General features: G+C 38.1%; 11 protein-coding genes, 1 non-coding gene and 1 pseudogene across 21 annotated transcripts in view; 7 read left to right on the top strand and 6 right to left on the bottom strand.

The window, feature by feature from the left end:
* The window catches only part of LOC119982426 (CMP-sialic acid transporter 1-like), a 3883-nt gene extending 2080 nt beyond the window's left edge, over positions 1-1803 (bottom strand). For 2 of the 4 annotated variants that reach the window (XM_038825791.1, XM_038825793.1), the window contains exons 1-4: positions 1561-1803; positions 1096-1179; positions 702-916; positions 420-498 (exon numbers count right to left, since the gene is read on the bottom strand). In XM_038825791.1, the coding sequence (XP_038681719.1) occupies positions 420-498; positions 702-916; positions 1096-1179; positions 1561-1611 (429 nt within the window). In that variant the 5' untranslated portion in view covers positions 1612-1803. The remainder of the gene's footprint in view (positions 1-419; positions 499-701; positions 917-1095; positions 1180-1560) is intronic. The other 2 variants (XR_005464396.1, XM_038825790.1) reach the window with 2 other exon arrangements.
* A 380-nt stretch (positions 1804-2183) lies between these two features.
* Positions 2184-5036, bottom strand: LOC119982297 (pentatricopeptide repeat-containing protein At5g66520-like). Its single transcript, XM_038825598.1, has one exon. It carries the CDS (start codon positions 4877-4879, stop codon positions 3356-3358), a length of 1524 nt encoding a protein of 507 aa, XP_038681526.1. The 5' UTR covers positions 4880-5036; the 3' UTR covers positions 2184-3355.
* Positions 4884-4954, bottom strand: TRNAG-CCC. The gene has a single exon. It is a non-coding gene; the product is annotated as a tRNA-Gly (tRNA).
* Positions 5037-5092: 56 nt separating the features above from the next.
* LOC119982113 lies at positions 5093-6794 on the top strand (annotated as a pseudogene).
* A 255-nt stretch (positions 6795-7049) lies between these two features.
* On the top strand, positions 7050-11645 carry LOC119982112 (heavy metal-associated isoprenylated plant protein 36-like). Its single transcript, XM_038825318.1, has 4 exons — positions 7050-7689; positions 8288-10382; positions 10474-10549; positions 10638-11645. Exons 2-4 carry the CDS (start codon positions 10329-10331, stop codon positions 11369-11371), a joined length of 864 nt encoding a protein of 287 aa, XP_038681246.1. The 5' UTR covers positions 7050-7689; positions 8288-10328; the 3' UTR covers positions 11372-11645.
* Positions 11646-21725: 10080 nt separating this feature from the next.
* On the bottom strand, positions 21726-23734 carry LOC119983074 (xyloglucan 6-xylosyltransferase 2). The gene is made up of 2 exons (XM_038826731.1): positions 23593-23734; positions 21726-23305 (listed from the first exon to the last, which is right to left on the bottom strand). Exons 1-2 carry the CDS (start codon positions 23593-23595, stop codon positions 21929-21931), a joined length of 1380 nt encoding a protein of 459 aa, XP_038682659.1. The 5' UTR covers positions 23596-23734; the 3' UTR covers positions 21726-21928.
* A 75-nt stretch (positions 23735-23809) lies between these two features.
* Positions 23810-26471, bottom strand: LOC119983075 (alkylated DNA repair protein alkB homolog 8). The gene is made up of 4 exons (XM_038826732.1): positions 26202-26471; positions 26011-26042; positions 24991-25197; positions 23810-24253 (listed from the first exon to the last, which is right to left on the bottom strand). Exons 1-4 carry the CDS (start codon positions 26437-26439, stop codon positions 23939-23941), a joined length of 792 nt encoding a protein of 263 aa, XP_038682660.1. The 5' UTR covers positions 26440-26471; the 3' UTR covers positions 23810-23938.
* Positions 26472-27027: 556 nt separating this feature from the next.
* On the top strand, positions 27028-28223 carry LOC119982945 (stress-related protein-like). Its single transcript, XM_038826555.1, has 3 exons — positions 27028-27115; positions 27227-27451; positions 27528-28223. The coding sequence occupies exons 1-3, from the start codon at positions 27080-27082 to the stop codon at positions 27975-27977; spliced, it is 711 nt and encodes a 236-aa protein (XP_038682483.1). The 5' UTR covers positions 27028-27079; the 3' UTR covers positions 27978-28223.
* A 3188-nt stretch (positions 28224-31411) lies between these two features.
* On the top strand, positions 31412-42641 carry LOC119982466. Of its 2 annotated transcripts, none has more exons than XM_038825852.1 (27): positions 31412-31763; positions 31900-32113; positions 32222-32358; positions 34108-34224; positions 34336-34482; positions 34743-35422; positions 35630-35751; positions 35846-35937; positions 36107-36329; positions 36427-36487; positions 36849-36997; positions 37084-37154; positions 37236-37409; positions 37531-37602; positions 39015-39116; positions 39211-39300; positions 39637-39712; positions 39805-39901; positions 40006-40075; positions 40194-40373; positions 40465-40587; positions 40673-40756; positions 40938-41122; positions 41234-41372; positions 41456-41515; positions 41824-41928; positions 42111-42641. In XM_038825852.1, exons 1-27 carry the CDS (start codon positions 31674-31676, stop codon positions 42222-42224), a joined length of 3774 nt encoding a protein of 1257 aa, XP_038681780.1. In that variant the 5' UTR covers positions 31412-31673; the 3' UTR covers positions 42225-42641. The 2 variants fall into 2 exon arrangements, with proteins under 2 accessions (XP_038681780.1, XP_038681781.1); XM_038825853.1 differs by having other exon boundaries at positions 31413-31763; positions 36110-36329.
* A 699-nt stretch (positions 42642-43340) lies between these two features.
* Positions 43341-46901, top strand: LOC119982104 (thiamine pyrophosphokinase 1-like). 2 transcript variants are annotated; one of them, XM_038825305.1, is made up of 6 exons: positions 43341-43649; positions 43781-43877; positions 45372-45444; positions 45555-45656; positions 45925-46174; positions 46502-46901. In XM_038825305.1, the coding sequence occupies exons 1-6, from the start codon at positions 43517-43519 to the stop codon at positions 46618-46620; spliced, it is 774 nt and encodes a 257-aa protein (XP_038681233.1). In that variant the 5' UTR covers positions 43341-43516; the 3' UTR covers positions 46621-46901. The 2 variants fall into 2 exon arrangements, with proteins under 2 accessions (XP_038681233.1, XP_038681234.1); XM_038825306.1 differs by having other exon boundaries at positions 43510-43649; positions 43776-43877.
* Positions 46902-48364: 1463 nt separating this feature from the next.
* On the top strand, positions 48365-56192 carry LOC119981655 (DNA mismatch repair protein PMS1). Of its 2 annotated transcripts, XM_038824735.1 has the most exons (11): positions 48365-48874; positions 49308-49631; positions 50562-51770; positions 51956-52227; positions 52310-52436; positions 52982-53050; positions 53199-53272; positions 54160-54225; positions 55172-55275; positions 55397-55578; positions 55712-56192. In XM_038824735.1, exons 1-11 carry the CDS (start codon positions 48641-48643, stop codon positions 55835-55837), a joined length of 2787 nt encoding a protein of 928 aa, XP_038680663.1. In that variant the 5' UTR covers positions 48365-48640; the 3' UTR covers positions 55838-56192. The 2 variants fall into 2 exon arrangements, 1 of the variants encoding a protein (XP_038680663.1); XR_005464218.1 differs by lacking the exons at positions 55172-55275; positions 55397-55578; positions 55712-56192 and adding an exon at positions 53905-53992 and having other exon boundaries at positions 54160-54226.
* Positions 56193-56653: 461 nt separating this feature from the next.
* Positions 56654-59422, top strand: LOC119982464 (sm-like protein LSM4). The gene is made up of 8 exons (XM_038825850.1): positions 56654-56812; positions 57008-57053; positions 57236-57277; positions 57419-57517; positions 57635-57712; positions 58204-58240; positions 58601-58765; positions 59088-59422. Exons 2-8 carry the CDS (start codon positions 57051-57053, stop codon positions 59108-59110), a joined length of 447 nt encoding a protein of 148 aa, XP_038681778.1. The 5' UTR covers positions 56654-56812; positions 57008-57050; the 3' UTR covers positions 59111-59422.
* A 135-nt stretch (positions 59423-59557) lies between these two features.
* LOC119982462 (WD repeat-containing protein GTS1-like) lies at positions 59558-64804 on the bottom strand. 4 transcript variants are annotated; one of them, XM_038825846.1, is made up of 11 exons: positions 64660-64785; positions 64215-64326; positions 63937-64096; positions 63573-63830; positions 63278-63485; positions 63035-63142; positions 62858-62932; positions 62114-62224; positions 61430-61521; positions 60864-60948; positions 59558-60076 (listed from the first exon to the last, which is right to left on the bottom strand). In XM_038825846.1, exons 4-11 carry the CDS (start codon positions 63710-63712, stop codon positions 59717-59719), a joined length of 1179 nt encoding a protein of 392 aa, XP_038681774.1. In that variant the 5' UTR covers positions 63713-63830; positions 63937-64096; positions 64215-64326; positions 64660-64785; the 3' UTR covers positions 59558-59716. The 4 variants fall into 4 exon arrangements, with proteins under 4 accessions (XP_038681774.1, XP_038681775.1, XP_038681772.1 ...); XM_038825847.1 differs by lacking the exon at positions 64215-64326 and having other exon boundaries at positions 64660-64788; XM_038825844.1 differs by lacking the exons at positions 63937-64096; positions 64215-64326 and having other exon boundaries at positions 64660-64804.
* Between the last annotated feature and the right edge of the window lie 275 nt (positions 64805-65079).

Below are 65079 nucleotides of genomic sequence, written 5' to 3'. Positions count from 1 at the left end.
TACATTTTACAATTGAAAGCAAAAAACCCTACCATTTTTCCCTTTTGTTTTGTCAATACCTCATTTTTCCTTTTAAGCTAGAACAAGGGGGAGAGAGGGAGAGGAGGGGGAGGGCATATGGTTTGACTTTGGGGGGGGGGGGGGATGAAAGATGAAAATACTGCTACTGTGATCAAGGCTATAAGTCAACACAAACACCTTCTTAAAATGACTTATTCAATACTCCATAACTTACCCTGATTTAAGTATTATACCAAGTTAGAATCAAAATTGGTTCTTAAAAAACATTAAGTCCCAAAAATCAAAATATAAATTAAATGTGGAATATGTAACTAGAATACTTGAAGAAAAATGAAAATTGGATGAGAATGCTACATGAAAAGCAGCTTTAAAAACAGAGAATAGTTTCTAATTATCACCTGGCTTGTGGTTGTTCCAACAGCTAACAAAACAATTGCCATCCACTGTAAATTAGACAGTTTCCTCTTCAGGAAAACCCTAAAAAGTGAAAAGACAAAAAAAAATGGATAACATCTACCACAAATAAATTGAAGTCTGAAGATGATCTTTTATTGCAAATTTCACATATGATAAACTATTGTACATACTGAGAGATCAAAATATTTTATCATGGCAAACAGTACAAAAAAAGCCAAATAGGCAATCCATGTTATTTAATTTAATAAGGGCGAAGTACGAACCTGAATAAAATGCCCGTGGTTACAATCTTCAGATTACCCATTATTTGGTATGTTGATGGATCCACGTAAGTCAAAGTAGCAAACTGAACATTGTTATGGATCAGATATATAATCGAAGGGATAGGATATAGCCGCACACTCTTCCAATCTGTAGTCATCCTTGTAGAAGATGATACTTTGCACTCTCTCCAAAGAAGTAAACCAGAGACCAATAGCTGCAGGTTACACAAACAGCACACAAGAAATTTCAATAGTCAGAACAAAAAGGCACAAAAAGTTCCAACAGAATCATCAGCCAGTTCTTTGTTCAAGTAGAAATGGTTCAAGCAGGACAAAGGACTTTTCATAAAGCTGATATACAATCAAATTAAACAAAAAATAGAAGCAAAGGTACCTTGAAAGCTTCAGCAAGAAATGGAACAGTTGCATAGTCATACAAGTACCGTCCATTACTTTGAGATAGGGTCGTCAAAATCCCCTGTTATGAAATCAAGAGAACAGGCAGAAGAGGACAGATCAAAAGCTTTTCATAACAACAATTACAGAAATCAACAATGCCAAAAGAAAACCAACACCAAATACCTCTTCTTCTAATTAGCTCGAATATACTACACATAGAGGAGTAACAACCAAATCGAATCGTCCAAATCAAGGCGTAATTGATCATATACATCTCACGTGTATTGCTTGACATCATATACTTAGGGCAATTATGAATTATCACAGCTCGAAACTTAACAACAGCACCGAGTACACATCAATATTAAGCAATGGAGAAGTATTATGACGATAGCGCGAGAGAGATCTGTGGTGCAGATCCAAGCTTCAGAGATAGGGTTTCAGAGATGAACTTACTGACCTGTGAGCTCGTCAGAACAGTGAGTAGAGCGGCGACGAAGTACCACTGCATCGTGTTCTACTTCTTCTACCTTAGTACCTGACTTCCTTGCATTTCATTCTTCACTCACTGTGTGTGCAGCTTTTCATGCTTTGCTTGCTGAGAATTTCGGAAGGAACAAATACATACAATCGAACTTCCGCGGAGATCTCAATGGACACGGGCACACGGCCAGCCGGCAAGCCCAACACGGCCCGTTTGTCAAAAGAGGAATACTTTCAGTTTGTGGCAAAATTACCATTTTGTCCGCATAATAATATTGGCGGTAGGTTAAGGTTGGTTTTTTTATCATGAAAACAACCAATTAGTCGATCGATTATCGACGATCATTCAATTCTTTATAATTTTTGTTGAAGATAATTGATCAATTGATTGATTTGACAGTCAATTTGATTTCTATAACTTTTTTAACACTCCTACCATATATTATGGAGTGATCTTTGTAATTCCCAAAAGATTTTGCTTTTATATAACACATTGATAGAAATAACACCAACACATTGGACTACGATATCATGAAGGGATTCGAGGGCTCTACAGTTCCGCTAAATTTCAAGCGGAATTGTAGAGCCCTCGAATATTGGCATACTGTAATATCTATTCTAAGTAAGAAAATAGAGCTCCCACACTATACTTCAGCTGAACAACTTCGTACTCTTTTTTTTTCTTCCTTATGGAGTTACATAACACAATATGAGTGGCCTTTTCCTAATCACATAATTTCCTAGGCAAGGAATCTCTCAATCTATAACACTTTTCTCTGAAATTTCTCCCAGTACATTGGATCCATGGCACTTAAGCTTGTTTGATGGCAACAACTTAACTGAAGATGGGCGCAAGTAAATCAAACGAACCTCTTGAGAGTGACAATGATTCACCAGCACTTGGTCTTGCTCACTTTGCAGCGTGCAACTGTCCATTATTATCTTAGTCATTCTCTCATTAGTACAACCAACCATTCACAGGCCGCCGGCTGGGTATGTCAGGGATCTGGCATTCAATTTTTGACACTCAAACCGACTGAAGCACAAGGAGCCACCAGAAGCAACCAGCAGCCTTGTCAGTGTTCTGTTCTCTTGGCACAAAGCTAACATTTTCCAGAAGAGGGTCTCTGAATCTGATACCCTCACGGCCTCAACTTTCAATGTGGTGTTGACAAAAAATTCATAAAATCCTGATCTTGGTAGAATCTTTGTGCAGAATGCAGATACCTCCATGAGAAATTCAAATACTTGTGACCCCTTTATTTTCAGCATTTTTACCGCATTCTGACAATAACGTGGTGGTTCTTGAGCCAAAAACTCTTGAGAAAGACAAGTAACCAACATCCTCCTGACCACTTGGCGTTGCCTGTTCCTTTGTGTTGAATCACCAATGAACTTCCACTCTCGGATCCTCCAGCTCGCTGATATAGATGCTGCCACCAACTCTGCCTAGTGTCTTAAGTCAGCAGTCTTTCCCCATTGTCTGATGTAGCAACCATGTCACCAGTATCATCCATACACGGTTTATAATTCATTGGGTAATCAGCACCATCTCCTAGCAATAACTGAAAATCGATTAATAGCTCATCAACCACAGGGCCCCAGAGAGTAGGATCCTCAACTAACCCCCGGGGCGGACCCCAACCGAAAGGCGCTAGATGGACTAACGGCAAGCAAGATAAAGAAAGCGGCTGGCCCCATGTGTAAAGCCTTGATTTGTATAATCACAAGGTCATTGTAAGAAAACCTATGTACATCAAATTCAATCTGATTTAAACAGCTAACAATTCAATATCATGCGACTGTACTTGAAGTTCTACAGAACTACAACCCTTGTCCTTGACAAGTCCCCTCTCTTTCATCAATTCCCTCACATTTGTAACATCATCCCATCTTCCCATCTCTGCATACAAATTAGAGAGCAAAACATAATAAGCACCATTCTGAGGTTCCAACTGCACAAGATTTTTAGCTGCAATCTCACCCAATTCCAGATTCCCGTGATGTCTGCAACCGGCCAGCAATGAGCCCCACATAGATTTTGTAGGCTCAAAGGGCATTTCTCTAATATAGTAGAAAGCATCGCTAAGACAACCAGCGCGTGACAACAGGTCAATCATACATGCATAATGCTTGACATTAGGTAAAAGTCCATACTTCCCTTCAAACAATGAAAGCAATATCTGTCGACCTTTATCAATCAACCCTGAGTGACTACAAGCATTAAGCACCGCAACCAAAGTCACATCGTCAACCTTGAACCCTTCTTGCACCATTCTATTAAACCACCAAACTGCAGTCTCTCCACTTTTAGTAAGACCTAGCACCTTAACCAGTGCATTCCAGGTAAAAGTATTCTTCTCCGTCATGCTTCGGAAAACATTCAAGCTCTCTTCAACTCTTCCACATTTCCCATACATATCAATCAAAGAAGTTCCCAAAATCACATCCAACTCCCACCCCTTACTCCTTACATAATCATGTATCCAGACCCCCATATCAATGGCCCCAATATTCCCACATGCAGCTAATGCGTTAACCATTGTTACATGATTAGGCTCTATTCCTGCATATTTCATCTGCTCAAATGCAATCAAAGCATCACCATATTTCCTAGAACGTCCAAAGCCCATAATCAAAACGGTCCACGACACAACATCCCTCAGGGGCATTTCGTCAAACACTTGCTGACACAGTCGCATACGGCCACATGACGCGTAAACATTCAACAACGCGTTCTGGACATAAATATCATTCAAATGACCGAATTTCACGACATGGGTATGCACACATTGGCCTTGTTTGAATTCCTTGAAGTCAGACAACGACTTGAGAAGGAAAGGGAAGGTGTACTTATTGGGGAAGACGGAGTTCCTATGCATAAGGACGTATATGTAGTTGGGAACATAAGGGGTTTGGGCATGAGAAAAGGCTCTGATGAGGGTGTTGTAAATGAAGACATGGAGTTTAGGGAGTTGGGTGAAGAGGAAGAGAGCAGAGTGCAATTGGTCCAGAGAATGAGAATGGCATGCAGTAATGAAATGGTGGGCAACGTTGGAGTTTGAGTGGAGGTTTTGGAGAATCAGCTGGGCTTGAATTTGGTGGATGTGCGTTTGTGAAGTGCACTTGTTCGAGAAATGGATGATTTGGTTGGCAATGCTACTAAGCTCTGCATGAGTTCTCATTGGGAGATCAAGCCAGTTTAATTTTGCATTCGAAACTGGCAAAACCCAGCGCAAAAATAAGAAATATTGCATTCGGAAATGGCAAAACGCAGCGTAAAAATAAACGAACATTTTCTGCGCATCCGGGGAATCGAACCCCGGTCAGTACCGTGGGAGGGTACTATGATACCACTACACTAGATGCGCTCGCTGGCGACTGGTTGACAATAGGTAAAATTTGTATGATGATTTAGTACAATGCATGGTTAGTCTTCGAAGTTGAAAGCAGCGAAAGTGCGAAGCCACACTGAGACAGAGACGCAGTAGTTTGGGGGGGGGTGGGGGGGGGGGGGGGGGAGAAAATGAGAATTGTAGGGCTAACAGGAGGAATCTCGTCGGGGAAGAGTACGGTATCCAATATCTTCAAGGCGCATGGCGTCCCCGTTGTCGATGCTGATGGCATTGCTCGTGTATGGCTTCTTCTTACTTTTGCTGACATATACTGCACATTGTTATGTAATCACTGCTGCTGTTGTTGAAGTTTTCGATCAGAAACGTTAAACGTCAATTTCGGGGTTTGATTGTGATCAGATGGTTTTAAGTTAATTGAAATTCGATATGACCGAAAATTGGCTTAAATCAGATTATAGCTTCAGTCATCATGAGCGATAGAAGTATAACAAAAAATTATAGAAGTCATTATTTTTCTTATATTATTTTAGCAATTTTACACGATATTCAATCATAATTTGTGGCATTTTCCTGTTAGTGCTCCAAACTGGTGTTGAACATTTGGTATCCTTTGCATCTTTGATTAATTGGTACGTATGCCTTCAAGCCATAGAGGCCATTGGAGGACAATGCAGTTCCTGGGGCAGAAGGCACTTTGGAAGAGTAATGAAAAAATTTCCGATTTAGCTTTTTTGGGTTAGTGGAATAATAGGGTTTTTTTTTTGTTTTCTGTTTCTCCTCTCCTTCGTTATTTGTAATCTCTGATCAAGTTTGAAGGGTTGCTTGCTGATGGAATTTCCGTTCATTAATTATCTCAAGTTTTCTCACCCATTGCATCTGCTTTATTCATGTTGATGAGCTTCTTCTTTTTTGTGAGAGTTGGTGTGGATGAGATTAGGCGCGGCCATATGGGTCCGTATCTCTTTGCTTGTAATTCTCAAAAAATCTTCGAGAAAGAGTTGGCAATTGTATACCTTTATGATAGTGATGCTAATGCATCTTCATTATGGCCATACTTTTATGTTGCTTAGCAATTGTGCTGTAATTTATTTGCAATATATTCTGCCCTTTGCAGGATGTGCTGAAGAAAGGCACTGGTGGATGGAAAAAGGTTGTTGAAGCTTTTGGGGAGGACATTTTACTGCCTAATGGAGAAGTAGATAGGCCAAAACTGGGCCAAATAGTGTTCTATGATCCAGAATCGCCAGCTTCTCAATAGGTATAGCATAATCCTGATGGTTTACCATTTACCAATGACAATTATTCAGTTCTAAAATCTGTTTTTTTTAATCATATTTCAGGCTTTTGGCTCCTTATATATCTGCAGGTATCTATTGGGAGATCCTGAAATTGTGCATGAAGGGGTGTAAGGTAATCATTATTGATATTCCTCTGTTGTTTAAGGCCAAGATGGATAAGTGGACAAATCCCATTATTGTTGTATGGGTTAACCCTGAAACGCAGCTCTGTCGGCTCATGAGAAGAGATGGGACGAATGAGGAGGATGCTAGAAATAGGATAAATGCTCAAATGGAACTGGACTAAAAAGGTCTAAGGCTGACATTGTGATAGATAATACTGGCTCACTTGAGGACTTGACTGAGCAATTTCAAAAGGCATTATATCAGGTTACGAGGCCCCTGACATGTAACAAGTTCCTGCTTTCCAGACAAGGAGCCTTTTCGGCCTTTGTTTCTATCATTGTAATTGTATTTGGTGGCAGCATAATTTATAATTGGTTATATCTATGGTGACCATTATAAACTTTGATGCTTATGACTGTCAAGAGTATTTAATCTAGACCAATTTGTGATGATTACGTGTGTATTTTTACTTTTTCTTTTGAGTTGGTTGATGGTCAACAACGATTATTATTTTCCTAGCCATATTTACAAAGAATGACTTTTGAATTTTAAGCAGAAACTTGCTAAGAATTTCTGTGAAGTTCCTTGATTATGTTCTACAATTGGGTTGTGTGTGTGTGTGTGTGTGGGTGTGGCATTATGAAGCAGGGATGCCTTTACGCTGTGTAAGTTAGTAAAAGTTTGTTTGGAAGATAGAGGGATACTTGATTGGAGCGTAATTACATAGATCATGCACTAGGAAATTTTCCAAATGGAAATCTGTTCGAGCGTGAAAGTACCGGTTGTGAAGCAAAAGCTTTGAAACAGAAGTTTTATTGCCAATGCCAGGAAATTAACTGTGGTTTTGGTAATTTGGTTAACTTTTAAGTCTTGAGTATTGCAGTGCTCCCTTGTCTCATCAGAGGCGGGATGCATTTGACAGATTGTTGAGGGCGTCTTTGGCACATTCTGGAATTGGTCGCGCGAAAAGCTCATCAATGAAGAAATTTGTTCATACTAAACATTACTTTTATGACACATTCTCTGATTTATCTTTCTTGTTCTTTTTCAGTTAAGTAGCCTCTTTTAATCCATTAGGTACTTGAAGTATGATGTTACATAAGTTATTCTTGACTTGTTATTTCTTTTTGTGCTGGTGATCATCAGAGACAATCATGCACTGCTAACCCTCATTAATTTGAAATGTTTGTCCATAGTCTTGACTTTTCAGTTTTCAGCCTCAGTTGCTGGCAGCTGCTTCCATTGGTCAAAGCAAAGATGAACTTCAGCATCAACATTGTTATTAGTACTCACACCAATCAATATAGATTGGATTTACTTGGATCAAGCCAAGTCCACTTCAACTAGGTACTGTACCACATTAGGTTTGTTCTACCCATCAGATTCTATTGGTTTTTTATTAGATTTGGATGAGGCACTGGTATTTTTGAATGTTATCAAATATATTTTCCATTTTGGATTTCTTATTGAGAAAATAAAGCAAGAACTGTTGTGAGTGCCAAGTGTAGTCACAAGCCACTATATCCTAAAAGCCCCAATAAACAATTGGCTTATATAAAGATGGAGATAAGTGATAACGGCTTTATATACTCGTTTGTTGTTTTAAAAACATTTTTGGAAGTGGTGTACTACTGATTATAGATCTTCTTCATTCTTGAAACAACTGGAAAATTATAAAGTTGCACAATTGATTAGTGATACAGATTGTTTGTCATCATCCTTCGGAATACATCATGCTTTTTGCTTAAGGTTTTTTTCTGTAGAGCATAGCCAGTTAGCCAATAGATGATGTTTCCTTTTTCAAGGAACTTTTCTCCTTAATTAAAGTCGGAAAGTATCAGTACCTGCATGTTGATAATTTATATTTTTGCTCGTTACATCATCGTTCTCTGAGCTTTTCATGTTGATAAACTGTTATATCTTTTTACCATTGATTTATGACCAGATGTTTTTGTAGCTAAGGAGACAGGAATATGAAGCTCACTCATCTGAAGTCATAATATCGAGGTTTGTCTTAGTCTCGTAGACCATAGTCATCATACCTTGCATTCTGTAGCATAGCATAAATCTCCTTCATAAGATGGCCAACTTTATATGGTAGGATAACGTCGAGTTTTTTATCGGATGCTAGCTCAGTGGCATATTGTTACAAATGAACCTTTGATTTCTCAGTTGTTCCAGCAGTGAGTCAATAAACAGTATAAATTGTTGTAGTCACAGAGTTTGTAGAACTGCCAAAATTTTGTCTGCAATGCAGACCTTTTGCTTTCTCCTAGTTGATTTAAATTAATGATTTTGTTATCAGGATGGACAGCCAACTTGATGATTGGTTGGCTTTAATAGCATCAGGTATTATTGATGTAGTTGTTAAACTACTAACGTAGATTTTAACTAGGATTGAATGAAACCAGAAACCCTAACCCCCAAATCAGCCCCAATTCAAGAAACCCTATGGCTAAAATTCCCAATTCCTACGTCTGAAATTGGAACAGATTCTTGAACTTCTGAATTGAAAATAAACACCTTGAATCTCTTGGGTAGGGTCTGATAAACTCACATTCCCCTCCCAACCTCTCACCGAGTGTGTATCACTCTCTCACTAAACTTCTAAGGAATCTCTCATATTGTATATTTGCATAAAAGTCTCTTCTTTTATTTCTGAGGCATATCGTGTATTTATGCTGGCATGAATATAGAAGATTTTATATGTTTATGACAAATGGGTTACATATGAGATTGCAAAAAGATTTACCTGTACCCATTAATCATTCTGAAGGAATAGACGCAACAAATCCTTAAATTGAAAACCCTATCATATAATGAATTTCAGTCGACTGCTTATTTCTGATTTCTCAAATGCACAGGAAGAAGTTACTTGGTTCAAAAAGATTATACTAGAATTCGAACAGCGGTAGTTCCATGAACAATTTTTTTTTATTACCCTCAGTGTCTAGATGTAAATAATGGGGACTTGATTAGTTCATGGGATAGATTTTAGAATCTTCTTGGCTGCAGACAGTATTGTGTAACTTAAAAATAACTTGGTGCGGTTGGAACCAAATGAGAAACCAATTATCTTAGAAAAAGCATGTGTACTAGAAAGTGAACAAAAGTCTTTGAAAAAATGTCGTCATCTAAGGACAGACTGCTTGTAGTGAAAGTTGATGCTGAAATAGACAATTCTCAAACAACTTCCTCCCTAAGGTTGAAAACTTTAATTGGCTACCCACTTTGGAGGTTATGGCAGAACAGCAGAGTGAAGTGAAATTGCCATGGTCTGCTGTGACTTATGACTCTGGGCCTCTGGCGTACGTGTGATAACATGGTGCAGAATTTCTATTAGTGGACTTGTTAGTCCCCAACCCTCATGATTGGGTTTTGACTTGAAATTGTAGGTTGTACATAAGCATGTAACTTTCTGGCACTTATTTCAGTTCTGTAATTTTTTTCATCCGTAGATTCCAAAACCATATGATTGCCGGGTAGTAATATTTATATTTCCTCTTTAGAATTTGATTATTATGGTTGTGATTCTGACTCTTATCTCAAAGCCCTATTAATTAAGTTAAACATCTAATAACCATGAGGGAACTATACCAGCGAAGACCCCACAGGTGCAGTTGACGACCTCTCACCATCTTCACCTGCTCAAATCCAACCCCTTCCCCAGCAAAGCTTGCCTAATATTATATTTGTTCAGTTTTATTACGTTATTTTGCTGATGTGTCTTGACTCATGATAGCTGTACTTGAAGAGGAAGGAGGTGACGTGGCACCCATATCAATTGCTTTCTTTGTAGCTTTTTCCTCCACTTCTATTTTCTAGTTCCTGTTAATTTAATTTCACTCCATTTTTCCTTCATAAACCTTTTACCTTTGCCACACCCTCTGAACTCCCATTTCTTCATTTGACATAACACCTCTCTCTCCCTCTCCCTCCCTCTCCCTCTCTCCCTCCCTCTCTCTCTCTCTCTCTCTCTCTCCCTCATGGCATCAGAATCAGCAGAAGACGATCCAGGGCACGGGGAACTGAAATACCAGGTAAATGTTCACATCCTAAAGAGATACTTTGTTTCCTCATAGGCTTGTTTTTGCATATCCAACTAACTTGATCATCTCTACTACTTGACAGACATGGGTCTTGAAAGTTTCAATACACTGTGAAGGGTGCAAGAAGAAAGTCAAGAAAGTTCTTCAAGGCATAGATGGTATATACTCTAGTTTTCTCTCTATGACGTCTAAATTAAATTGTTCAATTCTCAAATTATAGTTTGATCAGTTCTCTTCATTTTCCAGGTGTTTATACGACGGTGATAGACTCCCAGCAACACAAGGTTACAGTTACTGGCAACGTTGACGCAGAGACGCTAATCAAGAAGTTGTTGAAGTCAAAAAAGCATGCTGAGCTTTGGCCGGAGTCGAAGTCTGAAGAGAAGAAATCTGGAAAATCCAAGAATAAGAATGAGAAGAATAACAATGGGAATCAAAAGGACCCAAAAGATGTCCAAGAAAAAGGTGATGTTGATGTGGTAAAGCCAGAAAATGCTGCGAAAAAAGACATGGATCAACCGCCACAGGAGCCAGACAAAGAATTTGATGATAAGGAGAAAGCGGGTGGAGGAAGTACTGGTGGTGGAGGTAAAAAGAAGAAAAAGAAAGGGAAAAAGGGCAATTCAAATAACGACGGTGGTGGTGGTGGTGGCAACCCTGGCGATGCTCCTCATCCTACTCCTACTCCTGCAGGTAATGGATCTTCTGTGCCGACTCTAGACCCGGCTCCACCAAAGCCTTCAACGAATCATGGCCCTCCACCTCAGCACGTATACCCGTATCCACCTGTATACTATGCACCTGAACCGTACGAAGTACTAAGTTATAGTAATGTATATCCTAGCAGTAGCGCATCCTACTATGCCCCTCCCATGCATGCTTATTCAAACTCTTACCGTCCGAGCCAGAGGTATCTTCCACCGTCTGATCCAATCCATGATTTCAGTGATGAGGATGCTAGGGGATGCTTCATCATGTGACAACTTTGTGCGCGTATATGCATGAAAATTTTGTGTTATATTATTATGGTGGAATGTAATAAAGATGGAATGTAAAGGGCGTTTCTTCTTTATTTAGCTTAATTTACCAGTTTGTGCTTGCTTTTGGGGGTGATAGGCTACTAATGTTGGGCAATTCATAGGTCATTAAATCTGCCCTTTTGAGTAGCTTATGTGTAAAGAAGACTTTGTTTGTCTGTCTCCTCAAATTATATCATGTAAAGTAAGTTCTGAGCAATAACAGCATAAATTTTCATGGAGGATTGTGTTTTTTCTTTGGGAAATTAAATTAGTTCAATGATTAAAGTTACTTTGTAGCACCCGGCCCACAAGCTTTTATAGTGTCAAATTTGACGGTATTAGACGAGCTATCGAGTTGCAATGGGATTAGATTTCTTGTCCCTCATTGCCAAGAGGAAGATGTAAAATACTGTCAAACTTTCAAACTAATAATAAATATTTTTCATGGGTTCAAACTAGTTGAAGCTGGTGCTAGGCTTACGAAGACAGAGTCATGCGGCTCAGTATGGACTGATTATTCAAAATGAACAAAGTATCACTAGCGCATAGAGACGGATTGTTGCATATTTCTTTTAGAAAGCAATTACTTTAATTGATTCAAACAGCTTTCTCTTTCAATGAGAGATCTTGAAGCACCCACTTTGGATAGAAAGCTAGTATGTGTGGAGTGTGGTGGCTGTAAGTTGTTTTTGAATGCTTTGGGACCAACAAGCAGTCCTTTTCTAATAGTACTCAATATGATTGTTGAATTTCTGGTTTTCAAGGAGTGTTGTTGTGACACCAAAGATGATGATAGATTTGAATCAATACTTCGGATTTCTTGGATTTTTTTTTCTTTTTTAAGTAAATTACAAATCTCTAATCTTAATTTCCATCCATTAGCCTTTTTGATTGATTAATTAACTTTATTTTGATTGACTGCTGCCAAAAACTTTATTCAACTTTTTCTTTTACCCTACTTTTGTCTCTGCTAGCAAATCCCCATAAATGGTAGTGCCTTCAAAGCCTAATTAATAAACAGACAAAAAAATGATTATGATAATTAGCATTAATTAACCTTATGTTTGGCAGACTGGGTGCTATCATATAGCTTCGTATCGGCTAAGTTCACGAGTTGGAGATAAACATACTCGAATCGCTGAATCTGCCATAGGATAAACAGATAAACAACCACCTCCCAGGCTCCCAACTAATTTTATTAATTAATTTGGTTATGTTATGGTGGGTGTCTTAAAACGTGTTCAAGTACGAGAAAGATTTCCTGAGATATTTTGATGTGAAAGTAAGATGAATGGGGACGAAAAAAAAAGTATGAATGGGGACGATATATGTTGGAGTGTTCGTGATAAATAAAAAAGGAGATTGAAAGGAGAATCTCAAGTCCAAAAGTGAATTGTGTCTGATCATATAATTGAGTTTGTGACCTACCAACCAAAAATCTTTAGGTTATAGCTAGGAGACATCTATATATTCGGCATGTTTGTAAGTTTGGCGATGTTTCTAGTGTTGTCCTAGCAGGTTAGCATTTGATATCCCACATCACTTGGATAATCTTATCCAAGTGATTGTGGGTTTATAAGAAACCAAGTCCCTACCATTCAATGAGCTCTTTTTTTGGACCTAAGTATCATTAAGTGAGATGACCTATGAAGAATAAAGTCGTGTGGACATGATATATGTATGGGAATCGGTAAACTCAAAACGGACAATATCGTCGATGTGAATATGGCTGAGATTTTAAACATGGTATGAGATTTTCAACATGGTATTGGAACATCTATTTGTCCACTTGTTTGATGTAAGTAGGGATGGGATCTACCAATCAATTTGTTGGGTATAGGCCTTTTCCTGGGCCTAAGTGCCATTAAGTGACGAATATAGTATCGAATCCACTTGTTAGGTATACTTGATGTAAGTAGGGTTGAGATTTTCAACATGGTATCGAAGTATCTACTTGTCCACTCATGAGACCTTTTCCTGGACCTAAGTACTATTAAGTGAGATGGCTTGAGAGGTATTTTTCTGAGCTTAAGATGAGATGGGCTAGGTGCGGAAGTTAAGATTGTTGGATAGATATTTTATATCGCTTGGATAACTAAAGTGATGTGGGTTTATAAAAAAACCTAAGTTCCTACCACTCAACGTACGCTGAACTACGAACTAGCTGCTCACTTAATCTTTCATATATAACAGTAAGTGAGCTTGTCCTACGGCGGTGGTGACCACCGCAAGTGGTTGCCCAGTCCCTCTAGGCTCTAGTCTCTACACGACAAATCCGATAACGGATCTCGACCGGGGAGCACATAATTTGATCCGGCCCAGGAACCTAACTGGGTTGGGTTTTAACGATGGGCTCATTTTCCTTGGGTTTCTGAGAGGCCAACTTTAGTGATATGATGGACTTCTATTTTCAGCCCATCATCCTCTTGGACTGTAATCCCTTGTTCTGACCCAATCTATTACCTTCAGGCCTATAATTTAGGCCCAGGCCCAGAATGGGAGAGCGTGATGTGGTGATTTCATGATTTATAACCATTAGACAATGCAAGGGACGTTTCTTTAGAATCCATAAAATGGATTGAACACCTTTTCTTTTCTTTTTTTATAATAATATTTCAGACTCAGCATGTGGAGGCAGGTGTTGGTATGGCTGTCCATAAAAATTGTGTCAAACAGAACCGTTCGTCAAATCAATCGTTTGGTCAGTTATTGTCAAATGTATATTAGAGAGGACCGATCAAAAAATCGACCAAACCGTCAATAACCGATAGAATGGTCGGTTAAATTTATGTCAAAAAATCGATCAAAACCAACCCTGGACAGGTGTTGGTCTAGTGGTAACAATCACACATTAAGCATGGATTTTTCATTAGTTGGCATGCGTAGTATGTGAGCTAGCTAGTACGCAGGCTCGATGATGAGTTTACCCAATACCTAACACAAAAATAATGAACACGAATCCCACCGTGCACCAACAAAAAAAGTGCGGGGGATTTGTGGGTAAGTGAACTCGAAATGGATTTAAAGTAATAGAATCTTGGTTTAAACATAAGAAACAAGATATGACGGTTCCTCAAGTCCTGATATTCCGATCATCAACCATGAACACGTTTCAGTGTTTGGAATCTGAGAAAAGTGAATTCCAATCTGATTGACACCTTCTTTTTGGTTCGAATTCGATACGAGAATTGTGTTCCAAATTCCTAGCATTTGTTATAGAATATTATTTTCTTCGAATGCTACTTGTTTCACAAAGAAGCATCTTCTTAGTCCACTGGAAATTTCACACTAAACATTCTTTCAAGTCCCAAAAGTTGGACTTTGGTGCATGAAATTACCTTGAAATTTATGCTGCTATAATTGTTTGAAAAAAAGAAAGAAAAACAAAGACTAGAAAAGAAGTCATGCATACATGGATATAATATTTTTGTAATCACGCGTTGAGTTTTAACGTAACTTATATTGTCGTCATGTGGGAAATTTATATGCGTGCGGGTTTGATTAGAATCATATCAAATGTTCAAATGACAAATTCGTATGATATCGTTCTCGGTTAAAAAAACAAAAATGCATATCTATATATATATATATATCTATATATATCTATATATATATATAAGTTGAGGATAATATAACAATATATATTCTCCAATTGATAGCCTATTAGAATATAAATATATCAACTTTCACTCCCATTTTAAAAGCAGAGAGAAATATCATGGAAATCATCAAACAACCAATCAATTATTTATCTGATCTGTAACCCACTTTCACAAGCAATCCATCGCAATCAAGGGACCCCATTAATATAACCCCTAAGACCTAACAATTTTCTCCATAAATACTCTCACAAACCCCCCTCTGTTGTTCTACTAAGATTTTCAAGTGCTGGGCTAGCAGTCTCTACTTATTTCTGATCACCAATCTTACATATATACATATATACACACACATATATATAGGTGAGGCATGAAGACTCAGACCCACTTCAAGGATGGCTCAGTTGCTCATGATCATTCAAAGAGAACAATCAGAGAGAAGCTGAAGGATGCTTATGAGGCTGCTGTGGCCTCCAACGGCCCTGTTCAAGCTGGACGTAGAAAGACTCGTCGTGAAGAAGACCCAATTAGGATTATGATGTTCTTGAGCTCATGGAGCCACACTTGAACTTACACAAATTCTTTCTTAAATTAATTAGTGTTTGAGCAGATGGGTCTGGTGAGAAACATGAATTCATTCATCAATTAATATGAATTTGTGTCGCCATAGATCTGAAAATATGGTTGAGAAAAAGCTTCAAACGTGTAGAAAGAGTCCAGACAAAATTCAATGTTGATGTGATGAGTTTGATGACCGAAAAAAATATATATATATATTTTTGTCTTTTGTTTATGCCATGTTTGTGGTTATCGTTATAGTCTCTTTATTATTTATTATTTTAATTTTAATTTCTAGTGAAAATGACTGTAAAGAGACATCAAGATCAAATTCAATAGGGAAATTGAAAAGAATGCACTTTAAGACAAAACCCATCAACAATAGCCCATTGAGAAATGAAGCTACAACACATGAGGCTTTGGAATCATTGAGCAGAGCCGCAGAGAAGCGGTTCTTACAAAACAACTTGACAACGTGGTAGGTTCAGGGTGGAGGGAGGGGCTGCCCTAGGCTGAAGCCCCAAGTTTTGAGAAAAAAAAATACACTACTATATATATACAGAATTTGAGAGAGATGTCGGTGTTGCTTATGTGTTCATCCGAGGTTGTGTCGAAGACTAAGTTGGTTTCATGGGCTTATGATTGTCTCTTCTTTTGGACTTTAGTTCTTTTATTTATTTGGGTCTGTCTCTTCTTTTTTATTTGCGTCTGTCATAATACTTGGTCTTGTTCTTTCAAGTTTGGCCCATCTAATATTTGTAATGTTTCAAATTCTTGTATTGTTTCTGTCTACATCATGAGAGCGTTGGTTCTCATTCTTGGTTCCTGATATATTGACTCAATGTGAATTGTATTCGGTATAAGATACATGAAATGAAATACATGTTTAAACTTCAAACTCTCTCTTCTTCTTTATTCTGAATATCATTGACATCTCATAAATGGTTTTATTTATTATTAACTTCTCGTAATTGGTCTTTAGCTAGTTTTCATCAATTTTAATATGTATTTATGTCAATATTTTAGATTAGAACAAACATCAAGATGAATGTTAATCCATAATATCATTTCTATTATTGTAAAATAAGACTAAAATTTTTCGGGGGCGCTGCCCTTGAACCCCCGCCAAATTTCCCAAACAAATCAAAATGCAATAGCCCACTCCACTATCATTTCCTGGCTCCACCCCTAGGTAGGTTTCATGCTCTAGGTCACAGAAGAGTTTGGAGGAAGGGATGAGGCGGTTGGTTGTGGAGTTCGTTATCGCACTTGTTGTGGGTTGGGAGCGAGTATATGATATTATGATGAACCTCCCATAGTTTATATGCAACTATTTGTGCCTCTGATGCGAATTCGACTTGATATCGAGGAAGTGACGGGCGTTTGGTTGTGGAGTTCACTATCACACTTGCTAAGGACTGAAAGCGAGTAGATGATATTATGATGAACCTCCCGCACTTTATAAGTAAACTATTCGTGATTCTGATGGAGATGCTACTTGATATCGAGGAGTGTTTAGATAAGTTGGAAATTTCCTTGCGTCACAAAGCTATTTTTTCAGTGGCTTTTGAGCAATTAAAAACATATCTCGCTGCTCTATTCTTTTGGATAATCAACTTTATTTGCTACTTGGTAAATGAGTCACTACCCCAAACCCGCTCCATTGACATGGAGCGGATGTCACGCTAATCCTCTTCTTCTTGGTCTCATATATCATTTTCATCACCGATTGTTTCCAGTTTTGGATATTCTCTGATATTGGATATCGAGGATGATCCTTTGTAGCACACGACGGAGGAGATTACAGGTATGGATGTCGGTGAGAGCAGCACCTACACTACAGCATTGGAGTGTATAGATAGCTTATTGATTTCTACTATTTTCCCGATTGCTCTCGAGCATATACGAACATATTTGGCTTGATCCTTGATCCTTGTGGTATTTTGGCTTAAAATGTTGAACTTGTGGTATATCTCCATAGTTCATTGATTTTCATGGTAATTTGCTTGTTTGTCGACAGGCACGTGCTGCTTCAGCAAGTCTCACATTCATTGAGAAATGCAGTGCATCGATCTTCAGACAATACTATCGTGAGCAAGATGAGATAGTTAACAAATTGCTTGTGCTTTCAGAGGTAATTTATGGATCTCTTTGTAATAGTTGCGATAGGACACAAATATGTTCACTTAATATGGTGTTTTTTTTTTGTTGTGAACAAAAATTTGCAGGATGATAGAAAAATGTTGAGTGAGCCAGCATGCAAAGGCTTTACAGATTGTGTATTATTTCTTCGTCCGCAATGTATATGAGGTTTGTGAATTGCTACTATTGCCTTATTTTCCCTCATAAATCCTATAACAAGGCACATGCTTCTTGCATGATCAATTAAATGCAATCTTAAGACGTTGCGTATATATTATGATGAGATTATGGTTTCCTATAACAGAGGAAAAAAGTAACTGCATTGTTCTTACTAACTGTTTGATGAATCAATCAATCATCAATTTTTATATATAAATCGGAGGCTTAAGAATGTTTCCCCATGAATTGTGGAGAAAAGCAAAGAAAGAGGTAAAAGATTTCCCCTTAATTATGGGAAAATCAATACTATTTCAATGATAATCAATTAAATGTGCATAAATACTATTATGAACAAAAAAAAAAGTGATAAAAAGAGGTAAAATAATGAAAAGTAACGGTTAAGCACCAATTAAATGTGCGTAAATACTATTAGGAACAACAAAAAGTGATAAAAAATGATAAAATAATGAAAAATAACGGCTAAGCAATTGAACAATCATAATCATATAATTAAGATAAGTGTATTACAAAATACTGAAGTGATTTAGAAGCTGTCACATCTGCTTCTGTATGCAAGGTTGTCAAAATCGGGATCTTACATAAGATCGGTGGAAGGCATGTAAAATCAAAAGATTTTATAAAATTTAAAACATAAATGTAAAATAATATAATTACTTATTTCTAAATAAATAATTAACAATATGATATAATATACTATAGGTTATAGGTAATAAAAATTTCAAAAATGTGATTATTATTTATTTATAGACATGTTAATATTTCACAAAATTGTAATTTTTTAAGACCTCCAGAGAACTATGAAAAGCAAGCACAATAATTGTGCAAGATTATGTCATGTTAATATATTAGAACCAATTTTTCAACAAAAACTAGGATTAGAAACATAAGCACATTATTAGTAGACCACAACCCATAAGCACATGACTCCATAAGTCTATTAAGGTTAAGATCGGTAAAATCAGTAAGATCATAAAATCGGTAAGATCGTAAGATAAGATCGATAGATCTTATCAATTTTGGGATTTTACATCGATTCGAATCATTTTGGTTACCTAAGATCGTACGATCTTACGATCAAAATCAGGACTCAAACTCTTTCCACATGTAAAATTGAAGTTGTGTTAAGAAACGCTTTCAATTATCACGTCTTTTCCGCCTCATGTGATCAACCATATGTTACAATTCAATAATATCATGTTATATATAGCAGTGTTATTATCTTGCTACTGAATGTACTCGCATTATAATTAAAATCTTTGTGAAGTGTATTGCACTTCAAATTTGGTCACTTTTAAAAACCTTTTAGTTTTACCTTTTAATCGCGTGAATAAATGGGGACACATATTTTCGCTTTGTTAACGCTACTGAGTACTCAGGTTTAGAATGTGATTCATGATTTGTCCATTTACTACTATGCATAGAATATTGTCCATACACATGTTCTTGGTGACCTTTGCCACTTTGAAGAAAAAAAACAGCGGAAACAAAAATTGCTAAAATCTTAGCATATTTTTTTTTTATGCATCAAATTTCTCACTCCCCCTTAGAAAATTATTTCTTAGCATATTAAGAAAAATGTATTGTAGTTATTTGTTTATATCACAATTATCTCAATTTTTTATAATTCAAGCTCTGTTGTTCATCATAGTAACAAAGTATGAAAAAATTGTCAAAAATCTTTATTTTTCATACTAATTATGTGCCGCGGGTATTCAACTAGTTTTAAATAAAAAATATTGTCTTTATGAAGTTGCCTTTGTCAGTGAAGTAGTTGCAAATATTGGAACCAAGTGTACTCTCATCTTATTTCATAACCTTTGTATTCCATAGGAATGAAGGAAATCTTTGCTAGATCAAATAAAATCCAGAGACTTTCAACCTCTTTGTGGTTACTTGATATTATTCATGAAATTATTTTTAATACCTCTCTTACTGACAGGGCTAGGAAATGTCATTGCAAACATGAAATTATTTTTAATACCTCTCTTACTGACAGGGCTGGGAAATGTCTTTGCAAACTGCTTTTTAGTCAAGTTTGTTTTTTTTTTTTTTGGAAAAGTGATAAATAGTTACGTGGAATTCTCATTTGTAACTTGTGAACAAGTGATCATATTTTCGTATAGAAATCTGCCTACTAAACTTGAGAAAAAGATTGAACCTGAATAAACATTGCGATTGAAATTGAAAATGTATTCTGTGTCCATTTTCATAGTAACATTGTTTTGATTCGTGAGAAGTCGCTGGGCGGTTCAGCATGCACTTTTGGTTGAATTGGTTCTTGATTTGGCAGAATGATGTCCATGCCTATCCATCCATTCTTCTTCTATGTGATGTAGTTGTTGATTCTGCTCTATTTGATTAGTTATTGAATGCATAGAATTAATATCTATTTGATTAGTTAGGACAGCCTCCAACATAGAAAAGCTCACCCACACTAAACAAAGACAAGAGGGAGGTAGCTGCGCACACACCCAACACAAGGAGGATAGAGGAAGGCAACAGACCACAGATCAGAAAAAAGGGAAACACAACTCAGCACAAGCCGAAACGACAGATGACACACTCATACAGAAGAAAGAGGCAGCTGTCAGCAAAAGAAAGGAAGAGAAACCACCACAGAGAAGGCCACGAAAGAAGAGAGCCACTAAACCGCAAAGAAGAAAGGGAAAGGGACCAACACAAAAGAGAGACACGAAAGAAGGGAGAGAGCCACAAAGACAAAGAAAAGAGACCAGAAATCGCAGAGGCACTCACATACACAAGGAAGCCTGAAAGACAGAAGGGGGAGTTTACACATTCAGAGAAGGGGGACAGAGAGGGAAATATCAAATAAGGGGCAGACTGCAGGGGAAATAGAGGACACGCAGCAGAAACAAGGAGAACACAAACAAAGAACTGCCAGATACAAAAAGAAAGCAAAGGAAGCCAAACCCATTAATTAGCACCACATGCCATTACACATTCAGCATGACAGCACTATATACATTCAGGCTTGGGGTGGGGTGCCTCTTCCCTCTTCAAGTCAATCCCTTTTGTGCTCTCCCCTCTTGCTTAATTTGGTGGGATATAAGTCTTTGACTTAACTTGTGAATGTTCAGAATACATATTAATAGATATATAGTTTACTTGGACAGTACATTCTCATACACCATGAGGTTTTGATCTGATTACTTTACACTGGGTTCCTTGACCTTATTCAAAGATACTCACATTTTAAATGTTAAGAAGTTTGAATATCAAGCCCAGACCAGCCATCCAAAAAAACTCATTATGTGGTTCTAACTCCAAACAATGCACCTGGAGCGCCAGACTCCCATTTTACATGTCCATAACCCAGCTCTAGCATTAGAACAAGTTATTAGAGAGGAGCAAACACATAATATAAGGTAGAAACAACACCCTAAAAAAACTGCCTTGTCTAGAAAACTAGGAGCTGAAGTAAGTTGAGACACATGAGTTTTTAATCTCTAGTGACACCTACAACTGTAAAAATTGATGTACAGCTGATAGAATAACTTTATCTCGATAAATATCCATGACCATGGAGGGGTATATGCACGATACGTTTGCCTCAGAAGTATTGATCCAAAACTACAAAATGATTTCTCCATATAACCAGAGATTATGCAATATCTGCAATCGGTGAGTTATATTGATTCGGCCTTTATAAGTTTAACAGTTCGAATCAACAAACACACCAGCAAGGGAAATATTAATCCATTATGATTTATGAAGTACCATTTAATCCTATTGCCACAAAACTAGTAGCAACTTCACAAGGCCAAGGCTAATAAAAAAATCAATGGAGATGCACAAATAGGCGTCCGCACAAAACAACATCGAAACGAAGTGATTTGCTAAAATATATAATAAAACACTGTTCTCCTTCAGTGAGAATCACAAATTTATAACTTAGAACACTGATTACAAAGAATAAAAGAATACTATATGCAGACTTAACACGATACACACAGTAGCATAAACAACAGGGCACTTCCTAAATCAGCTTACTAGCAAAAAAGTGAGCATGAGATCCCAATTACTTAGAGGATACCTTAACAGCCTTGAATGTCGAATGAAGCAAATCATGTTTGTCTGTAACCTCAACAGGATTGCTTGTTTCATACGTTACTCTCTTTACTCCTCGACTAGCCAGCGACTTGTGAGTAAACCCATACAACTTAAGAATCTGATTATCCCCAAAGTTAAATGCTCGGTCCATCTGTCTCAGGCACCTCTCTACAGGGTAATCCCCAAATTTCCCACAGGGCTTACAACCCACAAAGTGTGTCACTAGCGGCCACCGGTGATCACCCAATCCAGGATGGTGATTCTCAATCATTTTCTCATATCCATCAACCAAAATCCCCCAATAACCATGCAAGTAATATGAATTCTCGAGATATACCTTATCACCCCACACCTCCCTCTGTGTGGCCAGTATATAAACCATAGCAGACTGATCATCAGCTTCAAAAACTGGCCTGTCCTTGAGCTCTCTAGTGAGTACCTTCCCTGCTTCTTCCCTGATTTTGCCTTTCGGCCCCATCGGTGCCCACGCATCAAGAATGTCCAGCGACCACTGGCAATTCCTCAATAAGAAGCTACCAGTATTCAATCCTAGCCAATTCTTTTGATTGTAAACCATCTCATTCCATCCGTGCATCACGAGATTGTAACCCTTGTACCTCTCCCAAGGCACCTCAAATGCCATATCTGTGAACATGGCATCACTGTCCATCCACCATAAAAACTCCACTTCCGGATGCGACAACAGAATTTTCCTTATCAACGGAAGCTTTGCCCAAAACCCGGACATTTCAGCATCAAACAGGGCAAAGTTATAAAAAATCTCGATTCCATGTAACCTACAGTAATCAATCTTGTTCTTTATAGATTTTAACAGATAATGATCGCCAACTGGGTTCTCGCAAGGCTTCGGCGAGGAGCCAGTAACCAAGAGGACCCGGGGCTTGCTCGAACCAACAAAATTGGGGAAATGAGGGTTCTTTTTTAGCCATCTCGATCTCTGTTCGTCCCAATTTGAAATTTTAGCTCCGAGATTGTAGGGTTTCTTATTCGGGTCGGGTTTCTCGTTCTCTTCTTCCTCGGCGAGGATTGTCCCGTAATTGTTACTATCATTGTCCCCGTTATCAGAAGACGACGTCGGTTGGAACTCCTCGATGGCACGGTGGTAATCGGCGCTCTTCCGGGAGTAAAAACGTTCGCGGATCTCGATGAAGTCCTGCTCGGGAGTACCGAACTTTCCGGCGCCGATGGTGCCACGCAGGACAACGAGGGTGAGGACTAGACAGAGGAGAGTGACCTTGAACTGGCGGAGTGCTCTCTGGAGCTTTCTGCGTCTCTGGGTCCCCAAACAGTTCTCTATCATTTCGATCTCTGGTCTTTTGTATGTCTGCATGCACAGACAGAGATTAGAATGGCTGGCTCGTGTGCGGGTTTTGGTTAAGGAAACTAGGAGCGGAGCCGTCCAGTGCAACATTTTTTTTTTTAAAGGGGACGGAACTCCACTAGTCGTAGCAGCCCGTAAAGCCCACACCACGCTGATAACATATAATACTGGTCATAATAACCCACCCCAGGCTAGCAACAAATAAGACTAAACAAAAACTCATGCGGGAAAAATGAAACTCTTAATCCCTCCCCGAAAATAGGTAGACCCACAAAATCAGAAAAACGCACCATCTTATCGCCCAAAAAATATATGCTCCACCAGACGTATCACCAAATACAGCTTACAAGGTAATTTATTTTTGAAGGGTGAGATCTGTGTGACATAAGATAAATTTACAAAATCAAATAACAATTCACACAAGTAACTTCTTCAAAAATTAGCCCAGTTCAAGTTCCTGAAACTTACACAAAATTGAGCCACGGTTGGGGAATATAAAGACAAATGTGGAGTTAAAAACTTCTATTCTGATAACAAACTGCTAAATGTTAATTGCTTTGATAAGCACAAATTCATGGTAGGTAATTGATGAAAACAATACAAAATGCAGTAGTCCCCAGTGTGAGGCTAAGCATGCTACTCAACCTGACAAAGCTTCCTGAATGTTATGGAGGTTCTTCTCTTCTGAATTAATTCCTGCCCTTCACATACCTGAAACCCTGGCTTCCGATTTATCTCGTGCTTCCACAGATAGCGAGCTTCTCCTGACATTAGAACTAGAGAGCCCGGAGTCAGGAAAACAGGAACTTTTTCCTTGTGGTTTTCCTTCTCTTTTCCCTGTCCATCACACTCTTCTCCCGCTCGGCTGAAATGCATCACACATGATGATTCTAGGGAGACAATGGCAATCCCGTCTTCAAAGCGCATTAGATCAGTGTGCGCACATATCCCCTGCAATGGTTGAGTAGGATCAGATAGCCGTACATGTAAACAGAGTCAGCTAAACTTTGTCTCCAGAACCCATTATCTAATGTACAATAAATGGAAGAAGCTACTAGGAATTCCAAAGAAATCATGCTAACTACCACATGGTAAAGCTGGGGATGTATAAAAGGAACAAACATGCAAACAATAGAATAAGCAAAGCATAAACAAGTGCTCGTTAAAGGCTAAAAAATTCCTGCGAACAAGCGCACAAGGGCAAGATGTACACAATCTTACCCCCACAACACAGCCTAGTCCTGAAAATAAAGTCAACACATCCACATTTTGCAGAGGCTAACAAGAACAACCATATGAATCAATGGCATCAGACAAGTTCCCATCAGACTCATTTAGATAGCAACATAACCCAGGTTTTTATGAGAAAGACTAGTAGTAGACTACTTGACACATAAAGTTCAGACTTCAAAGTACAATGAAACACCATAGCACATTTCTGTTTTTATTGATGGAATCATATTTAACAAGCCAACAATGAATACAGGGAGAACAAGTCAACAAGCAGCAGCCTGAGACGTGAAAAATAAACAAAATGATAATATTCTCCAAAAAAGGCATGGTAGCAACTTCCAGAAACAATCGCAGATGCAATTTGGGCTTAAAATCCAGATATCAATGACAATGAAGCAAGAGAGAGAGGTGTCATGACATAGAAGATGACCAACTTGGAGAGAGTCATATCGCACCTCACCTGCTTGGTATACATTTACAATTAGTTGATCAAATAGTGGTTCCCTCCACAATAAATTTGATGCCAAGACATTGGCCTCCTTGTCCCCATCAAAATTTGACAAGTCCATGGGTTGAGAAATGTGATCACCAAATAGCACCACCTCACGAATAGAACTACAAATTTCAGTTGCCCATGCAGGAAGATCCCCAAACCTCATTGCCTGCAGGAAAAAAGACAATAGGACTTAGGACCTTCTAAGCTTGCCTTAGAGTATACAATGAGCCTAGATTCATCTTCAATGAAAGGCTGCGAAAGCTAAAGCATATTCTTAAAAGATTGTCCACTACTTTCTTCAATTAATTGAAAGACTATGGAGCAACTGTTATCTTAATCTTATGCTAATTATTCCTTGTACAAGTTGCAGCTCAAAAAAGGATTGTAACGATTAGCTAATGTTCACATTAAGGATTGTACAAGTCCAATTTATAGAACTCACTCAAGCTTAGTTAAAGCTAATATTGCATGATGGGTTTAAAAGGATTGTAATTTGATCAAGATAACCAAGCATCTTTAAGCTAAATGGAGCAGCACCCAAGAACATGATATCATGAATTGTAAGAAATGTCCCTCTGAACAATGGGAAAGAAACACACATAAAGGTCCAGCCAAAAAACAGCAAAATTTTCAAAACTAGTTATCCACCTTGAACTCATTTCCCCCAGTTTACCGCCGCTATTCCTCCCCCTACCAATGTTTCCAACTTGATAAAAGCCTTTCTAAGTAAAATCCAAGATTACATTATCAAAACAAATCCCATTTCACCGACATTTTTATGGGATGCCTCCAAAGGGACCATTTCACTGACAATGATATGAATAACAAGTCAATTATATCCTGCGAAAATTCGATCAACTCCAGGAACTTTTTAAGCTAATAGCTAGGAATTCCTTACTCATGCTATGCTTGCTTATAATATAACCATAATTAAACGAGAGTTCAAGTTCAACTGGTTCATTCAAGGCTGTATATTCACCTGATTGTGAGGGGCTTCATTGAACCAGCCTTCTGCAACCACGAAAAACATTATTACAACATCGCGGCAGCGACTAACATGAACCAAATCAAAACGAACTCAACAGAATAGTCATACAACGATGGAAGCAATTTCATAATCACAATTGACATGTCGATTGATTAACGGAAACACTAAAGAATGAAACGCACCGGCTTGAATAGCGGAAAGCAATGTGGACTGTTGATGAGGAGAGAGGAAATCTCTGCACAACCACAATCCATTGACTCCCTCGATTCCCTCCCATCTAAGATTATGATCACAGACAGTTGACGGAGATTCCACGTCGCCGTAGTCTGCCGTATCTGCAACTATTTGTTGCTCGTTGTCTTCGCTTTCTGATGATGATTCACCAAACACTTCCCTGAGAGCAGTGGTTTGATCCTCCATTTCTTCCCACTTGCCAGGCTCGCAAAACTCCAAAGTCCCAAGATGATTTTGTCTTGGATATGATGATGGGCTGGACTATCCAGCTAGCTCAGTCCACTAAGCCCGTCAAAACAGTGGGCTTATGTGAACCCCTGAAGCTCTTTGGCTGGGTTGGGCCTAAGCAGAAAAAATAAGCCCAAATGGGTCCAAATAAATTATCAGATATTCAGATCAAGTATGGGCACTTTTACGCTGTTAGGGTAAACTTGCGCGGTCCAATGAGATCAGAGAGCAGAATCAACAGACAAAATGAGCACCACCTTGACCTTCGTGCCGATGAGGTGCATAGCAATCCGTGCCGAGCCCACACTGTATCGCTTCCTCATCCCCGTCTCGCCACGTACAGTAAACAAAAACTCCCATTGGTCCACATGGCAAGCTCCAACAGACCCACTAAGCTCCACGTGTCATCCACTCTACACGCTTACCCCCCATGCTTCTTATCCGCCGTCGACTTAATCTGAGCATCAGAATTAACAGAAACGTGGCAACATAAGGTCACCGTAGCCGTCGATTTCATAGTAGAGAATGTGGCCCTAGGTACGAAATCGCTATAAAGCGCAATTGGTTGCACCGTCTTCTCAGGTTCAGCAACACACAAATGGCAGAATTGGAAGCCAATCAGCGAACGGAGAGGGTAAGAGCCCGAACTTCCATCGTGCTCCGATTAGACCTTTTGACGGCTAGGCTTTCCGCTTTTTGATTTTGTTTTTGTTTTTGTGTTGCGTGATTTTGTCGAAATTTGAAGGTTGAAGACAATGAGAGGGAGCTCAAATATCTAGATTTTGTTCAAGTGGCGGCGATCTACTTCTTCGTCTGCTTTTCAACGATCTATGAATACGCCAAGGAGAACTCCGGTCCACTTAAAGCCGGCGTCCAGACCGTCGAAGGAACCGTCAAAACCGTCATCGGACCTGTCTATGAGAAGTTTCAGGACGTCCCCTTCGAGCTCCTCAAATTTGCCGATCGTAAGGTTTGTACTCCTGTCCTGCCCTAGCGTCGCTCGCTACCAGATTTAGCGACTAATTATTGATTTACGTGGCTTGAAGGTGGACGAGTCATTGAGCGAGTTGGATCGGTACGTGCCGTCACTGGTGAAGCAGGTGTCTAGCCAAGCCAGAGTCGTAGCATCGGAGGTGCAGCGCGCCGGAGTGGTGGACGCTTCGAAGATCATCACGAGGAATGTGTACACCAAGTATGAGCCAACGGCAAAAGAGCTGTACGGGAAGTACGAGCCGATGGCAGAACAGTACGCAGTGGCCTATTGGCGGTTACTGAACCGGCTTCCCCTGTTTACGCAGGTGGCTCAGATCGCGGTACCAACGGCAGCTTACTGGTCTAAGAAGTACAATCGGGCGGTTTGCTATGCTACAGAGAGAGGACACGCAGCGGCGTGTTATTTGCCGGTTATCCCAGTGGAGAGGATTGCTAAAATGTTCGGGGAGACTGAGAGTAGGCCCACTGTTTCCACCAATGGGGAATCTGCCGTGGCGCAATAAGGGGCGTTAGATTTTATCTCAGGCTTTTGTGAGATGAAATGACCGGTTGAGATTTTTTCTCGACCATCGGGGAAGTTGCTTTTTTTTAGGTTTGTTAATAACCTAATTTTGAGCAATATGTTCAAATATTCAGGGATCACGAATGGTATCAGATTATGAATTGTTTAAGAAATTCCATGAATTGCGTGATAATGATTACAATTTCCTTTTATTCGGAAGATATGTATGTTTTTTTAAGGGTTGCAACCAACAATTCATTCTATAATAACAAACATAGCACATTGTCACGTTAATAACCTACGAATTTTAAGATATTAGTTGAGGAATTACAAAGTCAAAAAATAAACATCGGATTAACTCTGGATGACATCGACATGTATCCAAATAATTTTGTCTCGGGACAAACCCGAACAGATTAAACGAAATATTTGAATGTTACTAGAATAAGGAATATTATTTAAATTTGTCACCTCACTAGTCACGAATAGGGGTGTTAATAGTCGTTACGATCAATTTTTCATTTTTTTATATGATTTTAACCGAATTGACGGTCGATTATCATCAACGTTTATTTTGATTGTCGGATGGTTTTATTAAAGAAATATATAATTTTTTAAAAAATAACCAATGAAAAAATTCAATAATCGGTCGGTTCGGTTTTCTCCTAATTTTGTAGAGCCCTAGTCACGACAAAAACCAAAAGATAAATGTTGTGAACGTCAATGGATTTGATGAAGTTTAGTTTTGGGCCCGACTTGCAGGATGAATCAAGTCACAACTCGAACTCAAACTTGGATTTTAATCTTAAAATGGCTTGGGCCAACAATTGGGCTCAAGATACGACATCTTACTAAATGGGCTATCATGGGCCTACCCCGAATACTCGAGTTCTGTTACATGACAGTGACAAAAATGAATGTGTTTTTCGCCAATTGTTTGGTTGCACTTTGGGGATAACGTTAAGGGTGGGGGTTGGTTTGAATTTGCACGGGTTTGTTGTTTTTTACGCAGTACGTGCTTCCAGTTTCTCCCTCTTATTCCTCATCTAAAATGCTTGGCCCATAATTGTCCGGCTTCTCAGCCTGTTAAATCCGCGTGTACAAGAATTCATATGACGATAGGATAAGTTAAGTCAAAACCGAACGAGTGATCAAAAGGAAATACATTAAAATTAGGTCCTCATATGTGATGCGTTGCTGCAATGCCATTTAGTTCACCAACTTGGAGCCATTGGCTCATTGCATCCTCCACTAAGTCTCATTGACTCATTTGATTGATTGGAGTAAGTTCAGTCAATGAGTTTGGTCAACCCTTTAAATCCATATTACTTTCTTCTTCTGTGTTTCCACCTAAATTGTAAAAGATCCAGCTTGAACATGCTAATGATTAATTGTAATTAAAACAATAATTAAATAAATAAATAAAACGTGCATGATTGATGCATTGTTTGCTTCTCGACCTTTCTAAGATACATACATGTAATTATAGCCTCTTTGAAAATGAATTTACTTATTATCAATCCAACCAAAACCATCACATTTCCTAATCCGCAATGTTTTGGGCTTTGTCGACCCCTGATGGGCCCCACATTAGTATATAGATATTGACTGATTTTTTTTTTTTGGGATAAGAAAAAGATATTTCATTAACCCATCAAATAGATTACAAGGCTGAATGTGATCCCTCCTAATAAGAGAACCGATTTTCGCCCGGTAACCAGTCGACCAAAAAATCCTCCCATCAACATGCTTAGTCATTCTCGCAAGGGAATGAGTTACAACTTTATCAACACAAAGAACATGACGACAATGAGTAACACTAATACTGAGCATAATAGACTTAGTTCCTCTAACAAAATACCCATTATAGTGTCAATGTAATCATCCCCTGCTAAAGCATGGACTACATTAGTAGAATCCAAATCCAAAATAAAAAAATCCCGAAAACCTATATCCATGAGATAGCGCAAGGAATAGTAGACAATAAGTCGCTTAGCTTGGTTGCGGAGTGGGCTATTGAGAACCTAATTGCTTAAGCCCTACGAATGCTTGATGGGTTTCATACTTGGTACATTACCAAAATTCACAGGTGTCAAAATATATGGGCGAACTCTCTCGTCAAGTGGGTTGCTGCCAGAGCTTTGTATAGCAACATTCCCAATCATGTGTTCCTAGAATTTCAGATTTGGTTGTATAATGATCATGATCCTTTTGATCATAATTTTGGATTCATCTTAGCCCGTTACAATCCTTTGTTTAGCGGAAAAAAAATGAGCTCTGAAAAAGTGGTACATTTGTACTAAATAATAATTAATAATTTAAAGTTGCTGTAAATGTTAAAAATGGTCTAATTGAGGCGCATATGCCGCCTTGCTGTTGCACATATGTCGTAGTCCAATAGTTCATGCATTTATGGTTCGATGTGTATTTGACATTTATCTTCTTCTTTATTCTACATAGATTAGGTATAATTTTAATTTTGATGGATAAATATTAGTTTGAAAGAACATTTGTTTATTGTTTAGGTTCGTTTTTTTTTTTTTTTTTTAATTTTCTCCGTTTCGCATGTTTTTTCATTAAATGTATTTTTTTCCCAATTTGTGTTTTCGAGTGATTTCATGTTTCTTATTGTTTTCTAAAACAAACAACCAAATGTATTTTCGAAATTGTTTTTCATTTTTATAAAATGAAAACATAAAATACATGAAAAATAAACCTACCAAACGAATCCTTAATATTCTTCATCAAGCAATGAAATCATTCACTACTACCATGTAGAGATTGTACGGATACTTTTTTTGGTTTCCCATTGATAATGCTTAATTTTATTTCAATTTCTACATCATATTGTAGGTTGACTTCCTTAAAAGCCTCAATTGACCATACATGAGCTCATTAGCTGTACTATTGTAAAGACAAGGACCAGCATAGATATTTTATTTCCCCCTTTTTTCGGATACTACACACTTTGGCATTTACCATATATTTTCCATAATCCGAAAAGATTATCATATGCCTTTTATTTTAACATAAATTAAAATTCAAAATGATATATATATATATTTTTAAAAATACAAGTAATGCACTTACACATTAACAAGCGGAAAGTACGACGAGGTGTCTATGAGACATTTCATTCAACAAACCAATCAATTCACGCACACGTTGGGTTGGGGTGATTGCTTGATAACATGTGCAATGGGAGGAAAATTTGATAGCTCACGCACTCACTCAAAAAATTTACGTGGTTTAAGAGTTCGTATACATGACTTGAAAATTTTTATTAGGCGATTGTAGCATCTTTTTATGAATGAAGTTTATATTTTATTAAAAAAAATAAATAGTGATATTCGGTTTTCCCAATTCATTTAGGCTAATCTATCTCGAATTCACGATAAGCCCCTGAATCATATGGAAATTACCTCAAAAATGCCAAAAACCTAACACAGCCGTTCGGCCGTTCCTACTTCTCACCGCCATTATAACCTCCTAAACCTTCTCTTCTCACCAAAAATTATTTAAAAAATATATAAAAATCAAACAACAAAGCCAGTATACGGAGACCTTGATAACTGGTTCACCGCAATCATTCACAACCCCTCTGTCTCTGTCTCTCTATCTTTCTTGATTCCCTCTCGAGTCTCAACGAATCCAAATCTTCGTCGTTGGATCAGAGGGGCCAAACCAACCAGGAAGAATGGTTGAAACAAGACGCAGCTCTTCGTCTAAGCGCTCTCTTGCCTCCTCTGCTAACCCCGAGCCTTCACAATCGACAAAGCGATCCAAGGTTTGACGCATGCACGATTGGTTTTTTGTTTTTTTTTATTTGAATCTGATTATGGGGTTTTTGTGGTCAAGATTTGTTTTTGTTATATGGGTTTTGTCTGTTCTGATCGAATTTTTTGTGGGGGGTTTGAATCTAGGCTGCTGAGGCATCCTCGAAGGCAAACGGTGCGGCGGCGGTTGAGTTATCGACGGATACCAGTGGTTCGCACAAACAATCTGGGTCTGGAAGTATTGAACCGGAGCTGCAATCCCCTGATCTGCAGACCGACGATGCTGCCAAGCCCGCCGATGGGGAGAAATCGCCAGATGCTGAGGTGGAAGAGGAGGTCTTGATGTCTCCGCGTTCCATAGGTTCAGCCGTAGCTCATATCTGCATGCTGTTTGTTGGTGTCTTGGGCAACAAAGATTCGTTATTTTTTTTAAAAAATTTTGATTTTTGGTTTTTTATTTTGGGAATAGATGAAGATGTAGTGAATGCTGATAAATCGAAGGCCGCTCCTAGTGCTGCGGGTAATCGGCAGAAGAAGAGGCCTGCGAAAGCTTCAAAACTGACTATGAAGGCTGCGTGGGGGAAGCTTCTTTCGCAGTGCTCGCAGGTTGGTTTTTGCTCTTCAGTAAATGTTTTTCATGGGTCTTTGTTCTTGTGATCCGATTGGTTGGCTGAGAAATTGCCCGAAATTTATGTCTAAAAGTCGTAGGATTTGTTTAGGAGTGCACGTTGACATCCATTCCAGAATATGCATGAATATAACGACTTTTGTCTTCGAAAAGCCCAAACACTGATAAGCCCAAACTATGCCATGTTAAATTTCTTTTTGTGCGGCTTCTACTTTGCTGATTGCTATTGAATAGAGAGAGCTGTACCAAATTCCTTTCTTGAGGGGCATTAATAGTTTTTGAAGTCTTTTATAATATTATCAGGGCATGATTTTATACTTGATTACAATAGTCCTGGGATGTTGAGAGTTTTATTTAGAAGCTTTTCATGTTGGCTAGTTTTCTCAGAATTTTGATGAATGGAGTTGGTATAACTACAAGCTTGCCATGTAATTTGACTCTCTATTAGCTTTTGTAGTTTTCAGTTTTTCACTAAGGGGTAATTATTTGAATCTTGTGATACTATCTTATGTTTTTATCATTGATACTCGGGGTTTCATTTGCTCAAAGTTTGTATGGAACTTCTCTTCACATGTGAATACTGGATTCAACGTTTCTTTGTTATTTGTTTCCCTTCATCTCATTTATTGTTTGCTATTCAAGTCACATGTCATTTCGAGTATTCATTTTCCATGGTTGGTTTAAGTCATCATATGAAAGAAGGGAGGGGATAAAATCTTATTTGAAATAGTGGGAGTTGGTGATCAGATTTTCAATTTCAAAGTTTCTATTGAAATAGTAACTGGAATGGGAGAGGGGAATATGCGAGCCTTGATTAGCAGTTCCGAGGAATATGTCTAATGCAACGTGAGGCGAAATGGAAACCCTTTTAAAGTGAGTCAAGGCCTCTGGTTCTTTTCATGTTGGAACAATGCTTGATATGGAGATGAAGATTGTGCTGAGGAAGTTGCTTAAAGTTGTCCGATGGAGTATGAGTGATGTTAGGTGGGGTCTATCCTGGATAATACTACTGTTTCGAGGATAGAATGAAATTCTTATGGAAGCGTCAAGCGCGACCCGCTGTTGAACAGGGCATTATAACTTGTCCTCAAGTCAACTAAGGATGATTCGGCCAGATTTTCCCCCCTTTTTTTCCAAGGGAACTGGACGGAAATATTTATTTTTGGCTTTGATGTTTGATTTTATAGTGTGCCCCATTTTGCAATGGTGTGCCTATGTTGCTACAATCAGCAATGGAATCAGATGTAGATTCTTAACAATCTGCTTGACTTTGCTTGCTTTTAACATGTCCATTCAAGCATTTGGATTAATTTCTCGTTGTTCTTTTTCTTACTTTAAAAAGTTGTTGTTGTTGTTGTTGTTTTTTTTATTTTTTTATTTTCTTCCTCTTGTGAATGAGTTAACCCCATCCTCACGTATGAGCTAATTGCACGCTAAAAGTTTATTGAATAAAAAGAGGTTATTTGAGGTTTCTGCCATTGACTTTTGTGTCTTGTATGTGGTACCCCCTTCATAATGAAAGAGACTATCTGTTGATGTCTTATTCACCTTCAATGTTTTCCCTTACTACATGAGCAGTAGAGCTTGAATATATATTTTCTAATTTGTATATTGTCTTTGTGAGACCTGTAATTCCTCCAATTGCCGTGTGTGTCATGGTGGTTTGGTAAATTTAGTCTATTACCGCCAATTGCTTCTAATGTTTTGAGGCTCTTTGCTATTTCCAGAATCCTCACCTTACTATGTGTGGTGCTGCTTTCACTGTTGGCCAAAGTCGTACTTGCAATTTGTGGCTTAATGATCCATCTGTCAGTTCTACTCTGTGTAAACTGAGGCATATAGAGGTATTGTCCTTTTCTCTTGGAATTCATATGCAGTGTTAAGATCAAGTTAGTCTTAATGGCGACTACTTTTTCTATCATCCATTTTACTTTCTTGTTAATGTTTCCTCGTAGCGTGGAGGTTCATCTGTTGCCTTATTGGAGATATCTGGGGGCAAAGGATCTGTCCAAGTAAATGGGAAAGTTTACCACAAGAGTTCAAGTATGATATTAACTGGCGGTGATGAACTGGTTTTCAGTTCTTGGGGCAAACATGCTTATGTATCCTCTTTTGAGTTCTTTGTCTTGTTTTTGGCCAGCGGCGAAGCTTTCCTCCCCCCCCCCCCCACCCCTTCCCTTGTTTTCATCCTCAAAACACTCCTCTTATGAAACATATATTAAGTAATTTAGAACAAAAATAAAATACAAAGTAAAGGGAAATGTTAATGTTGTGAATTTTCCCTGCCATTATGCATTTTCGGTGGTAATCTATTTTTTTTGACTTCTTTTAAATTTAGATAAATTCCTTGACCACCAAATAGATTTTTCAGCAGCTCACTCATGATAACATAGCTGCTACTGGCCTATCTTCGTCATTAAGCATTCTGGAAGCACAGAGTGATCCAATAAAGGAAATACATATCGAGGCAGGGGCAGGGGATCCTTCTGCTGTTGCTGGAGCGTCAATATTAGCCTCTTTGTGCCAAAAAGGCATATCCCTTCTTCCGCCACCTTCCAAGACTAGCGGTGATGTGCAGCAAAGCAGTGAGATGACTCAACTTCCATCTGGATGTGGAATATCTGATGATCGTACTCCAGACATTGATATGAAGGATAATCCGAGTACTAATGAGCCTGCCAATGCTTCTTTAAGGGAAAAAACTGGTTGTGCATCTTCTTGCATTGCCCATGAAAACCCCAATATCGATAACCTTGGATTGGATTCATGTCTGCATGCTGCCCCCAAGAAGGTTAATGGGGCAACTTATGAGTTAAGGTCTCTACTGAGGATGGTTACGGGAGCGTCATCATCTAATTATGATTTAAGAGGCGGCATTCCTAAAATACCTGATGAGCATAGGGAAATCAGGGACCTGCTGAAGGAGTTTGGCTCTCGTGCAAATTTGATTAAACGGCAAGCTCTTAAGGATAGTTTGCAACAAGGAATCCTAAATCCTGACAACATCGGTGTTTCATTTGAAAGTTTTCCATATTACCTAAGGTGCAATTTCTTCCTTATGGTTCTGTATGATAGGCAGTCTTTTTGGATGCTTGTTTTTAATTTGAATTGTCCATAATGTGTGGAGATCAATGAATGGGCTACTCCGTGCACCATCATTGTTGTAGTTTATCTTCTCTTGTAAATGATTTACATTTCCTGTAATTGCTCTGGCAGCCTCTGTTATTTTGACATTGTGCATTTTTGCAGCGACACTACGAAGAATGTTTTAATAGCTTCTACCTACATCCAGCTGAAGTGTGATAAATTTTCAAAATTAGCATCGGATCTTCCTACTGTGTCTCCCCGAATATTATTATCTGGTCCAGCAGGTAGTTATTCTGCCTTGATAATTGTATTTATTAACCTGCACTTTATTTCTCTTTTTTTTTCCTGTTCAATTAAATGCTTGGATTTTTTTTATAGGTTCTGAGATATACCAGGAGACATTGACAAAGGCACTTGCCAAACATTTTGGGGCTAGACTTCTAATTGTTGATTCCCTTCTCTTGGCTGGTGTAAGCTTCTATTATTTCTGTTTGATTTTCTTTTTTACTGTTTACCTAGCCACATTGTTCTCTGCTGAGAAGATTTGCACTTCTGTTTTGAATTGATTTATTCTTTGGAGGTCGGAATCTGTATTTTCTGTTGCTTTTGTATTTCCATTTACACACTTGCAAAATATAGCAGGGATCAGGAGCCAAAGATACTGATTTGGTGAAGGAAAGTTCAAAACCTGAGAGAGTCTCTGCATTTGCAAAACGAGCTTCACATGTTTCTACACTGCAGCTTAAAAAACCAACATCTAGCGTTGAGGCTGATATTACGGGTGGCTCAATGATAAATTCTCAGACACTGCCAAAGCAAGAGACGTCAACTGCTTCATCCAAAAACTATACATTTAAGACGGGCAAGTTATTTCTTTCCTCAATAGTTGGTTTTTCACTATGTATATACTGCAGGTTGATACTTTGAGGCGGCTCTGAATTCAGTATCCATGTGTACAGGTGACAGAGTGAAGTTTGTCGGCAGCTGTCATACAGTTTCTTCCATACAACCCCCTTTGAGGTATGGTTACTATCATAAATCTAATTTTGTTTAGTTTTATTGCATGATGTTGTTATTTGCCAAAGAGCTTGTTTGGGCATTTATATTTTGGTTCAACTTAGTAAACTATAAATGCTCTACTGATACTGGCACCCAGGATCTTTTTGTGCAACACTCTCTTAAGTTCTACGTACTTGGCTATAGATATTTGGTGGTTTTTAGGACCATTTATTTTTCCCCTTGTACTCATTCATTACTTGGAATGAGAAGGAACTTATTACTATTATATTTAGATCGTCAAATTTATCTGTGGTTTTTATCTTTATTATGAGTTTGATTGTTTTTGACACTGATTACTAAATTTCTTCCCTGTCTTGAGAAGGGGACCGACAGTTGGTTTTCGAGGCAAAGTATTCCTTGCTTTTGAAGACAATAGTTCCTCAAAAATTGGGGTTAGATTTGATAAATCAATCCCCGAAGGAAATGACCTTGGGGGTCTTTGTGAAGAAGATCACGGTTTCTTCTGTTCTGGTAATTACTCCACCCCTTTCTCATTTTGCTTTGAAAACCATGTTGGCATTTTCCTCCTGCTAACCTTTATTTTATTTATTGTATAGCTAATTCAATTCGATTAGATAGTTCAGCGGGGGATGATGTTGACAAATTTGCTATTAATGAACTTTTTGAGGTACTGGCCATTTTGCAAGTATTATTGTTGTCTTCATATCGTTTTTATGTATAGATCTTCATTCATGATTCTCTTTTGTAGGTTGCTTCGAATGAAAGTAAAAGTGGTTCCTTAATACTGTTTATGAAAGACATCGAGAAGTCTATGGTGGGAAATCAGGATGCATATGTGTCCTTCAAGAGTAAGTTTGACAATTTACCAGGGAATGTTGTTGTAATTGGTTCCCATACCCAGGCGGACAGCCGTAAAGAGAAGGTAAGCAGTTGATGATATTGGTCTGTGACTTGTCTATTTGTGTCCTTAATAGTGGATATTGTTTTAGAACTTAAGAATATTATGGTCATCTGTTTGATATTGTGCTTTCCCCTGCATCCAGTCTCATCCTGGAGGTCTTTTATTTACAAAATTTGGAGGCAACCACACAGCTTTACTTGATCTCGCTTTCCCGGTAAGTTGAGAGTTACAACTCGTAGCCCTCCCCCGCCCTTCTTTCTTTTGCTCATGGGAGATTGGGGGAAGCTTTTCACTTTTGCTCTGCCTCGCCTTATGGTTTGTCTGCCTTCTTATAATCATTTTATTAGTTTTACTGTTTGATATGATCTGCATTTTGCATTCTGCTTTTATCTCAAAGTTGGATCCTTTTCCGTGTTTATATGTGCAAGCTTAGAGTTCATGTGGGTTATGTTAAGTGACCCAATTTAGTCCTTACATCATTATATCTGCAGTCATTGGGTAACTATGTGCCGGTGAAAAATCCTTACGTCATTAATATCTGCACTCATTGGGTAACCATGAGCTAGTGAAAAATGCTTTGAGATATTACTCTCTTTTGTTTGGAAACTTATGTGGTTCGCAACATTGTTTTGATTGATGTTAAAACCTTTGCAACTTACTTAGAATGGAGAGCATGTTGAGTGGATTGTTGTCTGTAGAAACATTTGGTGTGGTTGCATCTACACACTTAGGTTTGGAATCAATTGTCATGTTTAGTAAGAACTGATTGCCCACGTCGTGGGACGACCTTCATAGATCATTGTGAAGCTTGGTAGTTCCACAATAATGCTGTAATGATCTTCTTTACAAACTGTATTTTTGTACTGAACTCTGCAGTTATTGGGAGCTGTACCTGTAACTGATGCATTTAATTTATTTTCACTCCTTCATATTACAATTGATGTAGCTTGTGAAAGTTCCTTGGTGTGCATCAGGGAAAGCCAGTTTCTTTTTTGCCTTTTTGAACAATCAATCAGGTTTATGGTGCATATTATAGGATGCATGAGACGTATTTATTGTGTGGCATGATCTACAATGTAAAGCAGCTTAGTAAAATAAGAAATTGTCCAAACTGCAGCTGCACTGATCTTTTGCCCCTGATCTGTTTCTTGGCAAACATCCAAATCTCTAGCCAAGAAATGTTTCAGATCACAAACATGGAAAATGGAAGTAAATGAAATCACTTTAATTGACACACTTGAGGCAAAACCAAACCTTTTGAATAGTATGAACAACGTATATTTGTCCAAATTGTTTTACTAGCCACTAAAACCATCCACCACCTAGTCAATTGAACAAAATTTCTCGCGTAGAACAAAAAGTGTCTGCTTTCTCTTTCCTCTGCTATTTTGCTCCCATTAGTACTCAGCTTCCTCTTATATGCCTTTTTGTATTGCCCTCCTTTAATTTTTAGCTCTCTCTCATCTTCCATGTCACATGTATTTGCTCTCTTTATATCTTAAATACCACATGTGGACTTTTACATGGTTTAGGTGGTTTCTGATGGTTGTTTTGCATATAGGAAGATTGGATATATGATATATCTCTTTTGATATTCGTTTGATGGAGCCTTTGCTTGTCATACAGGATAGCTTTGGTAGGCTGCACGAGCGGGGAAAAGAAATGCCCAAAACGATGAAGCAACTTTCTCGACTTTTCCCTAACAAAGTGACAATACAGCTGCCCCAGGTATTTGGCCTGCATACGGTTCCCCCCCCCCCCCCCCCCAAAAAAAAAAAGATTTTCTGACTTTTAACGCACTCTGATTTTGAGACCCTGGCAGGATGAAGCTTTACTTTTGGACTGGAAGCAGCAGTTGGAGCGTGATATTGAAACTTTAAAAGCACAGGCCAACATTGTTAGCTTTCGCACGGTCAGCAATATTTTCTTTGAATAATTTATTTTTTGCCTTTTTTTAGTAGACTTTTTTCTTCAAGCTTGTGGTGCCTTCTGTCTTGAATGTTCCTTAAAGTTGCGATTATGAAGAGCCCCCGGTGAATCAGCTGATTCACGCACAGGCATCTCAATTCATTTGGACTCTTTTTTTGTGTGTTCTTGCGCGCGCGCCAAGGGGGGATATTTATTTTTATTCTATGGTCGTATGTTTCCCATTGTTGAGGTTGTTGTGCATGAGTTTGAGGGAATGAGGGTGTAAGCCATTGTATCTTTGTAGCATTGGGTATTGACATTATGCTTGATGCTTTTTCAGGTTCTCGGTCGGATTGGCCTGGACTGCCCTGATCTTGAAACTCTTTGCATCAAAGATCAGGCTCTTACAACTGAAAGTCAGTACATTTGAAGTCGAGATATCCTTTTCTTTTACGTTGTGTTGTAGAGATAGTCCCTTAACTGATTTTTTTTTTCATTTGTTAAATAGATGTGGAGAAAATAGTAGGCTGGGCTTTAAGTCACCACTTGATGCATTGTTCAGAAGGTTTAGTCAGAGATGCTAAGCTTGCGATATCTACTGAGAGGTTGCTAATTATTTATGATTATTGTTAATTCTTGAATTTCAAGTTGCAAACAGAGCTGGTGTATATATGTCATCTTGTCTTGGCTCTGATGATTTATCTTGCAGTATAAGGTATGGGTTGAGCATTTTACTAGGCATTCAAAATGAAAGCAAGAGCTTGAAGAAATCACTCAAGGTAAAACCGATTGCTCTGGCCAGTGTTTGTTTCTGGAATGGATGCATATACCCATGTCATTTCAAACATTGATATGTATTGCTTGGGAGATAGTTCTTAACATTATCAATGATTTCAGGATGTGGTAACGGAGAATGAATTTGAGAAGAAAATTCTCGCGGATGTTATTCCTCCAAATGACATCGGGGTCACGTTTGATGACATAGGAGCCCTAGAAATGGTCAAGGATACCTTGAAGGAGCTGGTGATGCTTCCTCTGCAGAGGCCTGAATTGTTTTTGAAAGGACAGCTGACTAAGGTTTCCTTACATACACATATATAAGTTTCCTTTTCAGGAATTTTCGTCCATCTATGTCTATGATAGTAAGTTGTATGTGAATGGTCTGCAGCCTTGCAAGGGAATTTTACTGTTTGGTCCTCCTGGCACTGGAAAAACAATGCTTGCCAAGGCTGTTGCGACTGAGGCGGGTGCAAATTTTATCAACATTTCAATGTCAAGCATCACTTCAAAGGTATAAATATATGCTTGTGGACACCTTTACCCATACTGTTTGTCATTTTGAATTTAAATTTATATCACTTTCATCTTTCTTGCAGTGGTTTGGTGAAGGCGAGAAATATGTTAAAGCCGTGTTCTCTTTAGCTAGTAAAATTGCTCCTAGTGTTGTTTTTGTTGACGAGGTTAGATAAATGCTTCTCCACCTTTTTATACTTTATTGGCAAAGTCTCAGCCCCCTATCTTGTCATGTGTTTTTCTCAGTGGATGTAGTAGTTCCTCATAATGCTCCAGATTATGTCTTTCTTTCTTTTTGTGTGTTTGGTCAATTGAAATTATGATAATTTTTATTTGATGTTGCTACAGGTTGATAGCATGTTGGGTAGGCGTGAAAATCCAGGAGAACATGAAGCTATGCGCAAAATGAAGAATGAATTTATGGTAAATTGGGATGGTCTACGTACAAAGGATAAAGAGCGGGTATTGGTTCTTGCTGCCACCAATAGGCCTTTTGATCTTGACGAGGCTGTTATAAGAAGGTTACCCCGGAGGTAAGCAACTAATAGGCTTCTTTTCTTCTCCACATCCCCCCTCTCCTTTCCCCTTATCATATGGTTGATGAGCATTTTCACTGGCTTTCTTTTTATGAATTGTTTGTGCAGGTTGATGGTTAATTTGCCTGATGCCTCCAACAGAGAGAAAATTCTCAAAGTTATCTTAGCCAAAGAAGAATTTTCAGCAGATGTGGATTTAGAGGCTATTGCAAATATGACTGATGGGTATTCTGGAAGTGACCTTAAGGTTTCATCTCTTCGTTTTGTAGAGTTTTTTCCCCCCCGTTTTATTTGAGTTGTGTTTTCCTCTAATAGAGCTTCTGTTTGCAGAATCTGTGTGTCACTGCAGCTCATTTTCCCATACGTGAAATACTGGAGAGAGAAAAGAAGGTTAGTTTGATAAATGTATACAAATTTTAATTTTCATTTAAGCCGCTTTCCTGCCACCTAGTGCAAAAGTCAAGGAAGAAGAAATGATGTATAGCGATTATATATCACAGCATCAGATGAATTGACATTTTGCTATCAAGTTCTAAGGTTACCCCAATGAGAGTGCAACTGGAATCCCTGGAAGATTAAAACCTTCTGCTTTTGCATATATGTTACCTTCTTGTTTGTTTTATGCATCCACAGTTGTTTTCCTTGTATACTTCGTCTTGGAGGACTTGTTTGGCATTTACGTTCTTTACAAATTTCAGGAGAAAGCCCTTGCGTTGGCTGAAAATAGACCACTACCCGGACTTCATAACAGCACCGATGTACGCCCTCTGAAGATGGATGATTTTAAGTCTGCGCATGAACAAGTACGACCCTATTACTTGCTCAGTTGGCATATCTAATCTTCTTATGTCGCTTTTGCTTTTTAGTTCATTGCTGTACTCTCTTTCTTTTATGCTCCTTCTGCCTGAAGCAAAAAAGTTGATGGCTATTGACTTATGAATCTTCTCGCTCCAAGGTCGTACTAATTAATGAAATATAAATGCAGGTATGTGCGAGCGTTTCTTCGGAGTCTACGAATATGAATGAGCTCCTCCAGTGGAATGATCTATATGGAGAAGGTGGGTCCAGGAAAAAGATGTCTCTCAGCTACTTCATGTAGAGAAAGTATCTTTGTGTACAGGGATCCTTGTTAAACTGTTACCGATGTTTGCTCACCCCTCTCTTCCTCTCTAGCTGGCAGGCAGAGTTGGGAACCATTAATTATGGAAATTCCATCACAGGTACCGAGCTCGGTGTATCATATTATAGGTTTCGAGTCATTTACCATTTTAGAAGCTTTTACAATATTTCATTAAGCTGGTTTTGCTCGACGGAATCCGTCTTGTCTTTAATCTTTCTAGTTTTTCATTTCTTCTCTTTCCTTTATTTTTTTTTTAATTATCTTGTGTAGCCTGTACATTATCATTTTGATAAATTGAATAAGCATTCCCCCTCCCTTCTCCCCTTCTGTTAACTGCATAACTGGGAGCATCTATAACTAAATATATGAATATACATATATAATGTATGGTTGTTAGTCTGTCTTGTATTAAGAAAGTTGAAATTGCTTTCTCTGCAAGGCAAGTTCAATGTTCTGACCTTTTCTCCTCTCTGGGTTTTCATGAAGTTTTGTAGTCTGTTTCATTTTTTTTTCTCTCTTTAATGAAATCTATGCATCTGAACCCAAGGCAAGGCAAAGAGCGATTACCAGAAGCTTTTTTTTTTTTTTGGGGTTTGGGCTTTGGGGGCCTCTACTCCTGCCTGGCCCGTTTGCCTTTTTGTTTGCTTGGATAACGACAAGCCCGTAATTAAGGCCCAATGTCCTCTATGAAATGTTTGTCTTTAACCAAATATAGAATAATTTAAAGAAGAAAAGATCATAAACCAAAATTCTCCTGACACTTTACCACCCAACCACCCCAACTACTTCGGAGATAAATGAATCTTTTTTTTGTTTGTTGAGGCACTGTTTGTTTCATTCAGAAATGCTCTTATACGATGACTAAAAAAAATATAGATTCGCATTTTAAATCGAGATATAGATTCGCATTTTAAATCAGCATTAAGAGAATGACGTAAAAATATAGATTCGCATTTTAAATCGGCATAAGAGAATTTGAATTTATGTTGTTTCATATATATTTCTACAAACAAATGAATCCTTATCATATATATTTTAATTGCAATTTACAAAATTATAAGACTGAGTGGTTCAAAGTCTTGGGTTTGGGCAACTTCCATCCCTTTCCACAATAATAATAAAAAAAAAGAGCGGTTGACGTCCTGACACCGGCATTCGGTGCGAAAAGTCGCCGTTTGACCCAACCCCGCGCTGACTTTGTAGGTCGTCTCCTCCTCCACGGCTCCACTAATTTAGTTGGTACAGGTGCTGAACTACGGCGGACGTTAGCCATGGAAGTCATGACCCATTCTTCGACCTTCCTGCTCCCTCAAATTCCCGCCGATCAGCGCCCCTCTTTGACTTACGCACTTATCGTGCTTAACCAACGGATCCCGAGATTCACTCTTCTGCTTTGGAAGCACGGTATGTTGTCCTGCACCTCTCTTTCTACTCGATGATGTTGTTGGTCTGATCACGATTGATTACTGAAGACGGATTTTGTGTGGTTTGTTTGTTTAACTAAGGATTGTTATGTGTGTTTCTCTCTAGAACAGCACAAGTACGTCTCTGTGCCGATGGAGGCGCCAATCGCGTGTACGATGAAATTCCACAGTTGCTGCCCGATGAAGATGCTGACGAAGTTCGAAAAAGGTTCGTGTATGAAAAATGTGCTGTTACCTGAATGTATATGTATTTATGTGCATTCCTTGGAAAACTCTATTTTTTTTTGTCTGGTGGGCATGTTGTCAGGGGGAATTCTCGGTTACAAAAAATAATCTAAAGCATTTCTAGGGAGAGTCATAGATGAAGAGTCTGCTCAAATACGATTAATTATCTGGGTTTTAGTGTCTATCTCAGGATAAACCATTTATGATACTTTGGAGTCTGAAGAGGGAGAGCAACATGTCTGTTGATTGGTTGTTCTTTTTCTTTTTTTTTTTTTTTCTTTTTTTTTTTTTTTTTTTTCCTTCTTCTTCTTCCTTTTAACAGTGTTGCTTTCTTGTTTAGGATGGTGAAGTAAATTAAACAATTAATTAACATCAAAAGAAAATCTCTTGATAGCTTGGAATTTAAGAAGAGCTGAGGATTCCTTGCTACAAATGAATCCACCAAGAATTTCGGACTTATGCTAACTTTGATTCCTTAGGAATTTTTTATTACTTTCGAGGTGGCAGAAATCATTCACATTTGTAAAAGCAATAATAACTGTTTTCACGGAAACTTTGACACGGTTCATGGGTTTAATAAACCCTTTCTTGTTTCCATAAACATAGATTCTGCCAATGCCAAACATGTGACATCATAGGATGCCTGATGGCATCCTACCACCGCTTTGAGTTCATTGTTTGAATGAGAACCAAAATGCTGCACATGATTCTTGCTATATTTTTGGTTCTATTACTGTTTCCATGCATAACTTGGACTAGGAATTGAAATTATATGCTTCTAGCATGACCATCACCAAATGGAATATATGCCCCTGTAGTGGTCAGAATTGTCATAGATTCTGCACATGCCAACATGTCGCATCATGGGATGCCCGATAGCTTCCTACCACAGCTTTATGTTCGTTGTTTTAATGTCACTGCAGATTGTGAAATGACAACCAAAATTCTACAGATGATTTTTGCTAGATGCTTGTTCTATTACTGTTTCAGTGCATAACATGGACCATGAATTGAAATCATATGCTCTAAAGTGCCTATGACTGAATGGAAATTTTGTTCTTGTAATGCTAGAATATTATTTCCAATCAAAAAAATTTCAATCGAAATGCTAGAATATTCATGTGAGCTCTGCTAAATTAAGGTGCTGTTAAGTATGAATCTAAGTGGCACTGGCAATTAATACTTGTTTATTGTAAACCTGACAATATGGTATGTAAGTATGTAACTATGTGCATGTCATGATTACACTAAATATTCATATCTCAGGATCAGAACTTATGAGGCCACTTCAGAGCCTCCAGCTATCAGTGTAGACCGAAATTTGAGAGCTTCAATTTTTTTTGATGTTTTTGGGTATTATCATGTTTTATGTAACGGCAGGGATTCATATCTCTTGGTTTTCTCCGTTACATTTGATGTTGATGATTTTCATCTTAAGAAGATAAATTTGGAACACTAAATCTAATATATGTGCCAGGTACATGCCAGATGTAATTAAAGGAGACATGGATTCAGTCCGAACAGAAGTACTGGATTTTTATGCTGGCCTGGTGAGCTAGATGTTTCCTTTCTGCCAAAGCATTTTTCGGATCAGTATCTTTCATTTAACATTATCATGTTGCGCATCTCATGATTGTCGTTGCTTGAGTATTCGATGTAGGGAACCAGGATTGTCGATGAATCTCATGATCAGGATACCACAGACTTACATAAATGTGTAGCATTTATTCGTGATTGCACTCCAGACCTGGAGAAGGCCAACGTAAGTTGCATATAATTGTCCTATAAGCTTTCTGTATTTGTGCATTATTGGTTATCTTTTCCATATCCTTGAGTTTCAGTCTGTTCTTCTAGGTATTTGAATTATAGCAATTATCATCCAGTTCGTAAAACATTAGCCTATTCCTTAGTTTTTATTGGAACTTGTTCTAGTTCCTCGTCTTTGCTATGCTAGATGTAATATGTTTTTGTATGCATGTATTTTCTGGAATTGTGACGGGTTATGTTTTGTCGTCTTCATTTTGTGGCAGCTTTGCATTCTTGTTGCTGGTGCGCTAGGTGGACGGTTTGACCATGAGGCTGGCAACATAAACATTTTATATCGTTTTTCAACTTTACGAATTATCCTTATATCTGACGATTGTCTCATCCAACTTCTTCTGAGGACTCACCATCATGAGATATGTATTCAATCTTCTGTTGAGGGGCCACATTGTGGGCTCATTCCCATTGGAATTCCATCTGGGAGCACTTCAACAACAGGGCTCCAGTGGGATCTACGTAAGTACATTTACACACTATTCTGGTAGTCATATTATTGCTTAGCTGGTTACAAGCACAGCTTGCATCTTGACCTATGTGAGTGTACTTAAGAGCAACACTTCATGTTGGTGCAAATCCCTACTGATGATAACTTCACGCATTGATAGAATGCATTAGTTACTTGACTTGTTGGGGCAAGGGGATGGTGCTTTAAGCCTGGTATTATAATGATGATCTTGACAGTGCATTTATTCGTTAAATTTTGTTTCTTCGTAGATTTTGCTTTAAACTCTTTTTTTTAACGAGCAGCTAACCCGCTCTGAACTTGTATTTTGTTGATTCCAGATAACACAGAGATGAGCTTTGGTGGGTTGATAAGTACATCTAACATAGTCAAGGGGGAGAAAGTGACCGTTCGTTCTGATTCTGATCTTCTCTGGACAATATCCATTAAAAAGTCTTAACAGACTTTGATCTTGTGCACATGTACAAGATTTGCAGGTTTCACAGCTTCCCCAATATTGATGATCACGTCCAAAAGAAGTGGAGTTAATCGGCATTGCATTGGAGTTCATGTCCATAGATCATAGTCTGTTATTTTTAGGCTTTTTACTATTATGGGAAGAAGGAATGTCATTGTTTTCGACATTGACATTTTTCTTTTGGGTTGTAACTTGTAAGATCACATTCTGTAATGTGTAAATCCTATTCAAAGTGTTTTTTTGATTTGGCACTCTTGGAACAATTTATTAGGCATATAAGACCTGGTTTCAATTATTTAGATATATAGCATCATGATGCTGTTTAGAACAACGGTTATGGTTTGTCTTTAGCGAAGCCGCTATTCAAAACAACGGCATAATTTTTTTTTTATATTTCTTACACTAGTGTCGCTATTCACATCAGATGCAATATAAATAAAATATTTTTTTAATGATGTCGCTGTTCCAAACAGCGGCATCACTTGACAAACAGCAGCATTACTTGAAATGGACTCTATCCATACTTGGCAAGTCCGGTTTCACCTCTTGTACTTCCTTACTTGGTTCACCCCGAGAGAGATGAAGTCCATCATACTGGAGGTGGCATTGTGGTAGGGTTAGTTTCTTCAGATGGCAAGCTCATTGATGTGCCAGAAGTTGCTGATGGGGCACCTTTTGCTGGAGCAAGGCGTGAAGAACTTGGTGGGGCAGCAGCTAATGATCATGAGTAAAAGGAAAGTAACAAGTCATATGCTTCAATTCTTTTATTATTTGACAGGAATTTAAGCTATAAACCATGTAGGGTATACCTCCTTCCAAACTACCCATGCACAGATGATAGACATGCAACCGTAAGCAACTAGGATTTGGAATCATCCATCTTATCACAACTTTTTTATCAGCATAGACATTTACTAAGTACAGATGGCACTACTGGATCTCATTACATTTGCAGAACCTTATATACTATGATCCCTAGGTAGGATAAAACACTAGAGTGAAGCCAAAACTAATAAACACACGACTCCCTAATGACTTCCCAATATATGAGCATGTAAGAGAGCTCGAAGAAAGGATGCCATGCAAGAACAAAATTGGAAAGCCTGCCATTTCAAGTGATGCCGCTGTTTGGAACAGCGGCATCATTAAAAAAAATTCATTTATGTTGCCTCTTATGTGAATAGCGACAATAGTGTAAGAAATTAAAAATGAAATTATACCGTTATTTTGAATAGTGGCTTCGCTAAAGACAAACCATAGCCGTTGTTCTAAACAGCGGTATGGTGTTATATGTCTAAATAATTGAAATCAGGTGTTATATGCCTAATAAATTGTTTCAAGAATGCCAAACCAAAAAAAAACTCTCTTTTCTCGTGTTTTCTCATGTGATTTAGTGGTAGAATTGTATGGGTGTTTAATTTTTGAAAATAATCTCTTCAAATATTATGTGGATAAGGTTTAGTTACATTTCATTTGTTTCCAATCTCGTTCATTGTAAGAGCTTGATTATGTGGATAAAGTTTAAGTACATTTCACTTGTTTTCAATTTTATTCGTTGCGAGGGCTTGGTTTAGGTACATTGTACCTGTTCCTGGTCTTGTTGATTGCGGAAGTTTTGTTTTGTTTTATTTATTTTTTTTATTTATGGAAAATCTACTAAAAGCCTAATAAACCATTGAACACCCCTAAATAAGAAAATCATAAACACACTGCATAAATTAGCAAGTGCGGGCTGTCAGCCTGTCCTCCTTCCGCACACGGGTTTCAATTTTGGCGCCAAACGCTCTCCTGAAGTTGCAAAGTTAGGGTTTATTACTCTCTTCGCATCACTCAAACCCTGAACCAACCCCCAAATTTCGAAGACAATTTCTATTTCAGTCACTTTTTAGGGCCCTAGTCACGGTATTTACTCCAATTTCTAGGGTTTTCCCTTTCGAATTGCGTCGAACTCTGTTTCTGAGCCCAAATACATTCTGGGATGTTCGTCTGATCAGTTGCTATAATGGAAGAGGCTATTCCAGCTAATTCTCCAACAATTAAGCCCATAAACGAAGGAACAATTCACAGAATATCCGCTGGGCAGGTGATTCTGGATCTTCCGTCTGCCGTGAAGGAGCTGGTTGAAAACAGTTTGGATGCGGGCGCTACCAGCATTGAAATTGCCTTGAAAGATTACGGTGAAGAATGGTTCCAAGTTATTGACAATGGATGTGGCATTTCACCCGATAATTTCAAGGTATTGAATCAGAACTGAGCTGGATGCTTTCAGTTTCGTTTGTGTGATTTTACATATATAATATTTTCTGTCGTAAATTTTAGCTATTGGACTTGTTTTTTCCACATTTTTTACTCTTCAAAGATCGGGCTGTTGTTTCTCTGGTACACAACTAGATATAAACAGTAGTTATCTCTTAAGAATTCAACTACACTTGGTTGGCGTCTAAGTGTTGAGTTTCACGTTGGACAAGTAAAGAGAAGTGGTGGGTTTTGCACATTTTTAGTTCTCGAGTTGAACTAAGCTAATCGAGCTTTTCTGGTAAAGCTTGTATCATGAGATCCTCAGCTGATGCTTAATCAATGCTTTGAAGTTTGAAATAGCAACTAGATGGCTTCTTAACATGACATGCCTCATCTAATCTTGGTTATTTTTTGTGTTCTGATTGATGCAGGTTCTCGCACTTAAGCATCACACTTCTAAATTAGCCAACTTTCCCGATCTTCAGAATTTGACCACTTTTGGCTTTAGAGGGGAGGCATTGAGCTCCCTCTGTTCACTGGGGAATTTGACTGTTGAAACAAGAACGAAAAATGAGTCAGTGGCAACACATTTAACATTTGGTCATTCAGGTTTGCTAACAGCTGAGAGGAAAACGGCACGTCAAATTGGTACCACCATCACTGTGAAGAAGTTGTTCTCCAATTTACCAGTGCGAAGCAAAGAATTCAGTCGCAACATACGCAAGGAATATGGGAAGCTTATATCATTATTGAATGTGAGTTCATTCTTTTTTGATTCATGAATCAATTCCTTTGATATGCAGTAGCTCTCTCTCTCTCTCTCTCTCTCTCTTAATAAATTCTTATGCATTAAACTAATGGACATACGAACATGTGGCAAAGTGGTAGAGTTTAGGGGTAGGGGTGTAACTTAGAGGTCACATGTTCAATTCTTGGAAGTGGTAAGGTCAATGCAGATTGATTGTCGCCGACCTTGCTCGCTGCAGAAGCCTTGCGCATGGGAGTTGTTTACCCTTTTCATGCTTTGAAGTGATGGGGTTATATTCTTATGTTTTTTGGGGAAGGGGTCATTGAACCATGCACCTTGTGTTAGTATAAGGAGTTGGCTACCACATAGCTACCTTGTGCACCTTCAAGCATTGTTGATGTTTTTTAAACCTGCACAAGCTTTTAGGCATCTGTAAAGTGTTGAGCTAACTATAACCAATATATTTATTGTGGATATCATGTTGGAAGTCTTCCTTAAATATATGGGACAAGGCCTTGTTGAGTTGAGTATGTTATGGAATTTAATTACTTTATAGGGATTTTATTAATTATGAGAAAAATGTTATTTTAGTTTTTTTGTAGGACCCTGCATGAGATTTTCAAATATTGCTCTGTGGTACTCCCCCAGTAGTTGTTCTCATGGTGTTTTCAATGAGAGAGAACTCCCATTACAGTAGATTGGTCAAGTAATTATATCGCCCAGTATTTGTTTCATGATTATCAAAAGCAGGGACCTGATAGGCTAGATCCAGTTCCTAGCCTTCGATAATTTTGCTCAAATATTGCATTATGTCTCAGGGATTATTAATTGCAGATATTTCTCTGTGGTATATGTTTTTGGAGTGGATCTTTTGCTCTATTTGCTCTCTTTTAGAGTTGGATGACTTATATTCATCACAACTCTTTCTTATTTTTAGGCCTACGCGCTTATTGCAAAAGGAGTTCGGTTAGTCTGCACCAACACCACAGGTAAGAATGTGAAGTCTGTGGTCCTTAAAACGCAAGGAAGCGGTTCTCTTAAAGATAACATCATAACAGTTTTTGGAATGAACACCTTCAGTTGTTTAGAACCTTTGAGTATATCTATATCAGACAGTTGCAAGGTTGATGGGTTCCTTTCCAAACCTGGACAGGGTAGTGGACGCAATTTGGGAGATAGACAATACTTATATGTAAATGGTCGACCGGTGGATATGCCAAAAGTGAGCAAGCTTCTGAATGAGCTATATAAAGGTGCAAACTCTCGGCAATACCCCATTACAATTATGAATTTTACAGTTCCAACAGAAGCATGTGATGTCAACGTAACCCCTGATAAAAGGAAAATATTTTTGTCTGATGAAAACTCCATGCTGCATGCTCTGAGGGAGGGTTTACTGCATATTTATTCCCCGAATAATGCTTGCTACTCTGTTAACAAGGTTGAGGAACATGTGAAAGAAGCTGATTGCTCTATCTTGTGCTCTCCTATTCAGAAATCTCATATATTGTCAAAACAGCTTTTATCAGATGATAATCAACCTAGAGAAGTTAAAATTGTTGAACACACTGGAGTGATTGATGGTAATAAAGAAACGGTTGAAAATGAATTGAGTATGGTTTGTGTTGGAGAAGAATTGGATCACATTGGTAATAAGAAGTTTGTGGTGAAGGACTTTGCTCTCAGAGAACATGGCAATAAAAAGGATGATAAATTGCAAAAATGTGATGGCAAGCAATTTGCCACTCACCTTAGTAAAACAACTAATGCAGAAGCTTTGTCGTCTTCCCTAAGAACTGTTGAGAAAGGCATTGCTGAACATAGAGACTTGATGGACCGTTCAAGTCGGGTTCAGTCATCGCTTAACCAGTTTGTAACTGTAAGTAAGAGGAAATACGATGACATTAGTTCAGCAATATCTGAGTTGCCTATCCTCAGAAATCCATCCCTTCAATGTCAAATGAAAGAAAATGGTTCTAAGATGGAATCTGCTCAAAAAAGTATCCCAGTCAAGTGTTACCAGGTTGATGATTCTGCTGAAACAAACAAGAAAGAGTCATCCAAGCATCACAGCATGGGAATGCTTCTCAATAAAATTAGAGATTCACTCTCTTCCAGAACTGCTAATAATGCCAAATCTACAGAGGTAGTAAAATACCTTCTATATTCCTTTTTTTTGAAGTTCATTTTGATCAGATTAATCAGCAGAAGAGAGAAATTTTTTTGGTAATTTGATTGAAAAACCTACAATTTTTCATACTTTACAATTTTACATTCATAACTGTTAATTTGATTTTGTTGTATCACCGCAAATATGTAATGTCTTAATAGGATTTGGATGACAAACAAATTGCATTGCCTCCTGGTGTGGCACCAGCTGTTCCGTCTAGCGAGAATCTTGAAACTTTGCCCCAAAATCATGCTGTTGCTGATGCTCCATTGGCTTCTCGTGGTTCAGCCTTGGACACTTCAGCGCCACCTTCTGGTCAAAAGATGTGTTTCACCTTGCAATTTAGCTTTCAAGAACTGCGGACAAGAAGGCAGCTGATGCTGTCAAGAATAAAATCGAACAGCTATGCGTATGAAGGCGTGAAGATGAGAAGGTCCACAAACAGGAAACTTACTTTGAAAGTGATATTCGTTATCTTACTCTTATGGTGAAATTGGTTTCCACAATCATTTTAGGTGTTATGCTGCTTCCACGCTGGAGCTTTCTCAGCCAGATAATGAGGAGCGAAAAGCGAGAGCTTTAGCCGCAGCTACTATGGAGTTGGAAAGGCTTTTCAAGAAAGCAGACTTTGCTAGAATGAAGGTTGGTTTTGGGATTACTAAGCTTAATCATTTTAAGATACTTCCAACCGTTATCTTAAGTTTACTAAAAAAAACATATTTGGCATGGCAAGTGGATTTTGTTCTCTCTCTCTTTTTTCTTTTGTAAACATTTTATTTATTTTTTTGTTGAATATTCGGTGTTTGTGGAAAAGATTCCACCGAGTGATTGATTCATCTCAGGTATTGAGAAAATATGACTTTGAAGCTGTTGACGTCCTTGATATATATGTATATATGTATTTATGTATGTATTCTAAGTGGTAGGTCACTGAGCTACTCTTGGCTCTGGAGCTACTGAAAAGACCAACCTAGTTTGTTTATGTACGTGATTGAAAATTTTCCCATGTCGGTGGCTGGACCCTCGTTGATGAATATATACCTTTCTAATTTCTGACCATCCCAAACCCTTTACAGTCTTCTATCATAATTGACGGTGGTGGCTACATGAGAAGAAAGCATGCAATTCCTCTTTCTTTTTTTTTCAATTGTATGATTTGATGACCAATAATTATTCCTTTTTTATAGGTGATTGGGCAATTCAATCTAGGATTTATCATTGGAAAGTTAGATCGAGATTTATTTATTGTTGATCAGGTAAATTAGTCCATGCTTCTGTACTTCTTTTGTTTTATGTTATCTACATGTTTTACCCCATAAGATTAACCAAACATAGATAAAGAAAATGTCTCAACATTGCTCTAAATGTTGTTTGAATCCTTGACACATTATTTTCATCTTTCAGCATGCTGCTGATGAAAAATACAATTTTGAGCGCCTGTCACAATCGACCATCTTGAACCAACAGCCTTTGCTTCGGTGAGTGTGTACACGTTTATTAACTTGTAATGTAACTTTTTGTCATGTTCAGGATATATGTTATGTTTTGTGATTAAAAAAAAAAAAAAACACTTTCTTGTGTCGTCTATAGATTTGTCTTTGTCATTTTCTTGATGCTTCATGGAACTCATGTATGATTGTACTACAGTAGTTAAAAAAGGGATGTGCTTTCTTCTATCCTAGGATTAAACATAATCGTCCTCGTTTGGTTATGTCCTTGTTAGGATCTGCAATGTAGACATTATAACTAACATCTTCCCTCTATGATTTCTGTGAGTTACAAGTTCCGAAGTTATCTCATATTCTTAAAATTTTAAAGTATATTCAGAGATTTTGAGTGTTTTTTAGTTTCTTTTTCGAACAGCACAATATTAGATGCTTCTTGTAAGTCATGGCCATAATAGTATGAAAATGGTTTGGAAGTTGAAACGATTGCTGTGCAGGCTCAAACAAATGTAGTGGAGGATTTAGTATGGGAAGATAGTTGTAATATATCATCTGCTGCCTTATTTGCTTCACCGTGGAAAGTTTTGTTGATGTGGCATTACTAATAAGCAGTTCTTATGGCATTCCCAAGGATCTCCTAAGTCTATTGTTCATGTACTTGTCAGTTGAGTGATTATGACCATCATGGCATTCTCACTTTAAATTGCTTAAAAGTAGCATTGGTGTTATGGGAGTTTCAACTTTCACTCTAAGGTCAGTAAACTTTGATGCAAATGCAAATTCAGAAAAATGCTTAGTATGCCAATATCATATTATATTTTGATGTGTATTTGCTCCAGCATTCTTTATCTTTCTGCACACGATAATCTTTTCAATATTCAATATCACATTGCAAACCTTGTCTTTGGAAATTACAATAGGCCACTGAGGTTGGACTTATCACCAGAGGAAGAAGTGGTCGCTTCAATGCACATGGATACTATCAGGTGCTAACTTTATGGCTTTCTTTATTATCGTTTTATTCTTCATTCTTTCTTTTCTTTTTCTTTTTCTTTTTCTTTCTTTCTTCAAAAACCTTGAAATTGATATTTTCCTAAAATCACACAGTGAATAATAACAACTTTGTATAGTTTTTCCGCTTCCCCAACTCCACAAAAATACATAGGTAAAAAACTCTTGTGCACAAGATTCTGCAGTGGACATGGTCGAAGACAGACATGATGTATGCAAACTTTACCCCCACAAAATATGTTTTCCAGAAATTTAATCTGTGACCTCTAGGTTGCACCTGTCAACTCTATTGCTGAGTTTGTATGTAAAAATGCATAAATAAATAAATGCTTAAAAGGGTTAGCTGCCATTCATTTATCCAATTCATCCACATGTTAGTATGGCCCTTCCAACACAAAATCGTAAGCTCTACTGTTGATCGCACACATCTGATGAGGTGTAGAATATGAATATGAAAGTTTTTGTTAGAGATGGAATAGTGCTAAGCATGGAATTATGCCAACCATTGACTAGCAAGCAAAAATAGTGCAAAGTTGTTTCGGAAAGACATGTCAAAGGCTGTTTCAAAGGATAGTGGCATCAAGTTTATGCGTTCTTGCCTCTATTCTAAAATTATTCTTGAAAGTTAAATTTCGTCTGATAATTTTTGGGAAGGCTACAGGCAAACATGTGGCAGAGTTGCTGTAGTGCAACTTAGTTTCTCCACATATTATATGGGGGTAAGATCTGCGTACATATTGTCTGTCCCCGACCCGTCCATTGTAAGATCTGCGTACATATCTTCTTCCTTTTTTTTCCTTTTGGGAACGCTGCACACGTGTTGCCTGTCCAACGACGACTGCACCTGCAAGATCAATGTGCATAAGATTTGTTTATCTGTAACATTTATGACTAATTTATCTCTTTTTACCCAATTACCAGGAAAAATGGATTTGTTTTGGAAGAGGATCCATGTGCTCCTCCTGGGCAACAATTTAAATTAAAGGCTGTTCCCTTCAGTAAAAACATTACTTTTGGGGTTGAAGGTACTTCTTGATCAAAGTTGACATATGCAACTCCAATTCACCATAACAGTTAATTATAGCCATTTTTTTTATATATGTAAAAGCGATGTGGAAAAATGTTAAAGAATCATTTTTAAAACAGATGTCAAGGATCTGATCTCTACTCTTGCCGATAGCCAAGGGGAATGCTCATTAATCAGTAGTTACAAAATGGACACTACTGATTCTGTTTGTCCATCAAGAGTTCGTGCAATGCTGGCATCGCGTGCTTGTAGATCATCTGTTATGATTGGAGATCCGCTTGGGAGAAATGAGATGGAGAAGGTAATTACTTATGTTTCTACTGCTTAAATTTTATTACTATTCCACAGAACAACATCAACTGTGATGCTTTTATGTCTCGTCTTTCATTTTACGTAGGTCATACATTATTAAGAATGTGATTTTTCTCTCCCAGATACTTGAACATTTGACCGATCTGAAGTCGCCTTGGAATTGCCCTCATGGCAGACCAACCATGCGTCACTTGGTGGACTTGACAACCATTTACAGAAAGTCTGTTGAAAATGATGCAACCGGTTGATGGAAATTTCCAGTACTGTTACTTATTTTCAGAAAACTCGCGAAATCAGCATATTCATATTCCTAGACAAGCTCTCAGTTCTTGTATAGGGACTGCATTTCTGGGCGCCTCTGTAAGTTTCTATCATTATTCATTTCTCTTTAATATATATGTCAAGTTGAGCCCCTTGCCCTTAGCTGAACAACCCTTCATTTTGTGTGAATATGTCTGGAGTCTTCATGTCATGTCGGACATGGACATTGGACTCGAATGTTAAGGCTCCTTCATTTTGTGTAAATATGTCTGGAGTCTTCATGTCGGACTCGGATAAGTAAGAGAATTGCCCTATATTGAACAAAAATAGTTCAATCCGGTATTTGGCGCAGTCTAAAAGTGGGATATATATATAATTAGTCCCTACACTTTCCCCTTATCTCATTTTAGCACAACTTCCACCATTTTTTCTTTTTTTTGGCCTTATAGTTTCTTTGTTAATGAAAGCTTTTGTTTTGTATTGAGACTACATTTTGTAATGGTGCTTTGATCCCGCAATACCAAACAAAGGACGATTTTAATCCACCATAATGTAATTTAATCCAGTACTTTTTAAGCCTATCAAATTCAGTTCATTGTTGCGTAGTCTGATCTAATCTCGCACAAACACACTAAGCAAGGTAAATGTGGGCAGCTTGCTAATATACAGTGAAAAGTGGGTCGTTACTCGTTAACGCAAATTTAGCATTGTTATATCCGGCCCATGAAGAACTAATAAGGCCCACGGTGTTTGAAACCGGTTCGGGTATTTGGCTTGAAATATTACAAAATTAAGAGAAAACCCAAAAAAAGTGTAATTTTAAGAGGAGAGCTGTAGAGCCTCAGTTCAAAAACCCGCTCCACCACTTCGTCGGCTTCGAGAACTGAAGAGAAGAAACTGGGAGAAGTCGCGGATTGTTTATATTGTAGAGTTCAGTTCAGTTTTACTGTTCTCCGTCACAGGTAATCTTGTTTCAGGGTTTAAGTATCTTGTCCTGTGTAGTCTCAGGTGCTCGAGTAGGATCTCTTGCGAAGAATTTAGGGTTTTGGATTGCTAGTGTTGTTTGATTTGAGTGCTATAAGTTTGACATAGTTGATCTGTAGTGTATTCGAGATGTTCTTGGTTTTGATCTTTGATTTGTGATCTGATCGTCGCAGGTTCTTTTGAATCTTTGCTCGGATTGCTTCTGTGCCCTAGAAGATGGTATGTTACTGACTGAGCTCCGTTTTTAACCCGTCCTTTAGTTTCTTAGGAAGCGAAGCAATATGAAATACAGAAAAAGAAAGTAACAATTTATGTGACTAGTTTGTCTTTGATATCGGTTTGGTATTTGAGTTTTTTGTTTCCCTTCAAGTTTTAATTGAATTTTGTATTATCTGTTTCAGCTTCCTCTATCTCTACTCAAGACCGCTCAAGGTCATCCCATGGTAAGCGCTCTGTTTGTGCTTGTTTTATCTGGTGCTGTTGCTGTAGTGTTGTGAAATATGAAATTTGATTTGTGCAAATAATTTCACAGTGTACCATTTTTGTTACAGCCGGTAATTCATACTCGTTGTCTGTTTTAACAGTTGGTGGAACTGAAGAATGGAGAAACTTATAATGGACATCTAGTCAATTGTGACACTTGGATGAACATCCATCTGCGCGAAGTCATCTGTACCTCTAAGGTTTCAATGCTTTTCTTTGTTTTTTTTTTTTAGAAATTTTTGTTCAGGTATTTTTTTGATGCTCGAATATTGTGAATGTATGTGTATCATGCTCCTCTAACTTGATTTATTGTGTAGGATGGAGATAGGTTTTGGCGTATGCCTGAGTGCTACATTCGTGGGAATACCATTAAGTATCTTCGAGTTCCTGATGAGGTTTGCTCCGCACGTTCAATTGTTATTTACCTATTCGTATTTGTCATTTCTTTTTATCAGGTGAAACAAGAACAGATTTCCTTTAAATATATGATTCATGCTGGTCATGATTGATTAATGTTGGTTTGTTCCTTCATCACATTATGAATAATGTATTTTTCTTGTCACACTTTATGTAAACAATAATATTATTGTGCCTCTTTCATAGGATGTAGATATGTCTTCCTTCTAACATGATTGGTCTGTTTCTGTTCTTGATTTATACATTACGAGCAAAAGCAAACTATCATGATAGTTGAATATGAGCCAAAATTTTGGTGGAATGTGTTGATTTGAATCATGGGATTGCAAAATTGAACTATCCTAAGAATAGACATTATATTGCCTGATTTCAAGCATAGGAAGCTTGTTTCCTCTTCCTTTATGTGTGCTTCTGTTAAGGGGCCAAGACTTGAATTATAATCAACAGTTACCATGCTTTTGTGTTTCAGGTGATTGATAAAGTTCAGGAAGAGAAGGCGAGATCAGGTAAACTGAAAGTTTTTATCGGAGGATATCAGTAACTATTTCAATAATCATTCCAGTTATTAAAAGAGACCATCGAAAATGAAGGAAAAAAGAAAGAGTGACTCTGGGAGTTATATGCATTCAGGAACTTCCAGTGATTGTATTGTCACCTTATAAAATATAGATTGTTAATCATATGAAGTATGAATCGTTATGAATATAATTTAATGAAAAGTAGGCAATTCCATATTGTCTGAACACCTTTTGCTCTCTTGGTTTAAAGAGATTAAAGTAGTGGTATGTATGTTTTTAAATGCTTAAAACTTTTGGAAAGTGAAACTATGAGTTTTACTGCTTAATTGGTATGTTCCTTGTTATTAGATCGGAAGCCACCTGGTGTTGGGCGTGGAAGAGGAAGAGGCAGAGAGGATGGTGCTGGTGGGAGGGGAGCTAAAGGAATTGGGCGTGGCTTCGATGATGGTGGTGCTAAGGGTTTGGTGGGCAGAGGAAGGGGTGGATCAAGTGGAAAACCTGGTGGGAACAGAGGTAAGATATTATTCACAGTAATATAAGGGCAAATTTTACATTTTTGTTGTGTAGGAAGTAGTTTGTGAAAATTTTATTTAACCTTGTGATAAGCTGTGCTTTACCCCCACTGTCCTATCTGAGTGGGTCCCTATGTGTTGGTCCCACTGGATCAGAGGGCTCTGAGAAACTGCATTTCCTGTCTGGTTGCAGCAATGGTCATTGCATGTTATCAAATCAGTCCACTTCTAATTTTAAGTTGCTCCCTATGCTCTGATCTAAAACTTGTACAGATTGGGTGAACTGTATTTAATTGATGCATCTTTTTTGCTTTTCGTGATAGGTGGAGGGCGAGGCCGAGGTTGATACAAGAGATCGGGGCGAGTTTGCTAGTTTTAAGAGGCATTTTGCCCTACATGTCTGAAATGACCTGGTTGGTTAGCTTTTCGAGTATTTACCTTGATTGAGAATCTGTACTATTTTATTATTAAATGTTGTTTGGCGCTCATAGTCTCTGTTCTGCAACCCTCTATTGTTTGATTTTGTTGGAGGTTCTAGTCAATTCTTGTTCTAGTTTACAATTTTAAGAACAAATTATTTTCTTCTCTGCCAATCCTCATCAGTGTATGGCGCTTTTATGTAGAAAATTTTGGGCTAGACAAACTGTCTTGTTGTTGAGTTTCGTGCTGTTCCTTTGGAGTTTCCTGTTGGTAATATTCGTGGTTGGGTAATGTTTTGCCATAATTTGATACGTTGTTAAGGAGTGTCAGACACGCACCCTTAAACAAGTATCAAACTAATCAGTACGGTACATGGATTCAAATCCGAGAGGGATTGTCATATGATATTGTACTCGACTCACAAAAAACAAGCCCAACCGTACAAGCTGATATCCAATATAAAGAAAAACAAAGTAAAGGAAGCAGGAGAGGTAATTTGTCCGCAAAGAAAACCGAGGGAAAAAAAGAGAGACTAATATGGGCTATGTCGATTTCTTCTGTTGATCCGAGGGGATCTTGTAACTAGATCGCCCGAAATCCAGGATCGATTTATGTTATTGGAATCATCAGACAACCAGCAACACAAGCGACCGTCTTCACCACCTGTCCATCCAAATATGCCTCGGCTTTGGGCAGGCCCACCACTCTCGCTTGACATTGGCAAAACACTTCTAACAACACCTATATGGCCACCTCCAAGAATTGCTTCCGGGGATCGTATTCTCCCCCCTCCTGTGTAATCTACAGGGAAATAACCTATAGAACCAGTATTGGTGCCGCCAATCACCCATAATCGGTCTCCTGAGTGGTGACAATCGACGAAATAATCAACCTGCCAAACAGACAGGATACAGGAACGGGTAATGTGGATGTGCTTCATACTTCTTCAAATCAACATTGACAAACGTGGTGGCATTATCCTAAACTACTACTTAATTAAAGACAAGCCTTTGCAAGTTTTGTTTCCTATTATTCTATTATCAACAGTAAATTAGACGAGATTAGATTGAAATTTACCTCACGCACAATAAGTAGTTGCACAAGAAGAATTCAATAATAATCATCCTAATTCCTTTGAATCTCAGGAACACAAGAACCACCAATATATGATGCTACCTGAATTAGTAATTCTAACTGCATTAACATGAAAGTCTGATCTAACAACTAATCACTTTTGGAATGCAAGATTCTGCCTTTCAAGGATCAGGTACACGTATTGATCCTCGTGACTTCAACCTGATGTACCGGGTCTACTGATTTTTAATTTAATTATCAAGTAAACAACACTCGTGCACAAGGCTTATAAGCAAACCTTACCCCCACATAATATGTGTATAGATTGTTTTTCAGATATTGAACTTGTGACCTCTAAGTTGCAACTCTACCACTGGGACCTCATGGTTGTGCTTACAGTGCACCAAAACTAACACCTATACCTAAGGACTAGGGTCTAAATTTGGAAGGGATTACCAGATGTATCAATCAGCTCGGACTGATCTGGGACTTACCTGTCTTTCCCCCTCCAACAACCTTTTTTCCAAAATAAATTTTCACAATCAAGCCACAGTTAATTTTCTGTCCTCATAAATTCAAGAAATTCATTAAGAATAAACACTTACATGATACAGCGGCCAACTGTCAGAGGCTAATGAGCGAGCATCCTGCAAGTTTGCTTCGTTTCTACCATCCTTCCAATCCCAAATACTACATGCAGTAAAACATTGTCAATAAGAATAAAATTCAATAACCATAAATATATATGGGATGTTAACTACAATTACTTAGGCCTACACAACCTTGCAAGGTCATATGGATGCAGACCACCATGATACACTTCCTTGTTTTTTCATCATTTTCTTGTGGGGGTGAGGCTGGCAGTACCAGCTGTGAGCTATTCACAGCAGGAACCCATCTTGATACCTTTGGACCTCTCCAATGGCCCAATAAATTCAGTTTAGAAGGTTAATATATGTGGCCCTGTTAAATTTTGAAATAAAAAATGACGAAGCTTTTTTGAATTGCAAAAAGGCCAGGGAAAGTGTTACCAAACCCATGCAAGGGTCCAAAGCTATCAAGGATAGCTCACAGGAGGTACCTCTAATTTGAAGGTGGCTTGTAAAAAAGACAAAAAAAAAATCCTATGAGAGTTCTCCCTGAAACTATTTAACAAAGGAAAAAAGGATACCTTAAAGTTTCGATATACGTCAAACACCAGAGCTTCTGATAGGATTCTCCAAAAAATCCCACTTTCCCAATTGAACTTCCTACATTACTCACCTACAACATAAGAGGTAATTCGATCATTTTAACAGAACACTTTCTCTAAAAGAGTTTTTCAAAGAACAATTATAGAAGATTTATGAACTTGTCAAACACAAAATTATGGAGTCCTGAGCCAAGAATTTAAAACAGTATGACAGTGTAAGTTTGTAGAAAATTGGTATAAACAGCTTTTGTAAGAAAGAATATAGTAGGTAATACTTCCTAGAAACAGGAATGCAAATTTTTTTATACCATACAGGAATTTGTTTCCAGAACTAAGCCAGATAATAATTTTAAAAAGGAAGTACTCAGCCAGAACCAACTGTTTTCAAGTAATTCGCAAATATGTTAATTGACCGCATTCAATTCACTGTAAAATGTACTAAACAGTTCCATTGAAAAAAAAGAAAAGAGGAGAGATTAATAAACAGTGATCATGCTGATGCACTTACTTGCAAACAAACAATTGAAAAGTGATTTTTGCGAGATTGTAGTGCTTCCGTTCAGTGGGTAGTTAAAGAGTTTGACAAAGGATATTCCACTCAACTGAAACCATGACCATCAACAGTGAGCCAAGACATTTGAAGAATTAAAAGCCAGCACTTACAGAATATAAATTGTCATCATCATTGATATCTCCATCTGTATCGAATATGCATATCAACCCATCTACTGAAGCAGAGACAAGCTTGTTGCAATTGTCTGGGGCAAAGTGAACCTATCATAAATTATCAGGATGTTGATAAATAAAACTAAGCATCTGCTTCAATTCATGGAATGTAACAAAAATTCAGAATACTCGCAGCCAACTAAGGAATGTAACACAAGTTTGAAGCAGCATGTGTGGACCCAGTTTGACATCTGTTGTATACACATACATCCTGAAGATTCTTTAGCTCAAAAGCTCAAAGTCAAAGATACTTAGTTGCATACTGAACAATACGATAATTCAGACAAGCATACGTGCAAAAAATACACCAGTAACATGCACTTAAATCCCAAAGAGCTGCTGTGTCCAACACCACTGTCAATAGACAATAGATAAACTTATAAGAAATCCTAATTAAATAGCACTAAGGGGGCTCCTGCTTGCTCTTTTTCCTCATACATGGTAACATGTGAATTGAGTTAATTCATGGATGCAGAACATATGTTTGGACCATCCAAAAATTGCCATTCAAGACCCACAGTAACATATCTAACACCATATCCCAAGCCACAGAGGCACACGAAGCAGGCATAAAGACAACCAAAATTAACAACTTCTTTAACTCCCCCCCCCCCCCCTCCTCCCATTCTGAAGTTTTAATCGTAATTCCTAAGCAAGTCATGTAGGAACAGCCGAACAGACCTGGGTAACATCATCTGTATGAGAATCTTCTAGGCATGCGACTTGCTTCTTGTTCCTCCAATCCCAGAAAAGTATCTAAGTCAAAAGTAAAAGTCAGAACTGTTGCTTTCAATATGAATTATGAAACTAGCAAGTGCTAAAAACCATATTAGCAGTTTAGCACAATTAACCACAAACCAAAAATGGAACCTGGGATTTGCATCCAGTAGAAAGAAGATTATTGGTGGATCCTCCAAATGAGAAGCTAAAGATCTCTTGAGATGAGCTAGCACTTACACCTGACACCTACAATTTCAATGGTCAATCACACAACACAAAAGGTCATAAAAAATGGAGGAAAAAAAAATTCTAAAAAATTTGTTCAAAGTCGAGCATAAAATAAGGCGACTTAAATGCTAATATGGTTTAAAAAAGCCTTACCTCGTGAAAGGTTCTAGTGTCCCAAGCTCTGAGAGTGCCATCAGAGGAGCAAGAGTGCAAGACATGAGGGCCAGATGGACCAGAGAAGGAGAGGTGGTTAATAGTACCAGAGTGACCATTACACTCTCCAATGAACTGACCTGACTCTGGTGAGTACAGCTTCACCATGTTGGTTGACAGAGAAACCGCCATTTGTGACAAATCCTCCCTTTTGAGTCCACATTTTCAAGCATACTCTTGTTATTCATTGAAATATTTTAGATGAAAGATAAAATCAATGATAAAAGAGGCATACTTAGGGGCAATTTGGAATACATAGCCGTCGCCAAAGTTAGTTGGGATGAAGTTCTTTAGTCCAAAACGCTTGATGGAATCCGGATTCATTTGACTTTTAGGTTCTTCCACTTCCATCATCTCTGAAGCTTCTTCCATCATGCTGGTGTCTCTCACAATTGTAGCCAAAGATTCAAGACTAAGAACTAAAATCAACCTCCTTATAGGGCTATCAAGGTTTTATGGTTGACACTGTCCTTTAGTTGGATGATCTGGATACCTGCCCGATGCCCACATCATGCAGTCAATCCTAAATGTATGCTAAAACTGGGGGATAGCTCCAGCCAGAAATGGAAGCTAAGAATAACAGTATTATGAATCTTTACCACAGTTCCTCACTAGTTCATTGACATTTGAAAGAGAGATAATCAACTCAGGTAAAAGTTTCATAGGGCTCTATTTGAGTGAGCCCGAGCCACAGGTTTTGGCTCGGGTTTAAGTAGACTAAGCTCAAGGTCGAGGTCAATTTTGATTCAGATAGATTACCTGAAAAGTTCAAGGTTAATTAAAATAGGAACAATGCAGTTGAGCTCGTTAGTTCAATTTCAGGTTTGAGCTGAAGCTTGAAACTAGAAGCTTATTTGCGATACAATTTTCTTTTCACCTGAATTGGATACAGAACATCAATTGTTTCAATGCATAAAACTCTGCTGCAGTAAGTCAATCCAACGAAAAAGGCATCGTGTAAAGTTATTTCTCCTTAAAAAACTCATTTTCTGCATAAATCATCACAGGAACCGAACATAATCTTTAATAAATCCAGAATTTAGCTAATGGAAAATGCTTTCCAAGTTTCAATGCCAAGATTTCCCTTCTATATTAGGTTCCCTCCCACCAGATGAGCAAAGTTCAGCCTCGGCCAATCTACCGATAATTCTTCTCTAAAAGTGACCAACAAACATCTCCACAATCTCAGACCGTCTCAAACCGTAACCTGATACACAATAGTTCAACCCCTTCCACATACGAAGTTTCAAGTACCCTCCCTTACAGCATCGAAAGCGAGAGAAAAATATATAACAGGAGGAGGAATAGAATAAGAAAGTTACTTGTATGACAGACGAGAAAGAGATGTTCGCGAACTTTCGACTTGCCGCTGCGGCTCCGGCAGAAGAGTATGAGATGTTAAGGAGCGGCGGCCGACAGGCGTCGTTTCTCCTAGACTGTCAAGTAATATGGAAATTCAAACGGTTATGCAATACTTCTTGCTCTCACGTGCCTCCAGAATCCAGATACCCGATTGGGCTTACAAAAGGTTCAAGGAAATACGACCAGTCACAGGACTGTCACGGCCCATTGGGTCATCTCTTGAACCTTGCGTCTTTACGGCCCATTGGGTTATCTCTTGAACCTATGGGTCTGCCGGTCTGGTATTTTTTTTTCCCTTCTAACTTTCTAAGAGACATATCCGAAATGAAATGTGTCACGTGCCTCCAGAATCCAGATACCCGATTGGGCTTCCAAAAGGT

This window comes from Tripterygium wilfordii, chromosome 17 (assembly GCF_013401445.1).
Source record: "Tripterygium wilfordii isolate XIE 37 chromosome 17, ASM1340144v1, whole genome shotgun sequence".
Taxonomy (NCBI): Eukaryota; Viridiplantae; Streptophyta; class Magnoliopsida; order Celastrales; family Celastraceae; genus Tripterygium; species Tripterygium wilfordii.
This window is presented reverse-complemented; position numbering and strand designations above follow the sequence as displayed.

What these genes read in the sequence shown, in the direction of transcription:
- LOC119982297 (XM_038825598.1), bottom strand. Translation starts at nt 4,879, where the DNA reads ATGTTCGTTTATTTTTACGCTGCGTTTTGCCATTTCCGAATGCAATAT.
- LOC119982112 (XM_038825318.1), top strand. Translation starts at nt 10,329, where the DNA reads ATGGCATCAGAATCAGCAGAAGACGATCCAGGGCACGGGGAACTGAAA. An exon ending in ACGGGGAACTGAAATACCAG is followed by an intron (nt 10,383 to 10,473) that starts GTAAATGTTCAC and finishes ACTACTTGACAG; the next exon opens with ACATGGGTCTTGAAAGTTTC. An exon ending in AGTTCTTCAAGGCATAGATG is followed by an intron (nt 10,550 to 10,637) that starts GTATATACTCTA and finishes TTCATTTTCCAG; the next exon opens with GTGTTTATACGACGGTGATA.
- LOC119983075 (XM_038826732.1), bottom strand. Translation starts at nt 26,439, where the DNA reads ATGGAGGATCAAACCACTGCTCTCAGGGAAGTGTTTGGTGAATCATCA. An exon ending in ATGAAGCCCCTCACAATCAG is followed by an intron (nt 25,198 to 26,010) that starts GTGAATATACAG and finishes TTTTTCCTGCAG; the next exon opens with GCAATGAGGTTTGGGGATCT. An exon ending in ATGTATACCAAGCAGGTGAG is followed by an intron (nt 24,254 to 24,990) that starts GTGCGATATGAC and finishes CAACCATTGCAG; the next exon opens with GGGATATGTGCGCACACTGA.
- LOC119982945 (XM_038826555.1), top strand. Translation starts at nt 27,080, where the DNA reads ATGGCAGAATTGGAAGCCAATCAGCGAACGGAGAGG. An exon ending in CCAATCAGCGAACGGAGAGG is followed by an intron (nt 27,116 to 27,226) that starts GTAAGAGCCCGA and finishes CGAAATTTGAAG; the next exon opens with GTTGAAGACAATGAGAGGGA. An exon ending in TCAAATTTGCCGATCGTAAG is followed by an intron (nt 27,452 to 27,527) that starts GTTTGTACTCCT and finishes CGTGGCTTGAAG; the next exon opens with GTGGACGAGTCATTGAGCGA.
- LOC119982466 (XM_038825852.1), top strand. Translation starts at nt 31,674, where the DNA reads ATGGTTGAAACAAGACGCAGCTCTTCGTCTAAGCGCTCTCTTGCCTCC. An exon ending in ATTATTATCTGGTCCAGCAG is followed by an intron (nt 35,752 to 35,845) that starts GTAGTTATTCTG and finishes TTTTTTTTATAG; the next exon opens with GTTCTGAGATATACCAGGAG. An exon ending in TGTCAAGCATCACTTCAAAG is followed by an intron (nt 40,588 to 40,672) that starts GTATAAATATAT and finishes TCTTTCTTGCAG; the next exon opens with TGGTTTGGTGAAGGCGAGAA.
- LOC119982104 (XM_038825305.1), top strand. Translation starts at nt 43,517, where the DNA reads ATGGAAGTCATGACCCATTCTTCGACCTTCCTGCTCCCTCAAATTCCC. An exon ending in TGGATTTTTATGCTGGCCTG is followed by an intron (nt 45,445 to 45,554) that starts GTGAGCTAGATG and finishes TATTCGATGTAG; the next exon opens with GGAACCAGGATTGTCGATGA. An exon ending in CAGACCTGGAGAAGGCCAAC is followed by an intron (nt 45,657 to 45,924) that starts GTAAGTTGCATA and finishes ATTTTGTGGCAG; the next exon opens with CTTTGCATTCTTGTTGCTGG.
- LOC119981655 (XM_038824735.1), top strand. Translation starts at nt 48,641, where the DNA reads ATGGAAGAGGCTATTCCAGCTAATTCTCCAACAATTAAGCCCATAAAC. An exon ending in AGCTTATATCATTATTGAAT is followed by an intron (nt 49,632 to 50,561) that starts GTGAGTTCATTC and finishes TCTTATTTTTAG; the next exon opens with GCCTACGCGCTTATTGCAAA. An exon ending in GGAGAAATGAGATGGAGAAG is followed by an intron (nt 55,579 to 55,711) that starts GTAATTACTTAT and finishes TTTCTCTCCCAG; the next exon opens with ATACTTGAACATTTGACCGA.
- LOC119982464 (XM_038825850.1), top strand. An exon ending in AAGTCATCTGTACCTCTAAG is followed by an intron (nt 57,518 to 57,634) that starts GTTTCAATGCTT and finishes TTTATTGTGTAG; the next exon opens with GATGGAGATAGGTTTTGGCG. An exon ending in ATCTTCGAGTTCCTGATGAG is followed by an intron (nt 57,713 to 58,203) that starts GTTTGCTCCGCA and finishes TTTGTGTTTCAG; the next exon opens with GTGATTGATAAAGTTCAGGA.
- LOC119982462 (XM_038825844.1), bottom strand. Translation starts at nt 63,712, where the DNA reads ATGATGGAAGAAGCTTCAGAGATGATGGAAGTGGAAGAACCTAAAAGT. An exon ending in GTATTCCAAATTGCCCCTAA is followed by an intron (nt 63,486 to 63,572) that starts GTATGCCTCTTT and finishes TGGACTCAAAAG; the next exon opens with GGAGGATTTGTCACAAATGG. An exon ending in AATCCCAGGTTCCATTTTTG is followed by an intron (nt 62,933 to 63,034) that starts GTTTGTGGTTAA and finishes CTTTTGACTTAG; the next exon opens with ATACTTTTCTGGGATTGGAG.